This window comes from Aplidium turbinatum, chromosome 3 (genome assembly GCF_918807975.1).
Source record: "Aplidium turbinatum chromosome 3, kaAplTurb1.1, whole genome shotgun sequence".
Classification (NCBI taxonomy): Eukaryota; Metazoa; Chordata; class Ascidiacea; order Aplousobranchia; family Polyclinidae; genus Aplidium; species Aplidium turbinatum.
The window spans coordinates 11,946,135-12,018,223 of NC_137474.1; the positions used below are offsets into that span (position 1 = coordinate 11,946,135).

The 72,089-nt window shown below is 37.8% G+C and overlaps 2 protein-coding genes and 1 pseudogene across 2 annotated transcripts; all 3 read left to right on the forward strand.

Moving 5' to 3' along the window:
- Window positions 1-11,388: 11,388 nt before the first annotated feature.
- Window positions 11,389-22,928, forward strand: LOC145767379 (uncharacterized). The gene is made up of 4 exons (XM_082579189.1): window positions 11,389-11,538; window positions 15,322-15,415; window positions 20,271-20,409; window positions 21,517-22,928. The coding sequence occupies exons 1-4, from the start codon at window positions 11,389-11,391 to the stop codon at window positions 21,773-21,775; spliced, it is 642 nt and encodes a 213-aa protein (XP_082435315.1). The 3' UTR covers window positions 21,776-22,928.
- A 4,874-nt stretch (window positions 22,929-27,802) lies between these two features.
- On the forward strand, window positions 27,803-28,812 carry LOC145766153 (uncharacterized; annotated as a pseudogene).
- Window positions 28,813-32,074: 3,262 nt separating this feature from the next.
- Window positions 32,075-53,065, forward strand: LOC145767380 (uncharacterized). Its single transcript, XM_082579190.1, has 4 exons — window positions 32,075-32,246; window positions 35,408-35,501; window positions 45,220-45,355; window positions 52,548-53,065. Exons 1-4 carry the CDS (start codon window positions 32,097-32,099, stop codon window positions 52,804-52,806), a joined length of 639 nt encoding a protein of 212 aa, XP_082435316.1. The 5' UTR covers window positions 32,075-32,096; the 3' UTR covers window positions 52,807-53,065.
- Window positions 53,066-72,089: the final 19,024 nt, after the last annotated feature.

Genomic DNA, 72,089 nt, shown 5'->3' on the forward strand with positions numbered 1-72,089 from the left:
CTGCTTCATAGAAACGAATAGAACTGGCACGCAGATTTGTCAAAGGGAAGAAACGTTATCACCGACCCAACAACGGCTCTTCCAAGATTCCACACAACAATAAACAGACAAGAATGTGTGGCAGTTAACAGGATCATCAGTAAACACGCCCGCACTACCCAAACATTACATGTCTTTTTATGCATGTCAACTATGGCACAATTACCATTCATCTTCATTCAACAGGATTAGAATTGCCTATAATGACTCGCTTCAAATTTTACACAATATGCCTCGTTATGTTAGTGCACATCAATGTCAAGTTTCACCAAATGTTACAACTTTTGAAGTTCTCTTGCGAAAATCACTTTATGCCTTTGTTCAACGCTGTAATAAATCTTGCAATTCTCTACTAAAAGCTTTAATGTTCTCTGACACTTTGTAGAAATCGAAATTCTTTAAACACTACAATGACATTGCTATACGTTCTATCTATATAATTTTTTCTTGTGATTTATTCTTTGCTTTCATTCTTTCATGACAAGAATCTGTCAAGTTTTGCTGAGCCAACCCCAGTCCATTGCAGGCTATCTACCAGTGATTGTGTTGCCTGGCTTTTGGCTACTTTTGCGCCGTTGCTGTGTATGTGCAACTTTATACCATTTATTATTATTTGTTTGTTTTTGTTTCTTTTGAGTATTCGAATATGGACATTTTTGTCTGACGCAAATAAGCAATAATAATAATTAAGCTTAGTGGGATACTTTTAGCAGCTCTGGATACCCGCAATGCAAATACAGCATTCAGGACTTCGATCACCTAGTCAAGGATTACCCACTCCCAGCCAGGGCCGTAGCCAGTCCGCAGAGCAAGAGGGGCCAACTTTTTTTTAGGGGGGGGCCAAAAAAATTTAAATGATTTTGGCATTTTAACCTCTTAAATACCGGTATCCACAAAAATTGCAATATATCAGATTAGTGTTAAGACCAACACTGGTCTCTTATTTTATCTGCTAGTTAAATCACGGCAATCATATTACAATGACCAACATAACACAGCAATTGTTGACTTGTTGTATGAACACTGAACAGTGGTACTTGTTATGAGCAAAAACTTTAACTGGCTCGAAGAAGCTAGTGCCGAGGATTTTCATATTTATTATTACATTCCGCCTATACACCCGTGAGCTCAGTAGCGTAGCCAGGAATTGTGAAAGGGGGGGCGAAGCTCGACGTCATCTTCGCCAAAGGCGACACCCAGCGGTGGGGTGTCTGGGGGCCTCCCGCAGAAAATTTTGAAGAATTACTTTGAATTTGGTGCATTCTTAGAGCATTTTCAACAAAAATTTGAGTATGAATATTACTGTAAAATGGTGCTGTCCGGTGGCATAGCAAAAGGATAAGATCATGTTTTCTTCGGCATTTTTCGGTAATAAAGCCAAGTCTCTGTGTTTTCTTGTTGCTAATTCTTGGCTGAGATATTTGAATGTTTGGTAGGCCTATTGGCTATACTCGCTTTTTATGTGCAGTTTTGCTTAAAATTAGGCAAACTTTGTTTTACAGACATAGAGACTGAAAGCATCATTATGTCGTCATCGCAACAAATTTAAATTAAATTAACATAAATTTAATTAATTTCTACAGGTTACTAGGCCTACAGCCATCGCATTTTGCTTCTTTATGACGTCCCAAATGTTGTAACTAAATCTGGTTATGCTCTATTAGGACGTCTTATATTGAGGCTTTTGTGGCATCCGATGGAGGTAGTCCTTTGTAATTCTGAAGTTTTTTTGCAGATTAAATTAAGGTTATAATTATTAATATATTTTTAGGTATTACCGATTTATTGTTTTTGCATATTTTTTAAGACCTTCTGATGATCTCCTCTTTAGGGTGAAACAGGCTGTAGAGGTTTCAGAAAGCAATAACTATATTTGATGTAATTTGCTCTGCTTGGCTTGTTTGCTTGGCATTGAGCACTTTTCGTAATAGCCTATTAATAGTATTTATTCTATAAAAACATAAATACCTACTACAAATTGATAAAACAAGGGTTTTTTTTAAGCTTCAGTTTAAAATGCTTAAAAAGAACTTCGAAAAGACGCCAAAAAATGTCAACCAAAACTTGCCTGCCAAATACAAAAAATGCCATTTAAAAACGCCAATATGGCAATCCGAGTCCAGACTCCAGAAAGATTAGTCAACTACCCAACTTTGTCTGTAACTTGACTTTGTGAATTAATCAATTCCATCCATTAAGTGCCGCTGCATAGAAAGTAGTCTTTCAAATTGTGTTGCTCAATCTCTTACCCCCAAGAGTCGAACCAGTGCTGCTTAAACTTAAACATTCTTTGATCATAATGTCAGGCGATAAATCAATTAAGCTAAGCGGGTGGACATAAATTTAGATGCCGTCCTAGAAATTTGGATAGATCAGTAGTTACGTGCTCCACTGAAGATCGCGTGGAGCTGGTTCGACACTCCGGGTTTGCGCTTGAGAAACGCATTTCAGGACTGCTTTCCAAACAGAGGCATCTAGTGAATGGAATAATTCCCCAGCAACAACATTTCAACAATTGGAAACTTCACTGTGCCAATCTCAATAACCGCCCATGCGTCAAAAGCCTCTGCAAGTATGGGGAATTGCCAGGGTTAAGCTCTCAAAGAAGCTTTCCCAATCCGAGGATAAAGATGAAATCAATCAAAATTTTTTAACTGCCTATGCTATGATCATCATAACAATCATGTTTATTTCGCGTCCATTGCGATTCTAGATCTTGTTGTGCAAATTATTTATGTTCATTGTGTCTTGAATATTTTTTGTTTATTCGCCAACAAAATAAACTAAACTGTACAGTAGATGTAGCACAACGAACAACAGTAACCGGCGCAAAAGCGATGGTGGGACTCGGCCGGTTTGAGCTTAATAATAAATAAGCTTACCGAAACATGTTAAATCGCATAATCAAGATTGCAACACGTAGGCTACATATTATTACAACATCCTCGCTAAAAACAGAAGAAATCCATACCAAATTATGAAAAAACATATAGTTATGAATTAGCTAATATTTAAAAGACAAAAGTAGCAACACCATTAAAAATGCAGTCTGAAAATGGTGAAATATTAACAGATCCATACAGGGCTTCGGAGAGAAATCAGGACTGGTCGGGAAGCAATACAAAAAATGGGCCTCCAAAAGCAACAATTTTCAACAAAAATAATTACAACGAATTTGTATCATGTGTTGTATCATTTGTCAAACTGAACTTTTCTCAGCTTGAAGTTGAATTCCTTTAAAGTTTAGATTTTAACAACTTATCGATATGAAATAAACTTCTTTCAATATGAAAATCAACCAAAATCACTCGACTACACTTGCAGTAAAATTGCCATTGTTGCTCACTATTTTGCTTAGAAAAAAAAAAAAAAAACTCTAGTAGAGTCGTAGGCTATTGTGTGCACATCTCATATGCTCTGTCTTTGGTGCTTCAACCAGGGTTTTAAAATGTTGCCACATGCATGTACACTGTACAGTGTACACTGTAGGGTGGAGTGAAACATAGGTTAAAAATGAAAGTTGATAGAATCAATCTGTAATAGTTACTAAAAGTTGTGATGTGGTAAATGTATTCACATGCTGAAATATTTTTGATTTTGATCAACGTTTACGTCTGCCGCAAGTCCATTGAAGTTTTCACTGGTATTTTGGAGCTATGACGTCATCACAATTAGCAGATCGTCACTTTTATCTAACTTCTACCTTCGGTACTTCTATCTAACAATATCAGAGTTGTAAATTACACATAAATCGTTGCAATGCAGTGGAAAATACGTCTTTTAGAACGCTTGTTGCATGTATATGATCAACTGATAAGAAAAAACACGGATTTTAAGCTATTTTCTTCAAATTTCTGTTCCTTTCACAAGTTCATCACCACAGTTTAAGCAAGTATGTGCAATGAAGGTAAAGCAAACTACAGTAGAAAAGTGTTTTTCTTAATATGACAATATTGAGATTTCGGTTGCCTGTTTACTTTTGATCCCATATAAATATTGTAAACGCTTTTTAAATCATCAGCTTATACAGTACATGGGCGTTGGCAGAAATATTGCAGGGGGAGGGGGCAAACATCTTTTAAGCCAAATTTCATCTTGTGAGCTACAACGAGTGCAACGTAGCTAAGTGTATTGATGAAATGTAACGTAAATTTGGACGGCACGAGCGAAAACGTTACAATTAAAGATATTTCCAAGGCATACTTAGCGATAGTTTCCGAAAGCGCGAAAAAATAGTCCTGGAAAAATGTTGGTTTACTTCGAAGAAAATTGGATGAAAAAGATATTATCGCCCAAAGGTAAGAAACATTTTTGAAAGTATCGTTTTCATAAGGAAAGAAACGTTTATAAAACCCAAATCCAGGGGGACAAGTGCCCCTCTCTGCCGACTCCCATGAGTTTAAATCTCATTAAGCACTCCATTTGCCAAAAACTCTCGTTTTGTATTGAATACAGGCATTTCTAATTTTGACTGCAGTCTACTTCGAATAAATCCCTCCCGTTGTTTCTGCCCACACACCGCAGATGCTGCTTCAATAACGAGGGGCAAGGCCACCTTCCATGGCTTGCGTGTGACACGGATAGCTAGGAAATTCAAGCTCTGGAGCTGCAGCATCTTGAATGAAGGACATTAACTGACTGTCCGGTATGTCTCGAGTTAGCGGTAGTTCATATCTCTCTGTATGCTGCCAATCAATCAGTTCAAAGTATTCGTTTGCTTCAAAGATCAAGAGTGGAACTTTAAAGAGACGAATGGAATCTCCATGACCTTGTTTTCTGGAAAGTATCCTTCTCAGTGCTAATTTTCTGTTGTACAGACGTTCATCTACCAACATCCACAGCAATAGGTTCTCTTGGTGAGCAAAAAAGGCATTTCGGTTGATACCAGGGACAACTATTGCTTTTAGTTCAGCGCTAAGACAGCGCGACTTTTTAACTACGTGAAACAAAGTGTTTAGCTCCTTTACAGTAAGTAGTACAGGAAGGTTGCGTTTTCACTGCAAACCACGTTGGAGCGTATAACTTGGCAATGTAGGCTACTCCACCAAAAGTTTTCTTGCTTCAGTTGTCCCATTAGGTCATGACGATGTCGCCGCCAATGTGCGGGTTCAACTATGGCAGGAGAGACTGGCAGCCGGACCGACATTGGCCAATATGGAGCTCACACCCATGGAGAGCCTTCCTCCCGGAAAACGTGAACCGTGGAAGTATTGGCGATGCCTCAACCGCTTAAGAACTGGTATTGGCAGGTGTAAAACCTTGATGAGACACTGGGGGTATTCCATGGGGAGCACAAGTTGCAAATGCGGACAGGAGCAAACGATGCAACATCTACTCGAATGCCCTGACCTAAAAGCAAGGTGCTCTGCACAGGATTTGGCCGAGTTCAACGATAGAGCAAGAGCCTGCGTGATGCTCTGGGCTACGGCCGTGTGATACACGATGAAGAAGACCAACGCTCTCAGATTTTACAGGGATTGTTTCGTGAAACATAAAGCTTCAAAATGCGATTGGTTGTTGTCAGCCATCTGGAGTGATTCATCTTTCTTGGATTACAATAGGCAAGCTTGGCATCACAACGCCCTGAGCTAATTGCTTTACAGATGCCATACAAGTACAGTAGGCTACTGCTGGTCTGTGCTTAAGCTCACGTCAATTGAAGGCAGTTGAATATCAACAGCCTCAAACTCTGTGACTGGTAAACTGTCACAGTCTTCAAGTTTTTTACCAATGGAGCCAGAAAAACTTAGTGGACCAGATGTAACTCCATCAAGATAATGCATCAAGTGTCTCAGTGGTAATTCATTAAAATGCAACAAACATACAAACCGCTGCAATGGCTTTTTCAGGCCCTTTGTAAGAATTGCATATTTCCGATTATGTTGCTTAAATGGACTAATTGAATCGTAAGAAATATCCTCTATGACGTCACATGCGATGGTTTTGTTGCGGAAAAAAATCTGAAGCAAATTTTGATATTTAATCAGCACATCCCTTGTAATCTTGAACTTGCTTGCGGCAGACGAAAACTTTATTTTAAAACGCTGAAATTTTCAAAGCTTAATAGTCAAGCCACACTACAACTTTTAATCGCTATTACAGAGCAAAAATCAAAATTTTCTTTTTTCACTCCACCCTACTGTACAGCTCCATATCCGAAACTGATTTTGGTGGCTGGGCCAAGGATTCCCTGGGCTGGGCAATCCTTGACTTGGTGATCGATGTCCTGAATGCTGTATTCGCATTGCGGATATCCAGAGCTGCTAAAAGTATCCCACTAAGCTTAATTGCATTATTATTATTGCTTATTTGCGTCAGACAAGAATGTCCATATTCTAATACAAAACAAATAAACAAATAGTAATGAATGGTATAAAGTTGCACATACACAGCAACGGCGCAAAAGTAGCCAGAAGACAGTTCAACACAATCACTGGTAGATAGCCTACAATGGACTGGGGTTGGCTCAGCAAAACTTGACAGATTCTTGTCATTAAAGAATGAAAGCAAAGAGTAAATCGCAAGAAAAAAATATATAGATAGAACGTATAGCAATGTCATTGTAGTGTTCAAAGAATTTCGATTTCTACAGAGTGTCAGAGAACATTAAAGCTTTTAGTAGATAATTGCAAGATTTAGGCCTATTTGCTGTGGCCTATTACAGCGTTGAACAAAGGCATAAAGTGATTTTCGTAAGAGAACTTCAAAAGCTGTAACATTTGGTGAAACCTGACATTCCTGTGTAGTGTACCAGCATAACGAGGCATATTGTTATATTAGGCAATTCTAATCCTGTTGAATGAAGATGGATGGTAATTGTGCCATAGTTGACATGCATAAAAAGACATGTAATGTTTGGGCAGTGCAGGCGTGTTTACTGATGATCCTGTTAGCTGTCACCCATTCTTGACTGTTTATTGTTGTGTGGAATCCTGGAAGAGCCGTTGTTGGGTTCTTGATAACGTTTCTTCCCTTTGACAAATCTGCGTGCCAGTTATGTTCGTTTCTGTGAATCAGAAAGTTTGTGATCAGCCGAATGGAAGGAGTTCGAGCCAATTTTTAGTCTGATTGTCAAGTTTGCGGAGGCCTGTTATTTAAAACCAAGTTAGTCCACATCATAGACAGATCCCGGGGGGGGGGAGAGTCAAAACTAGATTGACATGTGATTTTTTTTTTCTTTTATTATGGCTATCTTACACGCGTTTTTTGTTGTTGTAAATTTAAGGATAGAGAACACATATTTTTGTTGTAATGTATAGCAATTGCAGCCAAGAAATTGTTTATGGCGAAACAAATAAGGAAAAAATCGAATAACTTATTATTGGTATCAAAATATCTCCTTTTTTGCCTTTGTTACATAGGCTACGATTTTGTTGTTTGATTACCATAGATTAACTAAGCCTTACACACTTTTTCAAACATCTTCAATGAAAATGTTCTGATTCCGCCACTGATCCGCACATCAATACCTCTGGGTGTTATGCCATGGTTTTAAAAAGAAACTAAAGGATCTCAGATGAGAAAAAAAAACACAAAATCATTTCATTTAATTCTTTTTTCGGCTTTTTTCAAGATCTCAGTATGTTTTGACACGTAGGCTATTGTTTTCTCTGCAATGATCTGAAATAAAAACAAACTAAACTAAGTTGTGGAAATACAGTATTTTTTACAGTGGGTATTTTGTGTGGCTTGTTATTTTAGAATCAACTTGTCGATTGTTCGATGTTCGTATAAGATGGAAGCCATTGTAGTTCCGCATAGTTAAAAACTCGGACATTTCACCTTATGTTTTGTTAGTTCACATTGTGGATCTTGCAGTCTACATTCAGTGTTCACGTTCAGTCTCACATTTCACCGCTGCTAAAACTTCCCTTCATCAAGACAAGAGTTAATACTTCCGTTCCAGTTATTACGTTCTCTTTAGCTGCAATATTCATTTCCTGTGTAGGTTGGGTCTCTCTGGGATGCCTCTTGCTTAGCAGTGTCGTTTCTCATCGGTTACCGACGCTTTACTTGCTCTAGCTAATGTTGTTTTTACATTGACTTTTAGTATCTGCAGACGTTAAATCAATGCTAAAATGGTGTTTTTTATGGTGTCAATTTCTTTTTAAAGCGTAGAGTCTATTGTGTTGGAACTGATTGTTATAGTTAGGCCTACATCTAGTTACAACTTGAAGAGATTTTTAAATGTGTACAAGAGTGAAGGCCTACTTGCGCAGAAATTCATTAAAATTCAACCAGATGATTGTAGTCAATAGAAGTAAATTTACCTAGGTAAATAGAGAGAGAGTTGAGGTTGCTGTGTTCAGCGGCGTAAGCACAATTGTATTGAGGTGAAAGGATCAGTTCATGAGTGATAGGTTTTTTAAAGGAAACTTTTATTTAAGATCCTCAACCCACATTAACGATACCGGTTTGGCATTTGAAACAGACAGCTTCTTCTCATATAGTTTATGTTTGAAGCAAACACGACAGTAAACGAGGTAGCAAAACTTGATGCGCATACGCAGATTGCTGAAGCTAGGCCTATGCCATCAATCCTCCTACGTGAATAGTGGAGTTAAGCAGAAAACTCGTAAGCCTTTGGTTGAGCTTAGCTGAACTGGATTGGACGCTCAGTCTTGCACGCATTGATGGATTTAGTTTAGACGACGAGGGGAAATTTTATACGGCCCATTTGGCAGTTGCTTATTGCCGTTTAAATTACATACAACCAAAAAGCGAAAAATTAGTGCTGCAAAAGCGTGTTGACAAGATAAACAGACACAAAAATTTGAGAGTCTAGTTTCTTACAGTAACACTGTCAAACCATTACCAACATCTTGTTACATTTATTCATCAACAGTGTAGGCTACTTGGGGATAAACTTTGTGCGGTTGGTTGGTTTTAAATTTTTATCCTCGGACTGACAAAGCCTTGATAGATTATTCCTGGTAGCTTAGCATACTTGTAGAGGCTCTTGACGCAGGGCTGATTACCAAGACTGACAGAGTGAAGTTTCCGATTGTTGAAGTGTTATTGCCGGGAAATTATTCCATCCATTGGGTGCCGCTGAATGGAGAGCATTCCTTAAAATGCGTTGCTCAAACGCACACCTCGAGAGTCTAACCAGCGCCGCTTGATTTTGTAACTTCTTCGTTCACAAAGACACGCGCTAACCAAATGAGCTATCGGGGCAGATTACATCGAAAAGTAGGAAAATTGATAAAGTTGCGGCATCACGTCATCAAGTTATATGTACCGTATTTACTTGATTGTAAGCCGCGGGTTATAAAGTTTTTTTTTCATCATGTTTGCGGCTTAAATTCAAGGGCGGCTTACAATCAAAGACGACTTACATTTTTTCTTTTTGCCTTTTTCCTTGTCGACTTTGCCATAGATGTTTTGCCGTACTGCATTGTCTGATGCCGACAATTGTGAAGTTGTGACGTGCATTTTAAATTGTCACATGCATTTATGACGTGTATTCGAAAGAAAAAAAGTAGTTGTCAGTTTTATTTATGGTCAAGGTTGCCAACCTTGCGGTTTTCAAAATTATATTGTAAAATTATAAGATCATGTAACAGTATTTGCGGCTTACATTCAAGGGCGACTTACATTAAATTTTTAACACTATCACATGCGGCTTACAATCAAGGGCGGCTTACAATCAAGTAAATGCGGTACGGTATTCGATAGTTGTGAGACTAATTTTCTGCAACTCATTAGGCTATAGCCTGTTACAAACGTGTCAGTTGTTGCATACAGCTGAATAAATCATACACACTCTGTTGGATCAACATCACAAGTTGCAGCGTGCTGAAAAAATTGGAATCCGGCATACAAGTTTTTCTTTTCACGTTTAGTTGGTCCCTTCTCAAACAAGATTGGTGACCTCTGCCTCCAGACGGTTGGTTGCCTTCGAGGATTGCTAGCTACTTGGTACTCGGTTGCGGCTGGACAAAATAATTTAAACATAATGCTCACAATGTTATTAATAGTCGGTCAATGAGGTACGACGAAGAAGAATGAGGTAGATGCATACACAGCGCTACCACACCAATAATACATCAGCTACTGCGCAGTGGCCCATTGGCAGCCTAATAGAGAATGTTGTGCGCATAATTAAATAAAATTATTTAAAGTATAAAAGTATTTAAAGAGTTTAAAGTATAAACGGAGGGGAAGGAGCATCTTTATGATCATTTATTTAATTTAACGCTTGGCTTCCCTTTACGAAGGAAAAGTGTTCAGACAAAATCATCATGCTGGTGCTTGGTCAGGTTAGCCTAATTAGCGTCCACTTGAGCATCGTCAAGGCAGATTAGAGTTATTAATTATTTATCACAGCTTACGGCAGCCAAACTAGGCTATACCCAATTTGTTATAGCTCACAAAGTAAAAGTTATTTCAGCGCTTCTTCAAAGAATTTAACAGAAAAGTAAATGTGGACAATTTATGACCAATCTCTCAAAATAATGAAAACTTGGCAACTTTAGTTCCAATCAACGTATCGACATAAGCTGCACAAGGATGGGTTGTTAGGAGCATAGAGCCTAGTTTTCTAAACCTGTATTTTTAGCTTCAGTAAGTTTCGGGTGGGATGGCGGAATTTATCAACTGCTACCACCCAAAAACAAATAAACGTTTTTTTTTACAATTTCAATGGAAACTGGTAAAAAAAAACTTTTACAAAATGGTGCATGGACCAATGCTTCAGTTTAGTTTAGTTTCATTGCTGTCCATCACAACGAAAAACAATACATAACTTACCAAACACAGGGGGTCTAGAAAAAGGTAGAAGCAACAAAACGTGAATGTTATAGCCTATAACGTACGGTACTAAATACCGAAACAGAACTGTTAGTTTATAGCACTGTGGCAACACCTTAACAGAATTTTTAAATTTAAAAAAACGAAGAGACAAAAAAGCAAGTAAAATTTCCCAATTTTCTTCCGTATAAACTACTAAACTACTCTTGGGGTTTGCACTTGAGCAACGCATTCTATGGACTGCTCTCTATTCAGCGGCACCCAATGGATGGAATAATTCCCGGCAACAAGACTTCAACAATCGGAAATTTTCACTCTGCCAATCTCGGTAACCGGCCCTGCGTCAAAAAGCCTCTACAAGTATGCGAAACTACCAGGAATAACCTATCAAGGCTTTGTCAGTTCGAAGATAAAGATTCAAAACCAACTATCGCTGGCTAATATGTTTAAATTGCAGTGTAGCCTAATCATTGTTTTGAACTTGAATGATTACAAAAGCAGTTGTCATCATTTTTAAGTTTGCAAAAAAATGTCTATTTGCATTGCATTGTTATATCGGTTTCTTGCAGGATACAGTTTATATCTACCAAGGCAGCTATGAAAAATGTTTTTATTTGTGGTGCCCATTCAACGGGAAAAACAACCCTCCACGACTATTTGCGGAAAAATCTAAAAGTCAACAATGGAAAAATTTTATATTCTGACGAAGTTGCTCGAAAATTATTGCAGGAAAACAACGTCACAGGGGTAATTTTTATGTGAAAATAACTGCAATCATTCAATTTAAAAGATAGCTCGATAGCTCAAATCTCCCCGATAGCTCAATTGCTAAGCGCGTCACTTCTGGAACGAAGAAACTTCAAGATCAAGCGCCGCTGGTTCGACTCTAGGTGTGTGCGCTTGAGCAACGCACGTTAAGGACTGCTTTCCATTCAGCGGCATCTAGGCTAATGGATGGAATAGTTCCCTGGCAACAACACTTCAACAATCGGAAACTTCACTCTGTCAATCTCGGTGACCGGGCCTGCGTCAGTGATTCAAAGCCTCTACAAGTATGCGAAACTGCCAGGATTAAGCACTGCAAAAAGCTTTCCCAGTCCGAGGATAAAAGACTCAATCAATCAATAAAAATGCAAGCAGTGGAAAAGTCATGTAGCCTGTAGCCTTCGATTCTAAGCATTCTTTGCAATGGTGGTTTACTGGTGTTTTTCAAGTGTAAACTATGGTTCTAACAGGTTAGGTCTGTCTGATCCTACCATCTGGGTCTTGTTTTTGCTTTTTTGTTTATCTGTATACACTATACATGTTGTTATTTCCGATATGTGTAGGCTACTTGTGTAGGCCTATATTCTATAACAATCGCAATGGTGCAACACCTAAAGTAACTCAGTTTGTAATCAATTTGATATAGGCAAAGTGAGCTTATATAAAAATTGATAATGTAAAGTCCTTTTAAAAAAAAACAAAAACTGCAAGTAAAATGTAGCCTACTTCCATCACGTTCCATAGGCTGCATGTCATTCCATAGCCTACATTTCACACTTCCATAACCAACATTCCAAGAAACTAGGTATTTAGTATAGAGTTTAAACTTTCATAGTCCCAAACTTACATGGGCCATGAAAAACAATCCCATAGCCCCACCGGTATGTATCAAGCCGTGACGCGACAATTTATCGAAAGACAACTTATCGAACGACAATTAATCGAACGATAATTCATCGAAACGACAGTTAATCGAACCGATTCACCGTCGTTCGATAAATTGTCGTTCGATAAACTGTCGTTTCGATTAACTGTCGTTCGATCAATAGTCGTTCGATAAACTGTCGTTCGATAAACTGTCGTAGTTCGTAATAAATCAAGCGTCATCGGACGCAGAAACTAAATTTTGAAAGATGTTATGAACAATGGGCATATCTAGGGGCGCCGGAAGCGGGGGGGCAGGGGGGGGGGGCGGATGCCCCTCCTGCCTTCAATTTTTCTGTAGATGGAGGGGCAGGGGGGCAATGGTGCCCTTTTAAAGTCATGTAAGCTACTGCACATTTTGCAACATAACAATTTCTGCTATTCGCTTTTAGCCTAATTATAACCTTTCATTTTTGCCTCAAAATAATATTTACGGCACAAAATTTTGCAACACAGTACAGGCCTTAAAACTCGTTTTTTTTCCGGCAGCCATCGTGGCCTACCGGGAGCTTCTTCTCGGCGGCCAAATCTGCGTGCTTGGAGACCGAAATACAAAATAAAAATAACGATAGCACATGTAAATAGAATTAAACTTGCAACAATGCTAAAATGATCACTTAGCGATGTTGAAGTCTGGGCCTGGGCGACGTCCTGTAGGCTACAATAGAATCGTTGCACCACGCAATAACTGCTTAATCGGGATTGTAATCCAGTACTGCGGGACTATCTAACGACACTCGCACGAGTGTCTCCAATGTGGCTGATTTTAAAGAAGTTCGTCACTCCCCTAGAATTCTTTTTAGCAACGAAAAACAACGCTCGAAATGTGTTGACGATGACGCCAAGGTAATAAAATAAGTATTTCAATGATGTGAAGGACATTACTAAAAGAAGCATAATTTTTGCAAAATATGATCCAAAAATGTTTTCCCCTGGGATGTCAACTAACCTAGTTCTCCTTATTAACAACGATTCAATGTCCGACAACATCGAATCGACATAAAAACGACAATATTGCCAGCCGATATAAATGAGCACTTCGTATTAAGACTTTGTTAAAATAAACGTCGGGAATTACAAATAAGACTGATGATCGCAGATGGATATATTCCATCAATAACAAATATTCCCGCACAATGCAACAGTGGCGATTATGACGCGCTGACCTAATTTTGCGTCACTCTTTGATACTAGCCTACATATTTTCCACAGTTAATCCACGATCATTCTATTGCGAAATTAAATAATTGGCTAGAAGAGACCGGCGGCCAAACTTGGCCGATTGAGGAGGTAGCATCGGCGGTCATTCAAGCACTACTTAGCGGCCATGGCCGCAGGCTGCTTTAAGGCTTGACAGTCGGTTACATGATGATAACATAGCATGATGCCCTTCTTTGTATACCGGACACATGTAGGCTAAAATTCCTGAATACATAGTAAGCTAATAGATTAGCATTATGGCGATGTCTTAAAACTTGAAAAAAAATTGGCCTTTTAGTAAACAAAAGTGCCCTTTTTTCGTAATCTTGCCCCCCCAGTCAAAAATCGTTCCGGCGCCCCTGGGCATATCAAGCACAACTGTCGACCTTCGCCTCAACAGCTAGCGAGGTGGTAACGAATCGATGACTAGGTCACGCCTACCCGCAACATTGTTGTCCTTTTCGGACAACGGTACCTGTACTTGGACGTGACTGGCAATTTGACTGTAACGTGCTTGGAATGTGATTCTTTGACAATATAGATCCTATGACAACAAGCGCCACATCAAAAATGAATTTACGGCTGCCGAGGCGAATTAGATGATTATAATCAGGTTAACAATGAGAAATTAGGCGAAATGGTTTGGACTATATTTCTCAGATCTTTACCGTTTGACTAGTTTGTTAGATCTATAGATGACCTTACCATGACCTTACCATATCTTATTACTGCATTGTTTCCGAAGGACGTTTTAGCGACATTGCGCCTATTTCAAATCGGTCCACAGTGCAAAAAAGATTACCGACTCTTGGCCTTAGAGGCGGATTAAGCCTTTTCCTAGAGGTTCTAAGTACTTGGTGTTTCATATAAGAAAACTATACTTTTTTGCACAAAATTCCAGATTCCTGTACAAAAAAACTGATAGCCCCAAGATACCAACCCACAAATTCATTGAAGCAGAGAAAACCAACTGTTTTGACAAGAACAATAATTTCATAAACTAGTTTTCTGTTCAGTGTGTTAAGCCTTAGTTAGTTATAGAGCAATAACTTGTAGTAAATTGTGAAGAAAGGGGCGTTCTTCCCGGCTATCAGCACAAGGCTGAGCACTCACTAGTACAGCGAGCAGTTGCGATTCGCTGTGGCTAGAATACGGTGCGATACTGATGAGCCCAGCCTCATGGGCGAAACACGTGTCTGTCGCTGTCAATTCTTGCTACAAATCGGCTGCCGAGAAACACTTGTAGTAAAATTTAAGTTTACATTAGATTGATTTTAAATTTAAATGTTTAATTGTTTTTCTTATGTGCCCATTTGTCTATTCAAATAGGCCTATAATAAGTTTTGCGGTCCTATAAATTAATTCAAGTGATAATTCACTCACCATAATAAAAGATTGGACAACTCTGTGTTAGTCAATTTTTATCGCTAATATATTTTTACTATGCCAAATTGCTAATGCAGGCCTACTCGTCTACATTTTTGAAAGGTAATGGGGCACATGCCACGTCGATGAAAAAACAAACTAACTGAACCACTTTAAACAACTGAAAGACAAGAGCGCAGCTGCATCAACAAAAATATTTCCTAGTATGTCAGATTGCTTTACCGTTTATGTTATTTTAAAGTGTGGTATTTGTAGGAAACGCTTCTCGATCCAGAAGTATTCACAAAGTACAATCTTCTGATTTCGCAAGAACAGCATAGAAGAGAAGAAGAAATGGCAAACCGTTTTGGTAAATATTAACTTAAATTATGTAAGCATATCAAGTATTTTCAGGATTTAATTAAGTGTAGCCTGCAATAATTTTTTTTATCTGCAAGACTATAAAAAATTACAGGTTAAAATATTGTAACTTGGTCAAATAATTAATTGCTGCAGTTGTCGAGATTTTTTTGGGGGGTTTTATTAGTCTAACTGTAGGCCTTCTGTTTTAATGCTAACTAATGGAGCCTTTCAAAACAATATATTCATGGGTTACTCGTTTTTTCTAGACTGTTCAAACTGCTGTAGGTGTGTACATTAGTTTTTGAACCAATTAATGAAGTCCTTTGTGTGTTACAAAAACTCTTACTAGACTTGAATTGAAATAAAATTCATAGTCTGTTTAATTAACCAAAGTAAGAAGGTTTGTACTTTATTCAAGATAAGTTATTTCAAGTTCATTTCTGGTGAAATATATTGGTTTTCATTTTTGTAACTTATATGCCAATCTTGGTCAAACCTATGGCATCGTTTTCTATCTTTGATATGTTCATTGTGAAATTGTATAAATCAGTGGTTGGTTCTCTAACTTTTTATCTTGGCGGCACCTTTTGGTGCTCAAGAAGCGGTCGAGGACCCCTTAAAAGTTACTTGAAATGAATTTTTAGTACATAAACCAAAACAACTGTTTCATAGGTTTCCAAACGACACACTTAGATGAATTTGCTGTTCGCTACGCATTTATGACAATTGATGACATTGACAAAGCGATGTTATGAGCCAGGCTGAAATGTTGGCACACAGGATCAAAAATCAGTAATTTATGCGCTGATCAGTGTTCCCTCTAAGGTGCGCAATTGCGCAGTGTGATTTGATTTCTGCGCACTTGCAATACTTCAAACATAAAACAAAGCTTTCACGTTTTACTTCTGCAAAATTTATCTGCAATCTGTTGAATTATATTTAAATAAAATGTGCACAAAAAGCATTATCAGAGTCAAAAACGACCAATATAAAATACAAATTTGTCAATTTCTTGTGGCAAGTCTCCAGATCTCAGACGAATTTCATATATTCTCATACCTCAACTTAAAAGTTGTTTGAATTAAGTTTGTAATTTATCCGTGCTTTGAGATCACTTCTAACAGTTCAGTAAGTTCGTAATTCACTTGCTAACGCAGCCTTGAAATATTGATACTTGACCTACTGAAAAAAATTATTGATCAGTTTTTTTAGAGGAAACACTGATGTAATGTTTTTCTAAAATTTATTGAAAATTGATAAATTTTTTTGCCATCTTTACCTTACAAAAAATTTCTCTTTTTTTTTTGTTGTAGCCCAATATTTTGTTGTAGCCTAATCACAGTCATTGCAAAACTATGAGTGCTAATAGGCTGCTGAATAACGTTTGCATTTCTAAATTAAGCATTGATCAACCATCTGCTGTCTTAAAAGAATGAATTTGAACATCTATAGCCTTATAAACTAAAGAGATTTTATTCTTTTATATGAAATATTTTTTTGTTGGAAAACCTACCTTTTTGTGCGAAAAGTAAATTTCGAAAATTTCAAACGACGCACCAGGGCGTCGTAACGCACAGTTTGAGAATCACTGTAACACACATATGAGACAATTTTTAAACATCTTATTTTATCGTTCATGCTGAAAATTCGGAAACTTTCATGGACTCCCTAAAAACGCTTTGCGGACTCTTGGTTGAGAACCGCTGGCCTGGTATAACTTTGTTTTGGTCTGAAAGTAATATAATTTTGCAATGATTTAAAAAAATCAAAAGCATTATCTTCTTTGAGCAGGATCTTTCTGATAGAGTTTTACACGATATGTTCCTGAACTAGCCTAAATAGTTTTGACGTAGAAAGCATTCAAAATCTGATATAATATTCACTTGGAAGTGATATCACAAAGTGAGGAGATTTATAGAAAACTTGTTTTTTACAAATATGTCTTTTTGTTGTTTTATTTTGTTTTTAATCAGAGAGTAGTTAGGTCTTTGCAAAACATCTTGATACAAAAGCAGTCAGGCCAACCGTAGCCTATTATTTTGTAACAACCAAAGCTGTGGTCGGAAGGATTTCAGCATGTCCGGAGTCAGAGTTGTTAAAAAAGGTCTAATCCGACTTGGTACAAAACGATGAACATTAAAATGTTTATAGAAAATGAAGGGGTGTACCAGCAAACATCTATAGGATTGGCCCATGATACCAGAGAAGGATCCACAGAGGATACAAACTGATATGAATGAATCAACAAGTGAATAAAAAAATAACAGTTAACCTCTCAAGTATATGTAGCTCCACACAGAGTGAAATTTACATGCCTTTTGACTCTTTTTATTTCTTTAAAAGTAATGTCTAAAAAGACATTATGAAAAGTAACTACGGACAAAGGCCAGTGTTTCGATCTTCCGATCTCTTCAGCGTAGTAAAGTGAAGGTGGAATATTGTAAATCATTAAATTGTAAATTGCTTTACAATTGCTTTAAATTGGCATGTAAATTTCATTCTGTGTGGAGCTACATGTACTTGAGAGGTTAACTGTTATTTTTTTATTCACTTGTTGATTCATTCATATCAGTTTGTATCCTCTGTGGATCCTTCTCTGGTATCATGGGCCAATCCTATAGATGTTTGCTGGTACACCCCTTCATTTTCTTTGAATTTTTATACTTTTATGTGCCGCTTGTATCTAATTTCTTGTATTTTAGATCCATCTCAGATGATTGTTATGTCCTAGCTCAGTTGCAAACTCTTGTCTTTATTTCTAGTTTTTATTTTTAACAAATTCCAGTCATTCCTTAGCACAAATTCTCTCAAAAAAATCACACCTTCCAATAGGTTGTAAAATTACGTTTTGCTCGAGTCCGAAATTAAATATTAAATCCAGTCTCATTGTCTCACAATAATCACTCAAGTTTCAAATCATCACCTCAACCAACACTTCAAGCAGCGCTTCCACTTTTGTGGTAATTACCACAATTGTGGAATTTTCATCATGCTTGTGGTAAAAATGTGGTAATGAAAAATTTGTGGTAAAAATGTGGTAATATGGAAATTTTGTGTGGAAATGTTGCCAAAATGTGGAAATTATAAATTTTGAAAATTTGACATAAAATACTATCAATAAATAAAGAGCATTTAAACTGTTGTCCTCCAAAATCGAACAGATATGCAAAAAACTACTTATAACAGCATGTGACTATAGCATGTTCCGCTGTTTTCGGTTTGATTTTGGAATGCGTCCTGACTTTTGACTTTGAAGGTAGGGTGACCATGTGATCATATTCATAGTCAAGATGTCATTCAGATTCTAGCTGCGGTGTCAAGTACAGTAGGTACTTTGCAGTGGCGTAGCCAGGGGGGGGGGGGGTTACAACCCCACCTTTGGCACGCGTGCGACGTCACGATATTGCGAATGATGCTTTCAGTCTCTATGTCTCTAAAACAAAGTTTGCCTAATTTTAAACGAAACTGCATTAAAAGAGCGAGTTTTGCAAATACTAAACATTCAAATATCTCAACCAGGAATTAGCAACAAGAAAACATAGAGATTTAGCTTTATTCGGTAATAATTTATTACCGAAAAATGCCCAAGAAAACATGATCTTATTCTTTTGCTATGCCACCAGACAGCACCATTTTACAGGAATATTTATACCCACATTTTTGTTGAAAATGCTCTCAGAATGCATCAAATTTAAAGTAATTTTTCAAAATCTTCTGGAGAGGCTCCCCAGACCCCTCGCCGCTGGGTGTCGCCTTTGGCGAAGAGGCCGACGGGCGAAGCCCAGCGTCCGTCAAAACCCCCCCTTTCAAAATTCCTGGCTAAGCTATTGGTACTTTGCTTTCTTATTTCGAACGTTCTGTTAATAAACTGAGTAGTTGTTTTAGGCCTTATTTTACACTATATAGTGTAAATATAACCAAATAATAGCGTTGCCGGATAAGGAATTCTGTCGTAATTTAAGAAAAGTTTAAAGCTGTTGAAAACAAAAACTTGCATTTTAGAAAAATTTTTAGTTCTGGGTAAAGATCAAAACCCTAACCTTATTCCTAAGTCTTACCTTAAAACCCTTACTAACTTTAATCCTAACTCTGACAACACCTGATAGTAACTATGGCAACAAGTGGGTAAAAATAGCCACTATGTTAATGTAAAAGTAAGTCGAAATACGGTTAAGATCGGGTAAAAAATCACAGTAAAAATGTGGTAATCTGAGGACAAATGTGGTAATACAAATGGTAATCTAGCTTTGTAAAAGTGGAAGCACTGACTTCAAGACAACTTTCCACCTTCACTTTACTACGCTGAAGACATCGGAAGATCGAAACACTGGCCTTTGTCCGTAGTTACTTTTCATAATGTCTTTTTAGACATTACTTTTAAAGAAATAAAAAAGAGTCAAAAGGCATGTAAATTTCACTCTGTGTGGAGCTACATGTAGGCTACTTGAGAGATTAACTGTTATTTTTTTATTCACTTATTAAAATGTTTGTTTGCAATTTTTTTTTTAAATATTGTTTCTTGTTTTCTGTATTGCGTTAGCGTTTTTTAACTTTACCAGAACATAGCAGCGTTTGTTCTTGCCAGTTTTAGGAAAAATTGCGTGTCAATTTCGATTTCAACTTAAGTGAGATTATAGTTTAAAAATACAAAAACTTACAAACATCTGGCAACCCTAAATAATATGACAACACTGAAGCCGAAGACTCGAATCGGCCAGTTATAAATAGAGAAGTCGTAAGCTATACTTTTCGCCCAACTCCACAGCCCTAGTAACAATCTTATATTAGCGATTTATTAGCCTAAGTCAACCACGTGATTTAAAATTTAAGTTTGTAGCCTACATCGCTGTTTTTGTTTGCAGAAGACACTCCAAGCACGAAGTTGTGCGTTTTTGATCGAGGCATTATTGATCCTGTTTGCTATCTGCGCATGACTGCTGGGGGGGAAGAATTTGCAAATGAAACACTTGAACAAAGTCATGTGTCTACGCTTGTAAAAAGGTAGGCCTCATCAATGATTGAATAGTGGAATGCAAGATAATTATTTTGTAATTTTGAAAATAATAAAAATTAACTAACACGGAGTTTTTTTTTGACTAACACAGCATTTAGTCAGGTTAGGAATTTTAGGATACGATTCTTCAACATTTTCATCGTGCTGCCCACTGAAATAATTAAAGAATGCGGCTTAGGCTACTTGCTGCAAAAACAAACAAATTTATTCTCTATGCGTGTGGCTCTTTTCTTTTTAAGAGTAAATAATTAAGATTGAAGTGAAGTTTTATCGTTGTCAAACAAATCCTAATTTTGTCGTTACATCCAATAAGTCTCTGGCGTTGTTTTACTTTTAATTTCTGACAGAGTAAAAACCCTTATATGCAAAGCTATGAAAATGCAAATATAGCGAAAATTATTATGATGACTTTTATGCTATTATTGAATAGTGTTTGTACGCGAATAGCCAAAACAATTTCAAGCTGTTTTGAGAAAACAATGTTTGAAAACAACGGTTTTGGGAAAACAATAGGTCAACCAGCTGATCTTTCGTAGCATAGTTTGTGAAACACTGGTTTAAGTATCAGTATAAAACTTTTATTAATGCCATACAGAGTATGGGATGGAATGGAAGACGTTTTTTCCATCTTCCATCCTGAGATTTTCTTCCATTCCATCTTAGAAATCTTCCATTCCATCTCAGAAATCTCTTCCATCTTTCATTCCATCTTCAATCTTCACATATTGTGATCTCCGCGTTGAACATGCCACAAATAAACCTAAAAACCATAGGCTAAACTTAAGCTAAAAATTTAACAGCAGTATTTTCCTAAGGATTACGTACCGTTTGAATCATTGCTTGAACGTACCGTTCGAATTGTTTCAGCAAGCAACGTAATATTTTGCATGTCTTGATGAAGCGTTAGAAAGTTAATGATGGAATTGGGATGGAATGATGGAAGATTGTCTTCCATCCCATCATCAAGATCTTCCATTCTTTTCCATCCTTGACATTTTCCATCTTCCATCTTAAAATCGGTCTTCCATTCCATTCCATCTTCCATTCCATCCAATCCCATGCCCTGACGCTATATTGTTTTGTTTTTTATTCAGATTGCAAAACAAACAAATCTCCATCGTGTTCATAATGAAACCATATAAAAAATACCAAAAAAAAGATAATCTTCGGATCGACTACGATTTTGATGACATTTGTAATTACGATGAAATCATGCAATCTATGATGACTTCTCTCAACATCGACTTTCATTACATTAAAGACGACGATCTGATAAAAAGAGCGAAATATGTCACTGAGATTGTATCCTCTCTTTGGCCTGAGATAAACTTGTGTCTAAACACTACTGCCTAATTTTTGATTTTGTTTAAAGTGGTTCTAGTCTTTTTGTACTTAGCCTACTTATAATACTTACATACAGTATATCTGCACCATTAGCGCCATTTATATTCGTTTATTATTGGGTTTTATTTTTGTTCAAAAATGAGATTTTCGTTAAGTGTTATGAATTTCTTGTTCCTTACATTCCTTCTATGTTCGCAGTTTTAATTGATATTGTGTAAACGCGTAGAACACACAACTCTATGGTTTCAGCAGTATTTAAAGACTTAGATTTTTGAGTGCAAAAATTTGTTGTTTGCAGCGAAAACCAGAATTACAAAACATAACCTTAAGCCTACTTACTGCAGTGGGAAGACTATACTTAAACAAGTTGATGGTCGGTAACTAGGTAAGCTATTATTATTTATTATTGTTTAAAAGCTGAACACTTTCAAAACTAACGTAAATAAATAAATCAATAGTTTTTTGTCAAGTCTAAACCTTGAACCATTTGACCAAGTAAACACTCACAAAAGTATTTCAAATTTTTTTAATATAATTTATGTTGTGGAACCGGTTTTCTTCCTATACTTGTAAAATTCATCTCAATTATTCTACTTTTTACTGCTGCTTGTACGGACAGCTTTAGTAAGTTACCGTATCAAATTGTTGCAATATTTTCTGTATTTGGCAATACTATGAAGAAAAAAAAGAAATGAAAAAGAATAAAGCAAGGATATGAAGGTTTTGGACATTTAGTGACTTTTATTTTTTTATTTATTTAACATGTAAATTTGCGTTTTTTTTGGGCTAGTTGTGCTAATAGTAATCTTCTGTAATTTTTTCGTTTCGATCCAGTTGTGCTGATGAATCCTATAGGAAGAAAACCGGTTCCACAACATAAATTATATTAAAAAAATTTGAAATATTATTGTGAGTGTTTACTTGGTCAAATGGTTTAAGGTTTAGACTTGAAAAAAAACTATTGATTTATTTTCTTAATGATTGCTTTCTGTGTTAGGTTGATCGCCCATTTGAAGAAGTGTCATAGTACCTGATCACCTTTACCAGTTAGTTTTTCTCACTAACGTAAATAGGTTGAAATATTTTAGGGGTCAATGTGACTTTATATACATATCGGCTATGCAACGTTGTTCAGTACCTACCACTAATAAAACAATTTGTTTCTGCAATAAACTTACTCGTCAATTTCTTTGTTGTGTGTCATACACTAAAGCTATGGTCTCAAACACGCGACCCGCGACAGTGTTTTGGTGCGGCCTGCAATGACTTTTTGTACGTAGGCTACTTACCGAGATTGGCAGAGTGAAGTTTTCCGATTGTTTAAGTGTTGTTGCTGGAAATTATTCCATTCACTAGGTGCCGCTGAATGGAGAGCAGTCCTGAAATGCGTTGCTCAAGCGCACACTCCGAGAGTCGAACTTGCGCCGCGTGATCTTGAGTCGGGCGCATAACCACTGAGCTAATGGGGCGGCCCTGCGTCAAGAGCCTCCAAAAGTAGGCGCGGATCTAGCAGGTTTTTTTCGTGGAACCAGAAAATTTGAAAATCAATTAAAAAGAAAGTTAAAGATAAAACAGATAGAAACAATGATACTGCGACATATACGATATGCTATAAAATAGACATTAAAACAGCCATTTTCATCAATAATTGTGAATGTTTAAAAAATAGATTTTGCTTGAATAAAAATTGCTAAGCATGCAAAGTAAACTTGAAATCTGGTTTAAAACCCTGTATGCAGTGTCCATGATCAGTTGGGTATTTGTATGTTTGCAGGCATATACGGTAATTGATTGAAATTATAATGAAGACTAAAAACTATAAAACAGCTATTCAAGGTTTCAGATTTTCAACTGACGTCATTTGGTTCAGCATTGGTTTCAGCTGAGTCAGCTCCAACAACTGTTGCTATTAAAATGTATTTGAAGTTGTATAAAAGAAAAGCAACCGTACATTCAGTGTTCAGTCTCCCATACCTATGTTTTGTTTCACCGCCGCTAAAATTCCCCTTATCAAGACAAGAGTTGTTTCGCTCTCTTCAATAAGCTACTATTTGTTGTTCATTTCCTGATAGCTTGGGTCTCTGTAGTGTAGGTTGCTTGTTGCTTAGCAGTGCTGTTTATCATCGATTACCGACGCTTTACTTGCTCTAGCTAATGTTGTTTTTACATTGACATCTGCAGAGGTTAAATCAATGCTAAAATGGCGTGTTGTAAGGTGTCAATTTCTTTTTAAAGCGTAGAGCCTATTGTGTTGGAACTGATTGTTAGTTAGCCCTACATCTAGTTACAATTGGAAGATGTTTTTAAGTGCGTACAAGAGTGTACTTGCGCAGAAAATTATTAAAATTCAACCAAATGATTGTAGTCAATAGAAGTAAATTTACCTAGGTAAATAGAGAGAGAGTTGAGGTTGCTATGTTCAGCGGCGTAAGCACAATTGTATTGACGTGAAAGGAGCAGTTCATGAGTGATAGATTTTTTAAAGGGAACCTTTATTAAAGATCCTCAACCCACATTAACGATACCGGTTTGGTATTTGAAACAATTAAACAGCTTCTTCTCATGGAGTTTGTGTTTAAAGCCAACACGACAGTAAACGAGGTAGCAAAGCTTGGCTCGCATGCGTAAATTGCTGAAGGTAGGCTAGGCCAATGCCATCAATTCTCCTACATGAATACTGAATAGTGGAGTTAAACAGGAAACTCGTAAGTCTTCGGTTGAGCTTAGCTGAACTGGATTGGACGCTCAATCTTGCACACATTGATGGATTTAGTTTCAACGACGAGGGGAAATTTGATGCCGGCCTGTTTGGCAATTGCTTATTGCCGTTTAAATTACATATTGCAAAAAGCGAAAAATTAGTGCTACAAAAGCGTGTTGAAAAGATAAACAGAAACAAAAAATTAACAGTTTAGTTTCTTACAGTTACACTGTCAAATCATTACCAACATCTTGCTACATTTATTTATCAATAGTGTAGGCTACTTGAGAATAAACTTTGTGTATTGGGAAAAGTTGCGGCATCACGTCATCAAGTTAGGTATTCAATTATGCTGAGACTGATTCTCTACACTCTACAGCTAAGGTGTTGCGACCGTGACATATTTTAAACTGATTGTCCTGCTTTGGTATCATATACCCTATAACGTCAGTGTTTTGTCGCTTCTATCTTTTTCCATACCTCTGCTATGTTTGTCATATATTGTTTTTTGTTGTGATGGTCAGAAATAAAAACAAACTGAAATGAACTGAGCTCATTAGGCTATTAGACCATATCTAATCAACCCCACAAGTTGCAGCCTGATAAAAAATGGAAATACGGGCTACAAGCATTTTCTTCACTTTTATTTGGTTCTTTCTCAAACAAGATTGGTGACCTCTGCCTCCAGACGATTGGATGCCTTCGAAGATTGCTAGCTACTTGGTACTCGGTTGCGGCTGGACGAAAGAATCTAAACATACGTTCACAACGTTATTAATTAGTCGGTCAATGAGGTAAATGCATAGGCTACACAGCGCCACCCCACCAATAATACATCAGCTACTGCGCAGTGGCCTATTGGCAACCGAATAGAAAATGTGCTGTTGTGCGCAGAGTGTCGGTGCAAGCCTAACACATTCACTTGTGAACGCCAGATCCTGTATAAGTGTATAGTAAACCAACGTGAGATGTTTGCTTTTTAGTTTTTGTAAATGTGGTATTTACGTCTTGACAACGTCTGAGATTTGTGTTTGGTAGTTACGTCATCTGCTGCTTGATTAAGAAGCGCGATGCCTCTGGCACCGCAAGCAACCTTTCCTTTCAACTGCTTTGCCAGAGCGTCGCAGTCTTATGTTTGAAACTATATGTTACAGTAGAAGTTTGTGTTGTATGCCTACTACGTTACCTATTGCTATTAGTTTGTCTTTAGTTCTTATTGTTTTGTTTTTCTATATTTCAGTGAATAAAAGCCTCAATTGGGTTATTAAATGTTTCATCACAATTTTATTCACTTGATTACAAATAGAACAATAGATTCACGTTACTTGATGCTTATCCCCTTCCTAAAATAAGTGACCAAATTGCAAAAATCGCAGAAGGATCTGTGTTTAGCACTTTAGATTTAAAATCCGCCTATTATCAAATTTCGCTTTGTCCCGCTGACCGCTCATTTACGGCTTTTAAAGCCGAAGGAAAATTATTTCAATTCACGCGCTTACCATTTGGTGTTACTAACGGTGCGTCGTTTTTTCAATTGTTGACAAACTGGTCGAAAAGCATAATTTGACTGACACCTATGCCTATCTTGACAATATAACTGTGTGTGGCAATGATCGAGCAGATCATGACGCGAAATTAAACGCCTTGTTTGCTGCAGCTAAAGCTGAGGGCTTAACTTTTAATGAATCGAAATGTGTTTTTGCTCGTAATGAGATTGACTTACTGGGTTATAGACTTTTACACCGCAAAATTAAACCTGACCCCGAACGCCTTCAACCTTTGCTCAAACTTACCTTGCCGAAATCTAAACCATAATTACAACAGGTTTTGGGAATGTTTTCTTACTATGCCAAATGGGTACCTGATTTCTCTGAAAAGGTTAGACCTTTAGTACAATCCAATCTATCATCTTCTTTTCCTCTACCTTCTGACGCTATTAAAAGCTTTGAAACTTTACGTAAGGATCTTGCATCTGCTTGCCTCACCAGTGTCAAAGAAGGAATTCCATTTGTAGTGGAGTGCGACGCTTCGGAGCATACCTTAGCTGCCACTTTAAATCAGGGAGGGCAACCTGTTGCCTTTCACTCTAGAACCTTTTCTCGTTGCGAAGCAAACTATTCAACTGTAGAAAAAGAAGCTTCGGCTATCATGGATGCGGTTAGAAAGTGGAGCCATTTATTACATGGCCGCAAGTTTACACTTCTGACAGATCAAAGGGCCGTTTCCTTCATGTTTGACCCAAAACGACTAGGTAAAATTAAACACAACAAAATCTAGCTGTGGCGTGCCGAATTGAGAAACTTCGATTACGACATCTTGCATCGACCTGGTAAGAGCAATCTAGTTCCAGATGCGTTATCCAGAGCGTGTACACTAGAGATGCAGCAAACCCAAAATTTTCATCCGCACACCGCACCGCAACTGAATCATCTATCCGCACACCACACACTGCAATTTATCTGGAACTTTGACACTGCACCGCACCACATATCGCAAATTACAAATTTTCAAAAAAATGTTTTAACGCGTTATTTTTCAGAAAGTCAATGCACCCATGGATGGCATATAACTGGTAACCTACTACCAGTACAGTTGTGCACTAATTGACTAGGCTAACCAGATCATATTCTCTTATCAGCAATGCATCTAAGTTCTAAGACATCATGCTTTTTCAAATAGAATGTTCCTGAATCCAGTATCAGGACTTTTGAACACTTTTTGTAAGCAATAATGCAATTTTACTGTCAGTGGCTGTATGAACTACACACACAAGAGTAAAACTTATAGCCTGAACTCACTAGGCTAACTGTTATAGTAACTAATGCGGTAGTTGCGCTGGGCCTATAGCCTGATAACTGGGAGCTGAGCTTATCAGCTAGGCTATTAACCAAAAACATTCGTACAACTTTCCTCACAAGACAGCCTCAAAACCCTGTCAACTGCAAGCCATTTGCATTATTTGCATAGCTTTCCAGCTTAGGGTTTCCAAAGGAAAAAAGACTGATCTGTGTTTCCAATTTAAATTTGAAGTTTCATAACTGGTTTTCTTGAAAAGTTGAAAGTTTACGTTTACGAATGTTTAATTTTTTGAAAGTTTACGCGCCAAGCGGCGCGGCTTGCATCACTAGTGTACATTATCTTCTAACTCGCCCGATCTTACCAAAATACATGAAAAACTTGGGCACCCTGGCATTTCGCGCTTATCCCATTTAATTCGCACCAAAAATCTTCCCTTTTCTATGGAAGATGTCAAATATGTTTGTTTGCACTGCAAAGTCTGCGCTGAATTAAAATCTCGATTTTATCGTAAACCACCCGAATTGTTGATTAAATCGATGAGACCATGGGAAAGACTTAGCATTGACTTTAAAGGACCCCTCAATGCAGGAATAAGTATATGTTGATTGTTGTTGATGAATATAGTCGCTATCCTTTCGCATTTGCATGTAAAGACATGACTTCGCCCACTGTTATTCGATGCCTTGGTCAACTCTTTTCTTTATTTGGTCATCCCTTGTAGGCTATATCTACAGCGACCGAGGCTCTTCTTTCATGTCCCAAGATCTCAAGCAATATCTTTCAGACAGAGGAATTGCTAGTAGCCGTACACCATACCACCCTACCGGCAACTCTCAATGTGAAAGAATTAATCAAACTGTTTGGAGAACTGTCAAACTCTTGTTAAAAACGTATGACCAGCCTGAGAGCTGCTGGGAGGCAGTTCTACCCGAAGCTCTGCACGCAGTACGATCTCTCTTATGCACTGCAACCAACACCACTCCCTACGAACGATTTATGGGGTTTGGTTGTCGAAGTATGTTCGGTCAATCTCTTCCTATCTGGCTTATCCAGCCAGGACCAGTCCTACTCCGACGTTTTGTCCGAAATAAAAGCGATCCGCTTGTGGAAGAGGTCGAGCTATTGGACGCAAACCCAAGTTTCGCCCATGTGCGATTTCCCAATGGTCGAGAATCTTCCGTCTCAACTAACGATCTTGCCCCAACACCTAGAAATGGATCAAACAATGATAACATGGTTTTTACTCCTTCTGAATCTCCCTTTCAAACTTCACTCACACAACAAAATCTTACATCAGAACCTCCATGTACACAACGAAACCCTTTACCAGAAACGGCAGGTACACAGCAAAATCTTACACCGGATATTGATGCAGATGCTCATAACTCTTCGGAAACTAATCATGAAATGACTAAATCTCCTTTAACCATTTCTACACACCCGAGACGTTCTTCTAGACTCTAGAGTAACTAGACCACCTGCAAGATATGGTCACAATATATACGACGTTTGAGGTGCCTGTAGGTAATGCAATTAGTTATCATGTATGAAATGTATCTGTTTATTATTGTATCGTTTTGTTAATTTGTTATTGTGTTATTCGAAGATAATGTTCCGAAGATGAAGGAGGGAAGAATGTGGTATTTACGTCTTTTCATACGAACGACGACGACGACGTCTTGACAACGTCTGAGATTTGTGTTTGGTAGTTAGGCCTACGTCATCTGCAGCTTGATTAAGAAGCGCGATGCCTCTGGCACCGCAAGCAACCTTTCCTTTCAACTGCTTTGCCAGAGCGTCGCAGTTTTATGTTTGAAACTATTATGTTACAGTAGAAGTTTGTGTTGTATGCCTACTACGTTACCTATTGCTATTAGTTTGTCTTTAGTTCTTATTGTTTTGTGTTTCTATATTTCCCGGAATAAAAGCCTCAATTGGGTTATTAAATGTTTCATCACATTAAAGTATAAACGGAGAGGAAGGGGAAGTATAAACGGCCTTTACGGTCATTTATTTAAGTTTACGTTTGGCTTCCCTTTTCATTTGAAAGGAGACTTTGCAATGTGGCTTTTCCCTTGCTAAGCTTTCGTTTTTAAGAAGGAAGGTGTTCAGACGAAATCGTCATGCTGGTGCTTGTCAGGTTAAGCGTCTACTTGAGCATGGTCAAGGCAGATCAGAGTTATCAATTATTTATCACAGCTTACAGCAGCCAAAATATACCCAAGCTCAGTTCAGTTTAGTTTTACAGTATTTCTGATCACCACAACAAAAAGAATACATACCAAACATAGCAGGGGTCTAGAAAAAGGTAGAAGCGACAAAATGCGAACGTTATACAGTATAAAGCCTTGTAAAATTGTTAAAAATCCCTAAAAAATCCTTCCGATCTTCATTTCCCTTTTTATCCTTCGAAGCGTTGAAAAATCCCTTTTTCGGGATAAAATCCTTTAAAGTGGAAGCACTGCCTACGGTAGCCGCTACGGTATTTGTATTTTATGATCAAACAATTGAATCAAACAATGCGTGAGAGCATGTTGCAATACATGGGCGACTGACGTGTGTGTGTTTACACACTGAAAGTGAAGAGAAAAACACACTTGTAAAGGGAATAATATTTTGTCATGTAGGCTAACCTGTTTAATTAAAACAATAAGTGATGAGTAGGAGTGTCTGCAAGTGCTGGCGGGCCGCATGCGGCCCGCGGGCCGTAGTTTGCCCACCCCTGGTATAAAGGGCTTGATACCGAAACAGGGCTGTTAGTTTATAGCACGGTCACAACATCATAGTAGAATTTTTAAAGTTGAAAAAACGATGAGAAAAAAAGAGCAAGTGCCTCAACGTCTGGCCAGTGCACATCCGTGCTCGTTGATTCAACGTCAACACTTTTTCGGTAGGTAAAGCATACAATATATTCCCACTTACCATCTTTTTTTTTTACACCAATTAATTGGGTAGCCACTTTAACAAGTCGAAATTCTGCCACTGAAATTGACTAGAATGAAACCGCCAACCAATCATAAGCTACGGTTTAAGTGACGTAAAAAATGACGAAAAGAAGATCATAGAAAGCAAATTAAGTGATGGATTTTTTGTCAGCTGGTTGGCTTAAGGGTTAGGGTTAGGGCTAGAAAGTAGTCATTTCATTGACGCGTGTTCGATTCTCGCCACTGCTATTGCTCTTTTTCTTCTGTAATTACCAAATAAAGTTCAAAACAAGCATTAACTCTCTGGATGAGTGCTAGAAGGGTCACAATTGGACGGTAGCCTCTTATAACACGTTCTGATTGGTTGGCGGTTGCATTGTAGTCAATTTCAGTGGCAGAATTTTGACTTGTTAAAGTGGCTACCAATTAATTGAGCCTTTGCTCCAGATTTTATATAATTTTCGTCTCCCACGAGTATTCAAATCGTCCTTGTAGCTAAGCTTCTCTTCCTCGTGGGAGACCCCAAAGTTTATCCGCTCTGCCTACGGGCAGACCGGGTATAGGAGTTAAACGTACCTGTGTTACGGTCACGTGATGGAGACGTGGGCGCTGCCTGGCTTTATAAAACTTCTGTCGCCCGGTCCGTCGTGAGCTGACCTTTTTGCGTTTGCAGAAAGCAAAGCCCGTCTCCCTGGCCCGTTCCGCCATTCTAACTTTTGCGGACGAGTCGCACAAAATTCTCGATCCACACTTTCCTTCCACAGGTACCTAGACTCCCCAGCCTGGCCCCCGCGACCTAAGCTGGTGGACTTCCCTTCCGGGTGCATCGCCACCCCATAATCACGCTGCTCCCCGCCTCCACGGGGCGTGGCAGGCCGGTTCTTTAAAGTCTCTGACCTGGCTATGTTTATTGTGTTCTTCTCGCCGTGTCAATTATTTTGTACTCGTGCGTCGTTGATCAAAATAAAACAGTTCATCATCATTTTAAACTTTCTTCCGTATAAACTATCGCTGGCTATTCCTATGTTTAAGTTTTAGTGTAGCCTAATCCACGGCCTACTAGAACACGGCCAAGTATGTTGCTATTTGAGGAAATTTCTAAGAGTCTGAATTGTTACAATTATAGCTATGACAAACCTGTCATCTTCCCATTTCCAGAAGTAAGTAAAATGAGCAATATTTGCACCTAGACATATGTTTGGCTTGTTTAACCGGAGATTAGGTATGTATGCTAAGCACAACTTATGCAATAACAATGTAAAAGATGTAAGATTTTTCAACTGCAACCTGGAGGTAGTATCGTTTGGTGTGTCGCTTTTGGTGAAATTGCATGTTCCAATTGTTCCATTTAAAATATCAAGGATTTTGTGTGGATTCTATGTTGTAAGCGGTTCATTTGATGTCCTAATTTAAATTTTAGTTCGTTTTGTTTTCCACCAAGTTTAATTTTGCAAGTAAAATGTGGCTATAGGCAAAAAATCCTGCTATACAAAAAACCTAACGACTGTATGATGAGACTACCTCCAGGATGTAGTTGGAAAATTTTACATATTTTACATTATTATCCCATAAGTTGTGCTTAACATACATATCTAATCTCTGGAAAAACAAGCCAAACATATGTCTAGATGCAAATATTGCTCATTTTACTTACTTTTGGAAATGGGAAGATGCCAGGTTTGTGATAGCTATGATTGTAACAATTCAGACTCTTAGAAATTTCCTCAAATAGCAACATATTTGGCCGTGTTCTAGTAGGCCGTGGCCTAATCATTGTTTTAAACTTGAATGATTGCACAACCAGTTGTCATCATTTTTAAGTTGGCGATAATGAAGTCCATTTGCATGGCATCGTTTTATCGGTTTCTTGCAGAATACAGTTTATAGCCTATCTACAAAAGCAGCTATGAAAAATGTTTTTATTTGTGGTGCCCATTCAACGGGAAAAACAACCCTCATCGACTATTTGCGGAAAAATCTAAAAGTTTACAAAGGAAAAATTTTATATTCTGACGAAGTTGCTCGAAAATTATTGCAGGAAAACAACGTCACAGCGGTAATTTTTACGTGAAAATAACTGCAATCATTCAATATAATGGATGCAATGGAAAAGTCATGTAGCCTGTAGCCTTCGATTTAAAACGTTCTTTGTAATGGTGGTATACTGGTGTTTTTCAAGTGTAAACTATGGCTCTAACACAGGGGTTCTTAACCAGGGGTGCACGCACCACTAAGGGGTCCAAGACCTGTGCCTAGATGGTGCGGGGATGCTGAATTATCAAAGTTTGTTATAATATGACGTAAGAAACAAAGTTGTTTTACCAGGTTTCAACAAAACTTCAAACTGTAGGCGTCTATTAATTTCAGCCAATCCTAGGAGGGGTGCGAGCATTGATTGTTAATTTAAGGTGGTGCCGACAAGGCAAAAGGTTAAGAACCGCTGCTGTAACAGGTTAGGTCTGTCTGATCGTCCTAAACTTCTGGGAGTTGTTTTTGCTTTTCTGTACATATGCTTTTACTTCCGATATGGGTACTTGTGTAGGCCTATATTCTATAACAACCGCAATGGTGCAACACCCAAAGTAACTCAGTTTGAAATCAATTTGATATAGGCCAAGTGAGCTTATATCAAATTTAATAATGTAAAGTCGTTTTGATAGAAAAAAAAACTGCAAGTAAAATGTAGCCTACTTCCATCACATTCCATAGGCTGCATGTCATTCCATAGCTTACATTTCACACTTCCATAACCAACATTCCAAGAAACTACGTATTTATTTATCGAGTCCAAACTTACATGGGCCATGAAAAAACAATCCCATAGCCCCATCGATATGTATCAAGCGTCATCGGACGCAGAAACTAAATTTCGAAAGATGTTATGAACAATGGGCGTATCAAGCACAACTGTCCGCCTTCGCCTCTACAATATTGTTGTCCTTCCGGGCAACGGTACCTGTACTTGGACGTGACTGACAATTTAACTGTAACGTGCTTGGAATATGATATCTGGCAATATAGATTCTGTGATGTGACATCAAGCACCACATCAAAAATGAATTTACGGCTGCCGAGGCGAATTAGATGATTATACTGTAGGGTAGGCCCTATTGATCACTAACAACCTAGGCTATACCGCAGTGACGATCGGTGAGGGAAAGCAAGGAAAGCAGTGCTTACCTTAGCAAAAACTATGCAAAATATAATGACTGAATTCTAGGTTTAACTTCTTATTATTTTTATCACGTCTATTTTAACTTGAAAATTACTGTATTCGTGACTACAATTACTCGTAACGCTTGTGAGTAGTCTAAGTCTACACCAAACCGCATGTCTTGCCTATAAATGCCAATTGACGCAAACGCTTCTGTCAAACAATCACTGAGGCTCCAGGTAAGCAACTATCAAACTTGCTTTCCCAGATTCAAAAATGTCAAAAAACGCCTTCGTTTCATCCAATCCTCACTCGTTTTGCAAAACGTCACCAGCTGCTTAGCCAATCAGATGTGTTATGGTTATGGTAGGTTAGTTGTGCTTTCCCAGTGACGTCAATGCGTACATTCGCTAGAGCGACTAGACTAACTCGTCAGAATGGTCTTTCGTCACGGTACACGCACAGCATCATAATGCCAAAAAGGTTGTTGCTGTTTTTTGATGTCTCCTTGCCATGTACTTTAGCCTACTGTACTAGCTTTCATAGCGATGCCTTTGCCCTTTTTACAGCGTTGATATAACGTTACTTCGCCAATGAACGTTCAGGTGCGGATGCAATATTTAGTTTGTTAAGCTTCTATACGCAGGAGGCAAACTTATCCAGCTGTTTGTACAAATTGCTTGCGGTTGTAATGTTTAGGCCTAAGTGTTAGTTTTTGTAGTGTAGGCTTAACTGAATATCTGAGAATGAACATTCATGACGAATTAAACATTTAGACAACTATTATTCCATGTCTAACACAGGATTTTGGTCCTGCAACTTTAAAATTAAGATTGTTCATGACTTCTAAACATTAAATGTATGTATGTATGATCACGACATAGGCGAAGCACAATTTGACAGATTTTTATTTTTGATTTGTTTTGGAAATGCTCTCAGAGCGCACCAAATTGGAAGTGTTTTTTAAAAATTTCTGGGAGAGCCCCCCCCGACCACCCGCTGGAAGCCCTTCGTGCTTACTACCTTGCTGCAGCATATTTCCAAGTTGCTTTCCCAACGGTTTAAGCCACCGAACGTCACTGCTATTCCGCATGTCTGCCAATCATGATTATGGCACTTGGTTTGAATACACGGTCACACCCCTGGCTGTTGACCCTGGTATTAGGTTAACAATGAGAAAGTAGGCGAAATGGTTTGGACTGTATTTTTTAGGTTTTTAACGTTCGACTAGTTTGTTAGGTCTATGGATGACCTTTCCAGGAGCGCAAATGTCCCTTCACCTTTTATGCTGTCACATAGTTACTCAAACTTTCTGAAAGCAATAAATTTGTCAGTTATCTAATCTTTGGAAAATTATTATCACGATAAGTAGTTTACGATAGACGACGCCATAGGCTACTGTACAGTGAACAACCTGCAATAACTTACAAAATAGGCCAAATAGCACATGAATGCTTCTGAGGCTAATGTTTTTTTTTTTGAACCACAAATTGTGCAAATCAAATGATCGAAAGGAATAATACCAACCCGGAAATCGAAAGGATAAATAACAAGCCACAAATTCATTGCAGCAGAGAAAACTAACTGTTTTGACAAAAACGATTTCATAAATTTGTTTTCTGTTCAGTGTGTTAAGCCTTAGTTAACTATTAGGCTATAACTTCCAGTAAAATTTAAATTTGTGTTTGATTGTTTTTAAATCTTTAATTATTTTTTTTTATGTAGCCTAGCCTACCCATTTTTCTTGGAATTTAATAGGTTCTTCTGCCCATTGAATTATTTCAAGTGATAATGCGCCAACTATAATAAAAGGTTCGACAATGGACAATTGGACATCTCTGTGCTAGTCCATTTTTATCGCTAAGACGTTTTACTATGCCAATGCAGGCCTACTTGTCTATGTGTTCACAAGGGAATCGGGAACATGCCACGTCGATGAAAAGACAAACTAACTGAACCACTTTAAACAACTGAAAGACAAGAGCGCAGTTGCATCAACAAAAATATTTCCTGGTATGTTAGGTTGCTTTACCGTTTGTTATTTTAAAGTGTGGTATTTGTAGGAAGCGCTTCGCGATCCAAAAGTATTCATAAAGTACAATCTTCTGATTTCTCAAGAACAGCATAGAAGAGAAGAAGAAATGGCAAACCGTTTTGGTACGTAAATATTAATTTACATTATGTAAACGTATATCAGGTATTTTCAAGATTTAATTAAGTGTAGCGTTAGTCTGCCATAAAATTTTTTATCTGCAAGGCTATAAAATTTACAGGTTGAACTATTGTAACTTGGTCAAATAATTAATTGCTGCTGTCGTCGAGATTTTTTTGGCTTTCATTAGCTTACTGTTTAATGCTAACTAATGGAGCCTTTCAATACAAAGTATTCATTGGTTACTGTTTTCTGTAGTGTTCAAACTACTGTAAATGTGTAGATTAGGTTTTCAAGCAATTGTTGAAGTCCTTTGTGAGTTATAAAAACTCTTGTTAGACTTGAAATAAAATTTATAGTCTGTTTAATCATCCAAGGTAAGCTAAGAAGGTTTGTACTTATACAAGATAAGTTATTTCAAGTTCATTTTGGGTGAAATAGCCTATATTGATTTTCATTTTTGTAACTTATATGCAGTGGCGTAGCAACGCAATATGCCGCCCTTGGATTTTTGCACGAAACGCCGCCCCTACCCCCCCCCTGTGACACCGTCGTAAAAGCTGATTACAATTCCACACAACAGAAGAATTAAATCAGTTTTGTTTAATTTTATTGAAAGTTCAAAATAAAACCACTTCTTACTCAGACAGCTGAAGGATTCTTTGTCTCCTTTATTTAATCCCTTGGCTTGAATGGCCCTTGTATATTCTGAAATCTTTCGGGCCATAATTTGATTATCTCAACTCTCATGTTATGAGTTAATGTTTCTGGCCAAGTAGTTAGCCTATCGCTTATTCGCTATTGCTTCCTGGCCAAGCCACATCGTTATGAGAATAATAGATAGCATCTGTTTTATCTTTATATGACAGTGTTTCATTCACAGGCTTTCAATGATGCTCGCTGTACTAGTGAGTGCTCAGCCTTGTGCTGATAGCCGGGAAGAACGCCCCCTTCTTCACAACCTGCGCGAGGACGCGTGAAAGAGACGTGGGCACTGCCCGGCGGTCAATTACTGCCGGTTCCAGCGTCCACACGCGACGGGTCGCCCGGTCCGTCGCAGGGCTTCATTCTGGGCTATGCAGAAAGAGCCTGTCTCCCTGGCCCGCTCCGCCATTCTAAATTTGCGGACGGGCTTTATAGTGTTTCGATCCACACTCTCCCTCCACAGGTACCTCGACTCCCCAGCCTGGCCCTCGCGACCTAAGCTGGTGGACTTAACCCTCCGGGTGCATCGTCACCCCATAAATCACGCCGCCGCGGGGTGTGGCAGGCCGGTTTCTTAAAGTCTTCGACCTGGCTATGTTTGTTTGTACTCTCTCACCGTGTCAATCTTTTGTACCGTGAGCCACTGATGCAAATAAAACAGTTCAACACTAAATACTGACGAGCCCAGCCTCATGGGCGAAACACGGTGTCTATCGCTGTCAATTCTTGCTACAAATCGGCTGCCAAGAAACATAATGATCACTTTGTTATTGTTTTGCTAGAGGTAGCCTACAATTCTTCTTCCGTCTCAATTTGAAGTACCGTATCGTATTAACTGTGCTAATCCTTTCTGTTTTTTTTTAGCAGAGGCAATTTTTACGAACTTCAAAATGACTCCTTTTTAGTTCTTCTCCAGCTTTCTTTTTCGTTCTAAAAAAATCTTCACTTTCTTTTACTCTCGTCATAGGCAAAACTTAACTTAAAAAAATTGCAACTTAAATCTTGTTCTGGAATCTGCAGCAGACCGGGTATAGGAGTTAAACGTACCTGTGTTACGGTCACGTGATGGAGACGTGGGCGCTGCCTGGCTTTATAAAACTTCTGTCGCCCGGCCCGTCGTGAGCTGACCTTTTTGCGTTTGCAGAAAGCAAAGCCCGTCTCCCTGGCCGTTCCGCCATTCTAACTTTTGCGGACGAGTCGCACAAAATTCTCGATCCAAACTTTCCTTCCACAGGTACCTAGACTCCCCAGCCTGGCCTCCGCGACCTAAGCTGGTGGACTTCCCTTCCGGGTGCATCGCCACCCCATAATCACGCTGCTCCCCGCCTCCACGGGGCGTGGCAGGCCGGTTCTTTAAAGTCTCTGACCTGGCTATGTTTATTGTGTTCTTCTCGCCGTGTCAATTATTTTGTACTCGTGCGTCGTTGATCAAAATAAAACAGTTCATCATCAATAAGCATAATAGCAAATTCGCTGAGTTAAGCTAAGTGATTTATTTCAGACCTGAAACTTTAAACATTTCACTAGCCTAACCCATCTTCACACATGAAATGGAGGAATCCCGTCTGTCTACCACTGACAGATAGTAAAGGTGGCAGTTGACTCGATGACCTCACGGTCTATTCCTGTCTCCTCCCGAAAGTGAAATAAACTTAAAACTAATCTGAACTTAACTACCGTACCAAAGCTAAATTGACTGAACAATGCTATAGCTTACTAGTTACAACCGACATTCTATCATTACTTCAACAGCATGAGTACCGTACCATTAAACCGTCACAAATACCACATGGTGAGGCACAATCTAAAAAAGTTGCAAATTAGTTTATAGGCATAACTTGTTTAAGTTTTTGGCTTCACTTAGATCAGGGTTAACCATGTCATTTAAATGTGACTGTCTTTGTTCGTTTAAACTTTAAAACGTTATCACATTTTGCCGCCCTCTAGCAACGTGCCTCCCCTGGATTTATCCACAAGATCCAATGGGTAGTTACGCCACTGCTTATATGCCAACCTCCGTCAAACATATGGCACCGTTTTCTATTCTTGGTATGTTCATTGTGCAATTGTATAAATCAGTGGTCGGTTATCAACCTTTTTGTCTTGGCGGTCCTCTTTTGGTGCTCAAGAAGCGGTTGAGGACCCCTAAACAATTACTTAAAATTTTAGTGTATAAACGAAAATAACTGTTTCATAAGTTTCGAAACGACACACTTAGATGAATTTACTGAACTAGCGACGCTTTTATGACGATTGATGACATTGACGAAGTTATGTTATGAGCTAGGCCGAAATGTTGGAACACGAGATCAAACATCAGTAATTCATACGCTGATCTGTGATCTTTCTAATGTGCGCAGCTGCGCAATGTGATTTAGTTTCTGCGCATTTGCAACGCTTCAAACATAAACCAAAACTTTCCAGTTTAACTTCTGCAAAATTTATCTGTGGTCTGTTGAATTATGTTTAAATAAAATGTAGGCTACCGATACAAAAAGCATTATCAGAATAAAAAACGACCAATATAACATAAAAATTTGTCAAATTTCTTGTGGCAAGACTTCAGATCCCAGGCTATTTTCATGTATTCTCATACCTCAATTTGTTTGAATTAAGTTTGTGATTTGTCCGTGCTATTTGAAACTTTGAGATCACTTCTAACAATTCCCTAAGTTTGTAGGTCCTTTGCAAACGCAGCCTTGAAATATCGGTACCCGTTATTTGGTCGAAAGACATTTGGTCGACAGTCATTTGGTCGACAGACGTTTGGTCGAAAGGACGTTTGGTCGACAGGACATTTGGTCGACAAGAAATTTGGTCAACAGAACGATTCATTTCAGGGTTAGGGTTAACTAACCCTAACCCAAATGTCTTGTCGACCAAATGTCTGTCGACCAAATGTCCTGTCGACCAAATGTCTTGTCGACCAAATGTCCTGTCGACCAAATGTCTGTCGACCAAACGTCCTGTCGACCAAATGACTTGTCGACCAAATGACTGTCGACCAAATGACTGTCGACCAAATGACTGTCGACCAAATATCTTTCGACCAAATATCTTTCGACCAAATGACTGTCGACCAAATATCTTTCGACCAAATATCTTTCGACCAAATATCTTTCGACCAAATGACTGTCGACCAAATATCTTTCGACCAAATATCTTTCGACCAAATATCTTTCGACCAAATGTCTGTCGGCCAAATATCTTTCGACCAATCGACCGGCCACCGAAATGTCAACACTAAAGTGAAGTTCACACTGACAAGCATAAGCGCAAATCATAAAACGTGTAAAAAAACGAGTGTTCACACTGAGAGGGGGTCATTTTATCGCGCTACCCGTTTGAGATCTTGCTTTTAAGCTTGAAAATGGAAGTTAAAGAGAACTCGATTTGTTCGAGGTGTTCCCGAGGCTCATTTGCTTGTTTCTGAGCACGCGTAACCTAGTTTGTTAGCGCTTTACCTGTGGGAAGGCGTCTTCTCAAAGGTACAGTAGAGCCAGTATTGTTTACTGTTTATTTTCAATCACTTCAGTTTTTTGTCAATGCAGTCCCGATGGCTGAGATCTTTTGGTGTTATTATTTGGTGTTTTTAAAAAACTATTTTTAATCTAATTATGACTCATTTTTAATTTAATTATGACTTATTTTTAATATTTTTAATCATTTAATAAAAAAACTAAAAAACTTAAAAAAGTTGTGCGTTGAAGAAAGTTTTAGAAAAAGAAGGGAAGACTTATAATAGAAGCTTCCCAAATTTGAAAGTCTGCTTAAGCAACCTTGAGGGTCAATTCCAATTAAAAATAGTAATTCGAAAACCATCAGATTAATCTAACTTTTGCAACATCAAAAGAAAAGAAACTTTGTAGGCCTGTTAGTGATCAAGGCCAGCAGCCTACAGAATTACCTATTGTGAAGGAATTCAGTCATAATTAGAATAAATAGGGAGGAAATTCCGAAGAAACAAAGAACATCCAACAAACGAACTCTTGGCATGCAAGATAGTTCCGAACTTGTTCTCAATTGAATAATTAATTGTAGTGTTGTATTTCTTTAGCCAGTAGGCCTAAGTGGTAGGCGAATGTCTTCGTCGCCCATCTCTAGTTGTACCTTTGAGGGCCTAAAAACTGTTGGAGTTAATGATCGTAGTGATACGTTGAAGGCCACCCACCCACCGATCGATAACTTGACTAAAGAGTGTGATGAGACAGTTCCTGATGTTAACTACACATATAAAAAAGGGCCTCACTCTATGACAATGGTGACCGGTCGATTGGTCGAAAGACATATGGTCGACAGTCATTTGGTCGACAGACATTTGGTCGATAGGACGTTTGGTCGACAGACAATTGGTCGACAGACAATTGGTCGACAGACATTTGGTCGACAAGACATTTGGCCGACAGGACATTTGGGTTAGAGTTAGGGTTAGTGTTGTGTGTGACGCGAACACAACAGGTACGGTAATTGCGGCGGTGACGTCACGATTTTCCTAATCCACCCGGCAGGACTGAGCATTGTTAAAGCACGCCAACTTGAAGAAATCACTCGGTTTCCAATGACTGCTTCGCAGCAATGAAGTTTATACGGTTTTTCTGTCAAGAAATAACACAACATAAGACACTAGTCACAATTCACCAAGTGCAACAGTCGAACTGATAAACGTACTAAATTTGTTGACTAACAGTTCTCAATCCACTGTAGCCTACGGTACACAAGTTCCACAGGTTGGCCAATGACGCACTGAATAAATAAATTCGCGATGTTACCTTTCGCGATTATTACGTAGGCTACCGTACAACCATTACGCTCGACCAAAATTAAAAACAAAGAAACGTGGCAGTTCACATGGCCTAGTTAAGATCGGTTTACGAGAATTAATTTCCATTAGGCTGACAAATTATTGGTCAATAATTCAGTAGTAAACATGAATCCACAATTCACGACACATATCAATCAATCATACAATTCAGAATAATAAACGTACCGGTAGTATGACCGGATCAGTAAGGCCAAATGATGCACTTGCACGCGGAGGATTGTATAGTGATTGACTCAGTAAGTTGAACTCTTGAGAGATAGCAAGCTGCAAACATGGAATTCAACCTACACGTAAATATTACCATAGCAGTTGTCAAACTTAAGTCCTGTAGAAATACATAACAGAGAAGCAGCTAACAAAGCATAAACATCAATCAATCAATTTTCAGTCACAAACTACAGTAGCTAACAAGTTCGGCTAGCTGGCAAACTAGCAGCAAAAACAAAAACGTCTCGAAAGTTCCATAGACAATCTCATGGTGAGTGTTGCCATTTGCAAATCAGCGATAACAATGAAGGGGAAACGACGCTAGGTGGCGAATACACAAATCAACAGGAGTAATGCAGTAAAACGAAAGGTAGGCCTATCAAGGACCTGTTGAAATCTAACAGTTAGGGTTAGTTTAGGTTAGGGTTAGGGTTAGGGTTAGGTTAGAGTCAGTTAACCCTAATCCTAAAATGAATCGTTCTGTCGACTAAATGTCTGTCGATCAAATGTCTTGTCGACCAAATGTCCTGTCGACCAAATGTCTGTCGACCAAATGTCCTGTCGACCAAATGTCTGTCGACCAAATGTCTTGTCGACCAAATGTCTTGTCAACCAAATGTCTGTCGACCAAATGTCCCGTCGACCAAATGTCTGTCGACCAAATGACTGTCGACCAAATGTCTTTCGACCAGTTTCCCAGGTACCATGACAACTCGGATAAAAGCTAAAATCGAAACTCAATCCATCTGGATGCTTACGAATCCCAACTTAAACTACAGTCTCGAAACTTTGGCCCAGTTGCAGGGCATTCTGAAGCCCTTATAGAATTTAATAAACAAAGAGAAATTAATGCACTGATACCTGAATGAATTGAAAAAGGAAGGGATAAGATCTTACTTAGCCATTCAAAACTTAAGTGCCTAGTCTGAATCAAGAATGGCAAGCTAATTTAAATGTTACTGCAAAATTCGGAAACTATCACGGACCCCTTAAAACCGTACGCGAACCCCCGGTTGAGAACCGATGGTATAAATCTAACTTTTGTTTTGGTCTGAAAGCAAGATAATCTAGCATGATTTTAAAAAGTCAAAAGCATTGTTTTCTTTGAGCAGGATCTTTACGATAGGTTTCCACACGATATATTCCTTATATTGATTTGGCAAGTTCGTTTAACACCAATTCCGCGCTTGGAATTTGAGTACGATGGATTTGCATGAGAGCTAGTCCAGAAAGCCTGTCCTGCCTCATAGTGCTTCTAAGGTAACTTTTAAAGCGTCCTAGACAGCTAAATGTTCTTTCTGCAGAAGCAGTTGTGACTGGAAGTGTAGCCAAAATTATCAAGAGTTTGTAAATGTTTGGATAAAACTCTTTTTGGCATTCTATTGCTGACACCGCATCAATCGCACTTGCTGGCCTTTCACTTTCAAGAATTTGTTCCCACTTAATTTTCCACCTGGCAAGTTCATCTATCATGGCTTCGCAGTCAAGAGTGTAGATGTAGACTATCGAAACCAGCGTAGCCTACTTTCGGTTTCGATAATCTACACTCCACAGTATGGCTGTACGTGTACGACGTACGTCATAGTACATTTCATACTGCATAGAACGCTTAAAAAATTTTCAAAAAATTTCGGGGGGGGGGGCAAATGCCCCCAATGCCCCTAAATCCGGGCCTGATCATGACATGTTTTCACAGCCACCAACAAGCCATGAGACATCTCCACAACCGTGAACAAGTCATGAGATGTCTCCACAACCATCAACAAGTCATGAGATCTTAACACAGCCCCCTATATCAACACCATTTCATGGCATTATGGTTACACCGTTTGCAAATACCCTAAGCAAGAAGCGGGAGCAAAGAAAAATGAGCATTAATTATCGAGCAACAACTGTATGGAAGTCTCTTTGACTCTAATGCAAAAGAGAGGAAAAAGGCAAAACGAAAGGGAAAAGCACACCCAAGTGTAGGAGATTGGTATTGCCCAGTATGTTCACAAAATACAGTCTCCGACATGAGGCAATGTGAAAGTTGCAAAATATGGTAGGCTACCATGAAGACTGTGTTGACTTAACAAAAAATGGTGATGAGTTTGTATGCCCTGATTGTGATATGTAAATGTTTTATTGTTGAAAAAGAATTTTTTTGAAGAAATTTATTTAAACTTGTGATTGAACAAAAAACTTGTTGCACAAACTTACGATTGATTGCAAAAAAAAACTTACTTGAACTCACTATGTGAAGTCTAACATTTCTTTTTGTAACAAACTATGCAGCCTAAATAAATTGTTTTGTGGATTTTTCACTGCTTTGATGTTGTGTATTGTTTTTTACCGCAATTTATGGCTCACAAAGTTAAATTTAGAAGGCTGGCCTTATTAAAGCAACGGTGCCTTGTTAAGGCCCACTCAGCAGTAATTAGCAAATGAACTAATTCTAAAACTGTGGTCAATAGGCTATGTTATTAACATTGTTCTAAAGAAGTGCTTTAAAGAGGCTAAAACACACATTGGTAGCCGCTTTTTTATTTCATGATGAATTTGGGACAAAATCAAAATGATGGGTCTTGTTGGGGAACGGTAGCCTACTTTAGATAAGCATTCAAAATCTGATATGATATTCACTTGGAAAGGATATCAAAAAGGAAGGATACTATTCATAGCAAACTTGGCTTTACAAGTTAATAGAAAGTATAGTTAGGCCTTTTTAGACATCTTGATAAGTTTCAAGAACAATTAGCCAACCGTAGCTATTATTTTGTAACAACCAAGGCTGTGGAGTCGAATCGGAAGGATTTTAGCATGTCCGGAGTGTGAATTTTTTCCCACGAACTTTCTGTTACTTCGCATAGAGTTTGTATTTATAGCCTACCGTGTGAATGCAAACATTTTTCGGTTGCTTGTTTAGTTCAGTGGTTTCGCCTTTAGCCTTACATTCATGAAGACATCGGTTCGACGCACATCGAAGTCATTTTTTTCTTTACGTTAATTTTTGCGGTGCACAAAAGCTTTCAAAAAAAGTAGTGTTAAGGTTAATTCTTAATCAATTCGGAAATTCTTACTTTTAGACTAGTGACCAGAATCAATTTCCTTTTTCCAATTTTTTTAAACTTAGACTAGGTGTGTCTCTAGGCTACGTTTTTTTTCAAGTTCAATGTTTAGAAGTGGGCCTGGAGGGAGAAAACCGGCTGCTGTGAGGGCGAAAATCGGTAAAAAGAGTTACGCGCGCCACGCTATAACCGGTAATGGCTACACTTACAGAAATATGCAAATGAGAGAAAAAGTTCGTGGGAAAAAAATTTGCGTACGGAGTCAGCGTCGTTAAAAAAAATGTTTACACCGACAGTCGACACCGACTCCGGTTTGATACAAAACCCCGAACATTAAAATGTTTGTTTGCAATCTTTTTTTAAAACATTTTTTTGTTCTCTGTATTGCGCGCTTTATCTTTACCAGAAAATGGCAGTATTTGTTCTTGCTAGTTTTTGGAAAGATTATCTTTTCAAGTTCGACTGCAACTTCATTGTAAATTTAAAAATAAATAAAACATTAGAAAAATCTGTCAATTCTAAATAATGTGGCAACACTGAAGCCGGAGTGAAAGGATAACGACTAGAACATCACACAACTAAGGCAAAAAAGAAAATTGAAAAAATAAAAACTAATCGGGAAAAATGATGGTTTGCGAAAATGAGAAAATTGAAAGTAGTTACTTTTAGCGCCAAAAACTCGAGAGTGCGATGTTTTAACTATTTCCTGATTAGTTTTCTTTTTTTAATTTTCTCTTTCGCCTTAGTTGTGTAATGTTCTAGTCGTTACCGAGTGGGAGACTCGGAGTCGGCCAGTTATAAATAGAGAAGTCGTAAGCTATACTTTTCTCCCAACTCCACAGCCTGGTAATAGTCTTATATTAGCGATTTATTAACCTAAATCAAGACACGTAATTTAAATTTTAAGTTTGTAGCCTAGATCGCTGTTTTTGTTTGCAGAAAACACTCCAAGCACGAAGTTGTGCTTTTTTGATCGAGGCATTATTGATCCTGTTTGCTATCTACGCATGACTGCTGGAGAACAATTTGCAAACAAAAGACTTGAACAGATTCATGTGTCTACGCTTGTAAAAAGGTAGGCCTCGTCAATGATTGAATAGTGGAATGCATGATAATTATTTTGTAATTCTGAAAAGAATGAAAATTCACTAACACGGAATTGTTTTGACTAAGATAGCATTTGTTTAGGTTAAGACGCGATTCTTCAACATTTTTTATCTTGTTTATACCAAAGACAGGCAAGACACAACAATACCACAGGATTGAGCATTACAACAGTATATATTTTGATACATCGGTATGTCCACCAGACATTTGACCACGAGAGTACGGGAGCGTTTGAACTTTAGAGACTTAAAGAAAAGTGCCATCAAAGACCATATTATGGAGTGTTCCTTTTGCACAAATCGAAAATTCTCTGCTGACTCATTTAAAATTTTACGCAAAGGCAAATCCCAATTTGACACAAAAATTCAGGAAGCGCTATTAATCAAACGCTACAACCCAAATTTAAACAAACAATTATTTACTGGCGGCGCGTCCATTCTACTAAACATTTACTAAGTTAGATGGATCACGTTCCCTGTGGTGCTAATTCGTTTGTAGTCATGTGTGCCTTTTTCTAATGTAATTTTGTTTTCCGTCCGTCTGTTTGTTTTCCACACTATTGCTTTTAACCGCTGCGTATTTCTTGATGCTTACAATTAGTTAGCTAGTTAGGGGAAAGGTGGGGTTAGTTGAGTCATGTTTCAGATTTTTCCTTATATTTTTTTACCTATTGTAGATACACCTATGAAACTCTAAGTGAAACAAAGGTAATGAAGTATGCTTGCTACTACCCCTTTATCAAAATGCTATCTCATGTTTAATTGCCATTTTTATTACCTCAAACATAGAGCACCGTTTGACTCAACCAACCCCACAGGCAGGGTTAGTTGAGTCAGTGGGTGGGGTTAGTTGAGGCGCAATGGCATTCATGAGATGCATAAGTTTTTGGGTCTATATTGGGCACCGCCCCCATCTGGCACCTCTGATCTATACCATCAATGAACGTTTATTGTATTCAGGAGTGGGGAATAACCTACTTTGTACTGTGGGCCGCAAAAATTATTAACAATACCAGGCAGGCCACATGGCCCCAAATTCGCCCGTTTCCACAGTCTTTCCTTGAAAAAAGAGTCTTCACTGCAACCAGACCCAAATTTTCCTCGGTTATTTTACTCGACTTTATGTCGTTTCTCTAAGAAAACAAAAATAGGTCTTTACCGCAACCAGGCCCTAATTTCTCTCGATTTTGCCCTACTTCATGCCATTTCTCTAAAAAAAGTCTTCATACCGCCTAGACCCAAATTTCACACATTCTATCGAAATTAGTGACGTGAAATCTAATACTTTTCATGCTTTTTCCGCGGGCCACATTGTATTGCTTCGCGAACCAAATTTGGCAAAATTGGAAGTAGGCCTATTTGCATTGGAGACACATAAGTGGTCTCTGAACTACCTGAATTCCGAGCAGAAGTTACGTTGGAACAAGCTTGATGTGCAGCACTAATATTGGTGTGTTTCGAAGGTTGCGGACAACTGATCCGTGTGTTCATTGATTTCTGAAGTACAGTTTTCAGCTTGAATCCGAACACGTAGGCCTAACTCTAAAGGTCGGTTGGTCATTTCTGTTGGAGCAAAATCTATGTCAGTGAAAATGTCTCTGTACACAGGATATATCCCTGTTGTCTCAAAACCGGCAGCAATATTTTTGTGGGAAAAAGCATTTTCATAGGCTTGGTTTGTAATGCCAGCCACATCATATATACTATAAACCTTTCCAGGGTTATTTATTTGCCAGGAACTCAATGCTCTGTTGTAGTAGGCCTTAACGGGCCATACACAGCCCTGTCCAAAGGCTGTAATTAATGAGATGTGTGAGGGTGTAAAACTAAACAGAAAAGTAGGCATAATGGATAATTTTAATCAAATAATAGCTCATTTTGTCCAAGTAACTGATTTAATAATGCACGTTTAGCAATTCAAATTCAGAATTAAGATTTCAGCAGCCTGAAACTTGAGGTAGGGTTAGTTGAGTCACTGCCTCAACTAGCCCTGCAGCTATTGACTCAACCAACCCCAATCCTTCCTCGTGACAATTATTGAACATATTATCTATACGTAAAGCTTTATCGGTCTTACACAAATGTACTATGCTTAAGATAGCTATAAACTATATGAAACTTTGACGCTATCTTCGCTTACGCCTAGCATAGCTTCAGCATCCCAATCAACTTTGAGCTGAAAATATTTACTTTTTAGTCCAAAAAATGGCATTTTGGTGACTGTATAACCTGTATAACTTGCACGGCTGCTAAAGCAAGATGGACGCAGTTACCCATAATGCTTATTGTTTCTAGCAATTAATCTTCACGAAGTCATGCTTGGTTAGTCAGAAAACAATGGTGACTCAACTAACCCACTGACTCAACTAACACCACCTTCCCCCTACCTTCAAGAAGTTGAAATTTATTGCATTTTATCAATATTTTCAGATTCCTGATGAGGGCTTATAGGTTAAGCCGAAAACGTTTGAATGTTAAACTATTTTGTAAATATGTAAAAAATATATACTGTTGTAATGCTCAACCCTGTGGTATTGTTGTGTCTTGCCTGTCTTTGGTATAAAAAAGCAAACTCTCTCCCGAAACTAAATTTATCTTGCTGCCCACTAAATAAAAATGCATTGAAAATGCTTTTGAGTCAAAACGAAAACAATTAAAAAACGCCCATTTGCTAATAATAACCGATGGGTTACTGGCATAGGTAGGCCTACTCAGCTTGCATTGACAATAATGTTTTAATTTGCAACGGCTAGTTTACTCATTTGGATAGATGTTGTATTGAAAACAAACGATACGGTATAACTTTCTTAACGTCGCATTTAATGCCTTACGTAGATGACGTAGTTGGCTTACTAAACCCAATGAACTACGCGTATTGAGGGTACGTTCAGTGGCGTACGCAGGATTTTGTTCCGTGGGGAGGGGGGCATTCGATATAATTTGACTTTTTTTTAACAAGAGTTGCCTTATGCTACTCTATAGTCTGACCAAGGTTTAAGGTAGCTTATCTGTTGGTGAAATACAGTGTTGTACGTTGACGCCGTCAATTTGACGGCGTCATTTGACGGCGTCAACTTTTTGTTGACGCTGAGGCTAGCGCCGTCACTTTATTTTTCAGTTGACGGAAGTGATAGCGCCGTCAACTATTTTGCCGATTTTAAGCGTCAAGCGCTATGCGTCATTTTTTTTCATGGAAAATCTCGTTACACAATAAGAGTTTCACAATGTATTCTGGCCAACGCGACTCATCCGAAATGCCGGCTTTTGCGTTGGTTGGAATGGCTCCCTGGAATACACGCGGAAGAAGTTCGCCAAATGGTGATCACACATGTATTGAGAACGAGGGATCAGAGACAGAAAGCGAAAAATCCATGAATGGCATCGCGGACGTTGAAGATACTTTATTTCAAGAGCTTTATGCCCCTGAAAAGAGCGATATTGGTGCAGTGGACCTCGCTAAAATATTTATACATGCTAAACTATCACAGCACGCTTGGAACAGTGATACCTTTTCGAGTAGCCTAAACGTTTTCAACTTGTTTTTGAAATACAACACACCAATACCAACCAGCGCTGCTATGGAACGCATGTTTTCACTTGGAAAGGACAATACGCGTCCCAAACGCAGCAGATTGTCAGACAAACGTTTTGAAATGCTTGTTTTTCTGCAAGGAAATAACTAATAAGCAGGGCCCGCAAAAGTCAATAAAGTCAAAATTTTTTAAGGACTTCGTTTATCCACAAATCAAAGAATAAAGTTGTTTTCAGCACCTAAGGGACTGTTTCTAAGACGTTTATAGGTCAAAATAAAGTCAAAATTGATAATAAAGTCGAAATTTGTCAAATTATGGCTTTTAACAAACTTAATTCTGTGTTTCTAGAGAGTAATTTTAGTCAAAATCCTCGTGGAAGCATTGCAAATCAGGAACTGCGACACAATTAAACCATATTAACCCATAAAAGCAGGAATATGTCACAATGATCACGGATCAGCAGTAACTTTTATCGCAAATTGTCCTTTGTTTATTCACTGTTACGTCGTTATATAATTTTTATGAAACACTCCCTCTTCACAAATATGGTCTTTTCGAAGATCAACAGTTTTGATTTTAGGAATAGCCCAGCCTAATGACATTCCGTAGTAAAAAAATGCCTAAGCAAGCTAAATCGTCTTCTGTCTTCAGCAAAAGTTAGATTTGTGGAGATTTTCCTATCGCTATAAAACACAACAAACTTTTTATAATCCATAAAACACCTTGACTTTTCGACAAAGTATTACGTTTGGGTCTGAAATCGACACATCATTATGTTTTGGTAAGTGGTATCAATTCAAGAAAGAACTGTAGGCTACCCTCTATAAATAAGCAATTTCGTTAGTTCAAAATAAAGTCAAAATTTGATAAAAATAAAGTCAGAAATTTTTTTTTAGGCTGGGTCAAATTAAAATGGCCCTACTAATAAGTTAAGTAGCTAATTACAATACAGTCTCAAAACATAATAGGCCTACCTGCTCTTTATTTATAGCTATTGTTAGCCTAAACTTGGTTGAGATATTTCCGTTTTATAAGACGCTGGCAAAAAATAGCGCTAGAAATTAGCGCTGACGCTGACGCCGTCAATTTCTTTAAGAGCTTACGCAGTACTTTACGCCGTCAAGTTTTTAGGCAATTCGCGCTGACGCTGACGCCGTCAATATATTTCAATGACGCGTACAACACTGGTGAAATATAGACTCTCACGCTTCTCACGGTCTTTGCGTATGTCACTGTACACTGTACAGATACCGATTCTGAATATGAAAAGCATGATGGTAGGCCTAAACGGAGAAGTAAAAACCATAATAGTTCGATCATGATAAGCAACGTCATTACCTTAATTAAAGCATAAATCGAACTACTCCGTGAAAGTTTAAATATCAAACGCAATTTTAACTTTAATCAAAAATTACCGCACTCTGAACTATAGAACGAAAAATAAGGCCTACCCTCCTAAACCACCATCAAGCAATAACATATTTACACTACACAATCACAATAACGCTGAAAAAACACGCTCAGCAAGAGACTAAGAGTAGGCTATGTAAAGCTAATAAATCATTCAATGGACAATTGAAAACTTTGATTAAGATTCTCAAGAAATGTTGCTTTCAACTCTGGTTTCTCTCCAAGCGTAGCCTACCGGTACCCATGAAATTTCATATCATATTATTAGCCTATTTCAAGCTTTGATACACCTAAATTTCGATAAATGCGATACGTTTTTGGCATGCGAGATTATATTGATTAGATTACCTATAAAAGTTATTTTGGATATTTATGGTGGCCCATAGACCTACCAGACAATAAACAAACTTGAATTACAATGGACACAAATGCGTAGAGCGATAAAATAACGAAAAAGCCAATAGTGTTTTAATTATCGTCCAGCAATAATGGTGATTGGTGAGAGCAAAATAATGATAAGCCGGAGTGTTAGGACTAAATTCACCTGATTAGAAACGAAAACCCGAAATCTAGGCTATTATTGCATTTGCACCAAGGTGATAAACGCAACGTTCACAAACACAATCACATAAGTAATTTTAGACAAAGCCCAATCGTCGATTGTTCTTGCTAAACTCTGTTATTACGTCATCATAGTTTAGCTCTAACTCGGGATAAATGTACAATAATGCCAGTCCATTGAGACGCTCTTCTCCCATTGCAGATCTCAAATAATTCTTTACATATGTACCGTACTTTAGAGAACTGAAAAATATCTCATTCGTAGCTGTTGTTACAGGTGTGGTTGCAAATATTTGTAGCAATGTTGCGATGTTGGGGAACGTTTTTAGGTCCACTGCGGCTTTGAAAGCATCAATAACGTTATCAGGTATACATGAACTGTTTCGCCAATGGATTTGCCATCTCAAATATTCTATTTTGACGAATCTTTTCCACATGAAAGAAAAGAGCTGTACGTGCTAACGGTTTTTCAATGGCTTCAAATGGTTGACTTGAACAATATTTCGGTAGCAGAGATTGAAGTGAAAATGCAATAGTTGTTTGAGAGCTGAATCGTTCTCGCAATTGCAGAAGGCAAGCGTCTAAGAAAGGATAGAATACGCTTCTGCGGTAGTATTCAGAGGGAGTGTCAGCTGGTACATTACTTCTCTGTTTTTGAAAGCGAGCTAATCTCGGTATAGTAATGGCTTCACCCTATGGCCCCCATGACTCAATGCCCCCCCTGCGTACGCTACTGGACACCCCTGATTTCGTCGTTAAATTCAACTTGTCTCTGCCATTTTTTGCTTTCAATTTATGACAAAGCAGAAACCTTTAGGCCAGGGGTGGGCAACTTGCGGCCCGCATGCGGCCCTTCATTTTCTTCCTTGTCTTTTCACTCCCCTGTAGCCTACCTGTGAAATAAGTTTTGCGCCTGTAGAAATCCAGCTTGAATTGAATTTACTGCATAAGGATGATATTCTTGTACAAAATTTCAATAGGATGAACTCCATTGCTGAAAATATGAATTAGTGTTTATTTGATGTGCTGCCCTCCTGTAAGCATTACATTTTCCTAACTGGCCCTTGTGTTAAAAAAGTTGTCCACCCCTGCCTTAGGCTATATGCGAAGCTATGAAAATGCAAATATCGCAAAACTATTATGATAACTTTTAGGCTATTATTTGCTATTATGCTATTAATAGTGTTTGTAAGCGAACAGCCAGAACAATCCTCAAGTTGTTTTCAAAAAACAATGTTTGAAAACACGGATTTTAGGAAAACAATAGGTCAACAAGCTGATCTCTCGCAGCACAGTCTAAAAAACACCGGTTTAAGTATTCATATAAAACACCACCTACCGGTATTCGAAACAAAACTGTTTTGAAAATTATTGCGTAATTTTTTTTTCTCAAATAAGATATTATGTTTCGAAAGCCATTAAATTAACCATGCTGCCGTATACAATACATATTATTTTGATAAGTGAGAGCTACTAAAAATACTTGTAAATATTCCATTCAGCCTATCTGCTTGTCACAAAAAAAACAAAGAGAAGAATTGCACATTTTTTTCCAGCCAAAATGTAAGCGTAGTGATAAACATTGCATTTACTCATTTATATTTTGTTAAAAAAAAAGATTTTATTAAACACTATATCGTTTTTGTTTTTCTTTCAGATTGCAAAACAAGCAAACTTCCATCGTGTTCATAATGAAACCATATGAAAAATACCAAAGGAAAGATAATGTTCGGATTGACTACAACTTTGATGACATTCGTAATTACGATGAAATCATGCAATCTATGATGATTTCTCTCAACATCGACTTTCATTACATTAAAGACGACGATTTGATAAAAAGAGCGAAATGTGTCATTGATATTGTATCGTCTCTTTGGCCTGAGTTAAACTTGTGTTTAAACACTTCAGCCTAATTTTTGATTTTTTTCAAAATAGTTTTAGTTTTTTTGTACTTACTTATAGGCTATCTGCAGTCAGGTGGGGCTGCAGCCCCATGATACGAGCCGCCACTGATCTACACCATTTATGGGCCTAATCGTTTATTATTGAGTTTTATTTTAGTTCAAAAATGAGATTTCGTTAAGTGTTCTAAATTCCTTGTTTTTTACGTTCCTTCTGTGTTCGCAATTTTAATCGATATTGTGTAAACTTGTAGAACACACAACTCTTAGTATTTCAACACTTTGTTTTGTGAGTGCAATAAATTTGCTGTTTACAGCGAAAACCAGAATTACAAAATATAACTTTAAGCCTACTTACTCAGGGGCGCCGGAACGATTTTTGACTGGGGGGGCAAGATTACGAAAAAAGGGCACTTTTGTTTAGTAAAAGGCCAATTTTTTTTTCAAGTTTCAAGATAAAATATAGCGATAATGATAATCCGGTATACAAAGAAGGGCACCATCCTATGTTATAATGATGTAACCTACTGTCAAGCCTTAAAGCAGCCTGTGGCCATGGCCGCTAAGTAGTGGTTGAATGAACCGCCGGTGCTACCTCCTCAATCGGCGAAGTTTGGCCGCCGATCTCTTCTAGCCAATTATTTAATTTCGCAATAGAATGATCGTGGATTAACTGTCGAAAATATGCAGTATCAAAGAGTGACGCAAAATTAGGTTAGCGCGTCATAATCGCCACTGTTGCATTGTGCGGGAATATTTGTTATTGATGGAATATATCCATCTGCGATCGCCAGCGCTGTAAGTCTTGTTTGTAACTCCCGACGTTTATTTTAACAAAGTCTTAATCCGAAGTGCTAATTTACATCGGCTGGCAATATTGTCGTTTTTATGTCGATTCGATGTTGTCGGACATTGAACCGTTGTTAAAAAGGAGAACTAAGCTATTTGACATCAATGGGGAAAACATTTTTTGATCATATTTTGCCAAAATTATATGCTTCTTTTAGTAATGTACATCATTGAAATAGCTAAAACCTCAATTGCTAAGGCAACAGGGATCAGATGTCAGTAGATGAAACAGAAAAAATATTTCGCACTTGCTAGTGCATCGTCAGTTCTGATAAAAGGCAGTTAAAGCTTACAAGTAATGTTTTAATCATTGAAATACTTATTTTATTACCTTGCAGTCATCGTCAACACATGTCGAACGTTGTTTTTCGTTGCTAAAAAGAATTCTAGGGGAGTGGCGAACTTCTATAAAATCAGCCACATTGCAGACCGTTTGAATAGTAGCCTACTGGATTACAATCCCGATAAAGCAGTATTGCGTGGTGCAACGATTCTCTTGTAGGACGTCGCCCAGGCCCAGACTTCAACAACGCTAAGTGATCATTTTAGCATTGTTGCAAGTTTAATTCTATTCACTTGTGCTATCGTTATTTTTATTTTGGCCTCCAAGCACGCCGATTTGGCCGCCGAGAAGGAGCTCCCGGTAGGCCACGATGGCTGCCGAAAAAAAAAACGAGTTTTATGGCCTGTACTGTGTTGCAACATTTTGTGCTGTAAATATTATTTTGAGGCAAAAATGAAAGATTATAATTAGGCTAAAAGCGAATAGCAGAAATTGTTATATTGCAAAATGTGCAGTTGCTTACATGACTTTAAACGTCGGCTGCATAGCCGAGTGGTGAGAGCCCTGGAACGGCAATCGAAAGGGCGCCGGTTCAGCACCGCTCAAGAGCATGCGGCTGTGTCTTTGGCAGGACACTTAAAGGCATGCCTGAAGGTGGACACGAAGATTGGCTTCCTTGCCTTTCCGTCCACTTAATATAAATCTCAGGGAATCTTCAACCACCAGGTGTAAACCTGGATCGACAAACAAAAAATATATTTAAAAAAAAGACTTTAAAAGGGCACCATTGCCCCCCCTGCCCCTCCATCTGCAGAAAATTTGAGGGCAGGGGGGGCATTCGCCCCCCCTGCCCCCCCGCTTCCGGCACCCCTGTACTTACTACAGTGGAAAGACTATATTTAACTCTATCTCAGTACGAGCTGTTTTCGTACGGGGAAAGCACGTCACAGGCAGTGTTCCCTCTAAGAAAATTTTACGATGAGCAAATATTTGATTTAGTGAGCATGAGCATTTCTATGCTGAGTTAAAATGGATTACCAACTTTGTGAACCGAGTTTGGGAACCACTGGTCTAGAAGAAGTTTAATAAAAAGCGAACAAATTACACATTTACTTCAAATAGTTTCTTCATGTTTTCGTGGTTTTCCAATGTTTATACACTGGCTCACAGGCTATCTTAGCCCCGTGCCAATTAATCGCTAATTACGGGAGCTATAAAAATCACAAAGCCAAAATATTTTACAAGGTAATACCCATGTGTATTGTGCGTATAGAAATTAAATTTTTACTCAACAAATTTATTGAAATAAAGTGTTTGAGATGAAAAGACGTCATAAAGTCGGTTTTTATTCTAATTATTCGAAAATAGCTTTAAAATTTAAATTTTTGAATTATATTGTAACTAAACTAAGCAAAAAATTACTTGTGCTCGTTTATAAAAGGCATTTTTGAACGTTTGTACATTTCAAAGTAATTGCACTATACCATTTATATAGCACTGACATTAACATATCCAACTACCATTGCAGGAAAATGTCTAGCCGCCTGAGACAAAATGCTTATTGTGAAATACAGGAAGGTGGAATAATGACCAGTGCTTGTGTAGAAAATTTGCAAAGAATAAAAACTAAAAGTTAATAAATTTCACATTTTTAGCATATTTCCTTCTGTGAAATATTTCACTAATACAGTGGGGCATCCTCATAAAGCCCCGTGTCGCTACAGATAGGGTTAAGCAGGTCAATGGTCGGTAACTATAGGTAAGCTATTAAAAGTTGAACACTTTTAAAATCAACGCAAAAAGGTTGAAATATTTCAGGGATCATTGTGAGCGCCATTGTGTTTCTGTACTGTACAATTAATCTACTTGTCAGCCATGCAACGTTGTTCAGTATCTACTAGTAATAAACCAAGTTGTTTCTGTAAAGCTTAAACTTATTTGTTAATTTCTTTGTTGTGAGTCATACGCTAAAGCAAAAGTCTCAGACACGCGAACCACGACAATGTTTTGGTGCGAGCCGCAATGGATTTTGTACTTTCAAAAATTAAAAATTACCATAGGTTGGTTGGTTTTTGAATCTTTATCCTCGGACTGACAAGCCTTGATTGGTTATTCCTGATAGTTTCTCATACTTAATTGTAGAGGCTCTTGACACAGGGCCTGTTGTCGAGATTGGCAGAGTGAAGTTTTCCTATTGTTGATGTGTTGTTGCCGCGGAATTATTCCATAAGTGATGTTGATCAAACTAAACAAAACAGTCAAACTATGAAACCAGGTGTTCAGTTACTGTAGATACAGTTTAACTAAATACAACATGCATTAAGTTAAGGCAAATTTAACTTGCACTTTACACAGTTTATTACTAATGTACACTGCGCAAAGGGGAAAAGAAATTACAATCAATGTATTAGTAACTGACGTCGCCTCGTCAGCTCAGTGGTTAAGCGCCCGGCCCAAGATCACGCGGCGCTTGTTCGACTCTCGGGGTGTACGCTTGAGCAACGCATTTCAGGACTGCTCTCCATTCAGCGGCACCTAGTGATTGGAATAATTCCGCGGCAACAAGACTTCAAGAGTCGGAAAACTTCTCTCTGCCAATCTCGGTAACCGGCCCTGCATCAAGGCTTTTGTCAGTCCGAGGATAAAGATTCAAAACCATTCAACCTAGTATTATGAAACTTTACAACTATAAAAGACAAACAACAATAAAACACAACCTTCCGAAATCAGTGGAGCTCAATACAAGTGTTTGCTGCATATAATTTTTCCAGTCTGAAAACAATTACTGTGCAATGTAGCCTACTAAGCAAATATAATTAGGACTTCTGTCACACATCCCATTTTACTGCATTTGCAAAATATCCAAGAAACGCTTTCTTTCTACATTTCGCATCCACAAAATCTCTGATTAACTAATTAAATTCCACCATTTTAAGGACACTGCTTTCAATGTTCAGTAGGCACAGAGCACTTAGCCTTTCACGACTCATTGTGCTTCTCAGGTGATTTTCTATCAGTGCCAATTTGCTAAAAGACCTTTGTGCCAATTTGCTATAACTCCAGATAGAGTCACTGTTCCCTGCCCAGAGAAACATGCACTTTAAAATGAACTGATACCTATACATCAGTTGTGTTTACAATGGCTAGTGCTTTACATTACAGCTTTGTTTCTAGTATTGTTTATGTATTGGGGCAGATGCATGAATGCTTGTAAATGATTTTATTTCTGTGGCTTCAAAAATTAGTAACTTGTTGTAAAATTTAGAAACAATAAATGAATAATAATAATACAAGCTTATCAAATTTCATAATAAATCAGTTTTCATTATGTAGCTGCCAAAACTGGAAACACAGCATAGAATTTATATTGTATACTGTATATGTTTAATGAAATGAATATGTTTAATAAAATGAATATGTTTAATAAATTGAATAATATGTTTAATAAAATCAAACGTATCATCTTGATTTGAGCACTTGTGCGTAGGCTAATGGCCAGATATACATAACTCGATATTTTTTGATTTCCCAAATCAGCATGATGCATATAGGCTATGTGTAAATTACCAAAATTAATACTTTTTTTTATGTTGAGGCAAACGCATCATACTGATTCGGACAATTTCACAAAAGAATGACTCAAATTCAAAATAGTTTAAAAAGATAGTTTTTTGATCAAATTTATACGGCATTTGCAGTTAGCTCTACAAGACATTTCTGAGTGGAGTGATGCGGGTGCGGCGATAAAAGGTGGCCAATATCTGTCTGCAATTCAAGCATCACAGTTTCCAGGCACACTTCTTGTTGCGACCAAACTTGCAGGAATATTTGTGCCTATCTCTTAAGCTGTTCAGCAAATTAATTTAGATTCATTGCAATGTTTCGGAAAAGCTGCTATACTATTAAACGAGTTCTAGAAAATTGCAGAAGAAATGCTGAAGCAACGTTCGTTCCTGCATTTCCTCAAGCTAAAGATTTGCGTGATGGCGGAATAGCAATCCCATTCAGACCACAACAGACAATCGATGCTCGACAACCAGCTGACTAAAAATTTCAAGGAATTTTACCGCCAGTCAGTTGTTGTTCCATATCTTGAAAATCTGATTGTTGAAATCGACACACGATTCAATGGACACTTTAAAACTGTCACTAAACTGAGCTTTTTATTTCCCAAAGACCTCTCAAACTATAATTTGTCTGACGTTGAACCCAGCCTTTCTATTTTGCGATAATGATGCTGACTTTGAACCTGTGTGAAATCGGTTTGTTCATTGGAAAAGCAAGTAGAGCGCTGTCCCAATTGATGAGCGGCCAAACTAGATGCACTTCAAGCATTCCCTGCAGAGCCAAAGTTATCTCACTTTTATTTTAATGTTTTCAAATTCATTGAGATCGGTGCTACTCTTCTGGTAGGTACTGCTTTAGGGGAATGTACTTCAGCTGTCTTCGGCGTCTCAGAACTTATTTAAGAAATACAATTGGCCAAGATAGACTGTTAGGTCTACAATGATGCAAATAAACAAGACAGCAACCCCACGTGAACTAGATTGAAACATTGGTTTTCTTATGTAGGCCAATACTTTCTAGTAGCCTACTTTTTAAGTTCAGAAAATTTTTCTCAACACCAGACCAACTGATTAAGTTTCGAAGTTTCTTTTAGTTTAACATAGTTTTACTATTGATTTTTAGGCTGAAGGTACTTTCTAAATTCGCAATTTTAAAGTTTTTTTTTGATTTTTATTGGGGAGCCTTCCCAGACCCACTGACATGTGCAGGCCCGGATTTAGGGGGGGGCAGAGGGGGCAGTTGCCCCGGGCCCCCCGACTTTTGAATGGCTCCCCTATGTGTAAAAAAATGTGATTTTGTGTTATTTTTTTCCTTTTGGCCTTTAAAGTTTCTGCAAAATGCTGTGCAGTACTCTCCCGTGATTTTGGTAGACCTAATATGCGCCATTTTGTCGAAAATGACTTTTTTGCATTTTTCTACGTTTAAAGACTTCATGCATCTCCTGACAAAAATTTGTGCCCCAATGTAGTATGGTTTTCGAGATAATTGGTGGGTAAAACCTAACATATTCTAATCTGTGCAAGAATAATTTTCTGAAACCTAACATATTCATCTACTCCAATCACGTAACAGGATATCGTCACGTGACAGCCATCATTTCAGAAGCAATTGCAGCAGGCTATTTCACAACATCTTACATCTCTTGAGTTGCATGAAGCGGATTTAAAAGCGTTTGATAAAGTAGATTGGGTGAAAATGTTGTCAAGCACTAATTAAGCTTAATTATGTAGGCTAGCCTAAAAATGTCCATCCAAACACACTAGCTTTTCTTTTCATTAAATGCCGTATCATTTACGTCTCGCCGATCAGTTTGATTTTTCGTAGCCTACTGGTGTACTGATGGCTTAGTTGACTTTACGGTACGCTAAATAACTTAGCTTGCATATGATTATTAAGATTGTAAAGCAGAGGCCCGGGGCCGGGAGTACGCTACTCAGTGTGTTTGGTCATTTTTAATCAACCGTCCCAGATGCTGTGCAGTGTGCAGCCAATGAGCCAATGTAGTACGGTAGCCTTAAATCAGGGGTGACGAACCTTTTTGCGGTCGCGGGCCACTTTGTCAATTACACATGAGTTATCGGGCCACACAAATTAGCGCTTGTCAAAATTCTATGACGTCATAGATTGGAATCGACCAAAAATACAAGGTGAAGTTGGTGAATAGTGTTTAAACAACTTTGCCTTATAGCTTTCCTATTTTCTAACTTTAAACCTTGAAAGTTAGTGTTTAGGGCAAGAAAATAGCAAAGGAAAGGTGTACCAGTGAATGCATAAAACAGCTTTGAGATGTCTTTTGTCTTTAATGATTGAGCGATCGTCAAATCGTTTTGCGGGCTTCACAAAACTCATTGACGGGCCGCATGCGGCCCGCAGGTTCGTCACCTCTGCCTTAAATGAAGGCATGGTTATTAAGTAGGCTACCAGCAACTAATTTTGAGTCAGCGATAGCCTTTAACCGAGCAGGCTTTTTGTGATATCAGCAAAGTCATCTAGAGATTACAGTGATAAAATGATACACAGTTCTGGGAGAAATCCAGAGGCTTACCGGTACTTTAGGTTTGATTTAGGCTTACAAAGCCAACATAGTGTGGTCAAAGTCCTTATATGAGGCTTTATCATACAAAAACATAACATTAAATAAGCCAATAAGGCGGTTAAAGTCAACATCGAGAGTATATATTAGGTTTTATCATACAAACCTAATACTTTTTTTATAACTAGTTATCTGGCAAAACCAAATATAAGCCATATTTTAATAAACAAACAAAAACCTGGCTCAAATTTCATTCTTAAAAGTTTTGTTTGGTTGTCCGCTCCAGCCTTCCAAAAGTCAACTTCGAGCGTTTTACCTTGTTAATTTTACAGCTATAAACACAAAAAGTCGTTTTTCTCGAAAACTTGAAAATGGCGGATATTAGGTTGTGACAAATCACGGGAGTACTGGACTGATGTTACTGTAGACGTAGAGATGGTTTTTCGCGCCGTAGGCGTAAAAATTTTTTTTGCACGGGGGCCCCCCGATCTAAAAGTGCCCCGGGCCCCCCATCAGCTAAGTCCGGCCCTGGACATGTGCAATAATACGCATTTAGCCCCCGCGAAACTTTGGGCTGGTTATGCCCCTGACTACATTCATTCATCTTCAAACCTTTTTATCGTGCTATGTGTGGAGAACGGTGCTTCTAAAACGTTTGATTTTCGGTCTCAAATCAACGTCTAGCAATGGCGGGTGGTAAATATGCCTTATTATCAGGGCTATGGAATCGGAGGGATTTTGGCGTGTCCGAAGTCGGAGTCGGCCAGTTACAAACCAAGGCGTAGTATATTTTTCGCCCAATTGTACAGCCCTGTCAGGGGTGTGAAGTCGGAGTTGGAGAGAAAGGAGAGAGAGAAAACTTTTATTTCTTCTTTTGCGAGAATAGTATGGTACAATTATAAACAATACGAATAAAAAAGCACCATAGCAATTTTGACGTATTTGGAGTCAGCCAGTTATAATTTTATAAGCCAAGGAGTCGTAGTCGTATATTTCTCTCACGACTTCACAGCCCTGGTTATTACTGCTTTGGTTCGAAAGAATGAAAGCCAAACAAATTAAGAAAGCGAAGTAAGAAAATGCACGAAGGAGTAGTCATCCTACGCCCATATTTTACCAAGTTAAAGAGGTATTTATATACTAACGTTTCATCCATTCGACAGTGAGATCAACCTATACCAAAGCTATCTTTAAGGTCTTGCCCATGGCGCCCTCTTGTAGCCCTCTATTATAGCTCGCCATGGTCTCGCCTATACTTGTCGTGATATGCCGCTACGCAGCAATAAGCTAAGACTGTATAAGTATATAATATGTATATATTTCTATCAGAGATATTTTTGACCTTGATTTATCTTCAACAACTTCTGACCCTTCGGAGATCATAGGTAAGTTATAATAAAATTGAGCTTAGTCTAATAGGGCAGCATTGGTCAGACATCAGTTTTTTAAGCTAATCAATCAATATTTGACTATTTGAAGCTATTTTTTTGGAAATATTTTTTTACATTTCAATAAAGCTTTGGTAGAGAGTTTGCTTTTAATAACATCACTATTTTAGTGCATAGGAAAACTGCTTTCACAGTTGTGAATATTTTTAAACAAAGAAAAAGCAACATACATAACAACCAACCAATCTATTCTATTAAAAAAGCGGCAGTTGGCCCACGGCAGATCACATGACAAAAGTAGTATTGATTTCCTTACAGCCCATTTTTGATGGAACTTTAACCTTTTTCAAAAGCAATCGCAATACAAAATGCAATGCAATGCAGGGTACCAAAGTACAAAATAAATGCAAGCTGTAATTTACAATTAAGTGTTTGAATTTCTGCTGTGCCAATTAGATCTAGGCTACTTTGCTATTTTCATTGCAAATCCGTTCAATCTTGTGTAGGCTAATCAGGCCTTGAAGTAAATTTCGACCAAAAATATTATCTTTTCAAGTTTATTCGAATGTAATCATTCAAATCTTATTTAGAATCAAAGTGAAACTGTGACCGAAGATGATATTTTCAATAAAAGATTACGTTATGCTGAACACGATTAATTCAACCCAACATAAACTCCATTTGCTTTCACACACTTCCAGCCGAGTCGTTTTCATCGAACATTGTTGCGGGTTTAACATTCATTTGGGGTTGTTCGGAACGATGTTTTTTGTTTATATTTTGAAGCTGCGACTCAGTTTTGACATTTGCTTTTCGTATCTTTTCGCGTTGAGTTGACATCACTTTATGTAAAACTAATGTTGCAGACGTGCCTGAGTTGCCGCCAGTGCAAAGCGTGGAAAACATATCCGAACCGTCACATGGCGAACAAGACGGTAAGTTTCTTCCAACAGCGGCGGATCCAGAGGGGGAGGAGATTGGGCCGATCCCCTCCTAAAACACAGGGCCTTATTTAAAGTGTATTTGCAAGGTCGGATTAATGAAGACTTACACTTCAGTGTTTTTGTTAATCCGCCCCAAAGACAACGATTGCTTATTTTGGTGCGAAAGACATTCTGTAGTAAAAGTAACCTACGGGGAATCAAAATGAGCCAATACAAAATACAATGCAGGGCACCAAAGCATAAAATAAATGCACGCTGTAGTCTAAAAGTGAGTGTTTGGATTTCTGCTGTACCAATGAGATCTCATTATTTTGCTCATATCGCTACAAACAGTTCAGTCTTGTGTAATTTCTTAAGCTGCTTAGATATGAATTTCGATCAAAAATATTATTTTCAAATAAGTTTAGTCAAACACAATTAACCAAGTCTTATTTAGAATTAAACTGAATACGGTTGGGTAAAGATGACTTTTTTAGATAAAAAGTTACGTATAATGATGAACATAATTAATATTCAATCCAACAGGTACTTCGTTTGCTTTGAAATACTCACAACCGAGTCGTTTTTGTTGAGCATTGTTGGTTCACTTTTATGTAGGTTTGTTTGAAATATAGCCTTACGAGCCAAGAAGGGTAAAAGCCACCCCGTGTTGACAAAAAAACGTCGCAAATTGGGGCAAAAATGTGAGCTAAATGTATTATAGGCCAATACAGGATGAATGTTACATGAAAATTTCTTTTTTTTAAGTTAATAACTATAACTTATAAAAAAGAAATTTTTATGTGACATTCATCCTGTGTATAAAACATTTAAAGTGCATCAATATTTTCAACTGAAGTCGCCTACCCCTTTGCGCTTTCTCCGAATGTTGTGAATAAATTTAGTTGTTGGCGTGACGCAAACCAGGCATACATTAGTATGTCAACTAGACATTTGTTATCGCCTCTTGTGAAACATGCACTGACAATGTTTCGATCGAACAATTTAAAATCATCTCTCGAGGCAGATCTGATTTTCAGACTAAGATCATGGAAACCAAATCAAAAGTAGCAATCCATAAATCCATACTTGATTCCAAGCATTGGGGATGTAAGATATGGTTTTTGAACCATGACCACTCCATGAGTGAACCATTGGTAATATGTCCAGTGTTAAGAAATTCTGTGTGCATGTGTATTGTGTAATGTCTTAACACAAATTGATTAAACTTTCAACTTTCTTTTTAGAAAACGCTATTTTAATATATGAAATTAAGTGAAAATGTTTTGCTGAGAGTAACCACTTTTAATGATATCAATGAGTGCTTCTACAGTTAATGAAAACAATAGGTTATCATCCAAATTCAACTCAAATAAAATCCTGTCGAAGCAATAAAACTAAAATATTTCGGACACCCAATACGGATAATTAGCAGTGATGCACGCGCATACAAAAATATTGACGTCGTCAGCGTAAGCGCAAACGTTCGAAAAAACATACGCCGTATGCGTCAACGCAACTTGTAAAAAAAGTTGGCGGCGTCAACGTCAGCGCATACACTAGCGTAAACTCATTTTGTTTGCTAGGTGCCAAACATTCACACGGTATAAACCACTCGAAACAAACAAGTTTTATTTTGAATTTCCACGAGGAAACACAAGCATCTGAAACCGTTCATCTGACATTTTGCTGTGTTTTAGTTCCAATATGTCTTTGCCCATTGAAAACATTCTTTCAACTGCAGCGCTGGAAGGTATTGGCGTGTTGTAGAAAAAAAAATACATTAAAAAGTATGCGTTGACGCTATGCGCTAAAAAACCGCGAAAACTTTACGGCGTAGCCTCAAGCGACAACTATCCAAAAAGATGTGGCCAGTTAGTTAGCTGCTTTGATATGCATATTAGGAAAATTTCAATAAAATCATGCAGATTTGGGCAAAATCTTGTTTTGCCCTCCCAAAATATTTTGGTCCTGTACAGCTATGGTTCAGAACGATGCTTTTTGTATTCTGACGATGCCACTCAGTTTTATTTTTTTGCTTTTTGTATCTTTTCCTATTGAGTTGACATCACTTTATGTAAAACCAATGTTGCAGACGTGCCTAAGCTGCCTCCAGTAAAGAGCGTGGTATACATGTCTAAACCTTCACACGGCGAATTGGAAGGTAAGTTTTTTACAACAATGACTGTTTTTTTTGTGTAGTAACTGTTATGGTAAAAGTTGCCCATGCGGAATCAAAATGGACCCAGCTAATTTAACGAGTAAAAAAGATAAAGCATTAGAAATACTAAAAATGTTTGAAAATAAGGCATTAGAAAAAAGTTCTTAGGCTTACAGCAGGGGTCACCAACCTTTTTTGCATGCGGGCCACTTTGTCACTAAGGAGAGCTGTGGCGAGCCGCACTAATAAAATTTTAGGTAGGTTGACTCTTATGCAAGAAAAGAACGCATTTCGTACCCAGTATGCAGAGTTACATATTGTTAATATTTATCTTAGAATACCGCAGCAACAAAATTAGTCGAACAACGCTACTGCCAGGCCAAGCTACTTAAACAACACTTTTGACTTCATTTACAATACCTAATAAACGAGGCCACTTATTTTGCGCACGTATATTAGGCGAGTGGTTTCATTAGAATATTCATCGCCAAAGCAAGAGTGGTGTTGTCACAACGCTTTACAAAAGATATCTTGCTATTAACAGTTTCAGTAAAAAAGGAAATGTTTGACACATTGCAATACAGGCAACAATAGTGACCTGCAAACATATCAGCGAAAAATAGGCTCCAATAAAAGGAAAAAAGAAACTAGGCATCATGAAACAAACGCTTGTGAAAATCAGTAATCACCCAAAAAACGTTTCTATCGTAACTCATGAACAGTGTTCCCTCTAAAAAAGCTATGATTTGGTTTTTCATCCTTTTTGTGAGAGTCTATAAAACCGTCTTTCTTTGATTACTATTAGACAACTGTCACTTGCGGTGCTTATCAGCAGTGCCGGTCTTTGGGGTGTGCAAACCGTGTGATCGCACAGGGCCCGCAATTTAGGGGGCCCGCAAATTTACTCAGAAAATGCAGTAATTTTGTTATTTCCAATGGAAAAATTCAACAAAGTGAATTCAACGAAGGAATTAGCAACAAGAAAACATAGAGACTCATCGGGTGCAACCTATTTTGTCCCCTAAACATTTCGTACCCTGAAAAGATCAAGAAAAAAAAACAACAGAGCCGAAGTCGCTGATCGGAGTTGCCGCAAACATTTCAAAATTTCTCTTGATCTTTACAGGGGACGAATTAGGTCGAAATTTGATTTTGTTACTCCGATTTCAGGATACGGAATCGGGGTAAGAATTTTTTAGGGAACGAAATAGGTTGCATCCAAATCAACATACAGACATAGCTTTATATTTCCGAAAAATGCTGAGGAAAGCATGATCTTATCCTTTTGCTATGCCACCGGACAGCACCATTTTACAGTAATATTCATACCCAAATTTTTGTTGAACATGCTCTCAGAATGCCCCAAATTCAAAGTAATGTTTCAAAATTTTCTGGGGGCGAACCCCCAGACCCCCCGCTACTTTTGCCCGCTGACCATAAGGCCACCCCTCCTCTCCTTTCAAAATATCTAGCTTCGCTACTGAATTGGATCATTGTCATTGGGGCCCGCAAAGTATATTTCGCACAGGGCCCGAAATACCCTAAGACCGGCACTGCTTATCAGCATGTCAAGAATTGTTGATTAACAACATTTTACAGTACTGAGATAAATATTTTCATAATAGCCTACAACCAGAAAAAGTCTTTAAATTTAAATATAATATTTTGCCAATTTATTATAAATTGAGTTGGCACACCGGCCTATTTTGCCAACAAAACTTGCATAAAGGGAACACTGCTCGTGAAACACAATAACGGTGAAAAGCACACTAGTGTTTACATGCATTTACAAACTTGAAATAAGCAACCCTATGCTCACAGACAATTTCGAAAACAGACGTTTTTATCAAACACCGGGACAGTGTGGCTGGACATCGCATTGGAATAACTTTAAGCGACCCCCACCCAGAACTACCATCTGATTGGTTGGTCGGTGGAATCGTATGCAAAGTGAAAATACGTTTCCTGGAAAGCATTTTTTGCCTTCATGCTCTTTAACTCCTCAAGAAAAGTATTTTTGATTATACTTGTACTCTGATACTAGGGGTGGGCAAATAAAGGCATTTTGTTAATACTATTTCCAGGACCCAATTTTTTCATGGCCATTTTTCTCTCTGAATAAGAATCCGATGAGTTCTTTTGTCTATGACGTCATTTTAGGTGGGTTCAGCGGCCATTTTCAAAATGGCCGCTGAAAAATTGATATTTTCCATCAATCAGATGAAGATTTGATCATATGGGTCATGTAATTTGTCTAAATATAGGTTGTTTGGGGCGTAGATTCTAAAAATTAACTCAGTTTTCCGATTCACTGCATTGCTGTGGCGATATCATCTGAAACTACGAAAAAAAACGCTTTTTACATGAAAAATTAAAATTTGTTAGTGTGTTTCACCATCTAACAGAAAATAATCATACGAATATCTCATTGACAATCATTCCCGCATAATTACACATGCCAGTTCACATAATTCTGCTCAAAAGAGAGTCCAGAGTCATTGTAATGTTGGATACTGGCTTTAGTACATTTTTAATGGAGGACTTCAGTTCTTCTGCACCAAATTTTTCAACCCGGTATCGTCCGTCAGCCGCCTTAACTCGTCTCGTTTGTCGAATTTGGGGAGTCGAAGATGGCTGACTTCGGCTAAAAGTTGTTTTCCTCTCAAACATTCCAATGAATCAAGCGATGTACTTGTAACTGGACCGCCATGCAACTTGCACAAGTCGATCTGACGTAAGGTCTTCTGTGTCTTCTTGTTCTTTAGATCTGCTTTTTTAATCAGTGAAAGTTTTTTGTTGCCTCGACAGTAGCCAGAAAGTCCGATTCCAGTTTTTTCACGCTGTTGACTTCTTCTGAGCATCTTGCCTATTTCCAGCGTGCTTTTTTTTCCAATACAGATTTTTGTTCAAAGCTGGAGTCCACCAGTTAGCCATTTGTGAAAACCACATTTTTCCGCGAGTGTGTAGTAACAGACGTACTCCCACCTGTAAGTTGCCTCTCCACAGAATCAATAACTTCCCCCATCACTGCAGCTTCCAACTTATCCAGACCACTTGGTTCGCCTTCTCGCTTGGCCTCCATCACTTCTTTCATCATATTCAATTTTTGATAAAAAAAACCTTCACTCCATTCCAATTTCTGTCGTCATGCCGCACCTTGTTGTCAGTCTCATCACTGCCCAAAAATTGCATCAGAAGGAATATGATTTCATTTCCCATTTTGGTGTAGATTTCTAAGCATGGAGTGAACCATTCATTCTGAACGTATGCGGCAACTGCAAGCACCAACTTATTGCTGTTGATTCAATTCAATTCAATTCAATTTATTTTTCTTTGTCAGAAAACAACAGCAATGATAAAGTTACAAATAGTGAACGGGAACAAAACCAACAAAAGGAAAAGGTGGCAAAACTACAAAAGTTTAAAACGTGCATGCGATGCAAATTTAAAGGTTACGTACACGAAAGTAAATTAAGCACGGCCACCAAACCTAACAGTTTAAAGTAGATGAATTAGTTGGAAGAACCAGTTGGCTCCACATACCTAAAGCAACTGGAGGTGTGCCAGTTGATGAAACCATGCGGGGACGACTGAACCTTACAACCAATATAAAAAAGAAAAATCAACAACACGAGCATTCAAGAATAAATAATGAACATACGGCATATTATTACATATTAAACATATTACATATTATTTACATATTAAACATATGTACAGTACATCGTTTTAAGGAAAATGGAGTGTTCGCAGCAACGACAGTGGTGTGATATTGAATAGGAATTGATAACTGATGGGTACAGGATTTTAGATTAATTAACTTATTATTTGAGCATGATATTACACTGATGATCATGAATGATGAAAAATGTAGTGAAGATGATAATTATGAAAATGGTCTAGATGGCATGCGGGTGACTTCGGTATCGGAGCGGGATGGAGTTTCTTGAAATGAATTTCCAACCAAACTTCTGGAGAGTGATAGGCCTACAGCTTCATTGTTGAAGTACTCTTGCCAAATAAATCTACACAACAAAGTAACAGAGAGTTATAAGGTTCTGTGAACAAGTATATTATACGTAGTTTGGCTAATTGAAGGCGTATTGCGTTGGTAACATATTAGTATCTAATAGCAGCCTATTGAAACTGAACAGTTTAAGGTGGTGATGGCAGATGTACGACATTGACAGTTGTAATAAGCTCAGATACTAGGTGTCAAACAGTAGTACTTGAACGATTAAATGTACAAAAGTGGTATCTATTACACAATGGACGTATGCTAATCGGTTTGAGTTTTTGTTTGCAGATGGGTTTTCAGCTTGCTGCTGAATAATGAAAAGGTTTCGATTTCAGTAATGTGTTTAGGGAGATCGTTCCAGACTTTAACTCCACTAAATTGGATGGATTGTTGGGTTAACTTTTTCGAGTAATAGGGGAGAAAAAATCGATTGCTACTTCTAGTTGATATGTGATGCAAGTTGCTATTAAGTTGAAATAGCGAGTTAAAGTTTTTAGGCAGTTGATTATGTTTTAGTTTAAACATGAATTTGCCAGTTTCGATGGTATAAAGGTTATCAATTGTGAAAAAACTGTCGACATTGTATTGTGGTTCATGCTTAGTGATCATTTTTATGAATTTGTTGCAAATTTTTTGCAGTTTGTTTACAATTGTAACATGACCATGCTTCCAAGCACTAATGCAATATCTTAGATTGCTTTCAATGAGAGAATGATAGAGAGAAATCAAATTCGCAGTGTTTAAGTAAGGTTTAATCTTGCAGATTATTCCGAAATTTCGTCGCAGTTTTAGTAGCAAGTGAATCATATGAGATTTCCATGACAAATTTTCATTCAGTAAAATGCCTAGGAAACTAACAGTGTTAAGACGTTCAATGGGTTGATTGTACACAGATAATGTATGGGTGAAGTTAAAACACTTTGTATTATTATTATTGTTGAATAAAATGTGCTTAGTTTTATTTACATTTAACGACAGCCTATTTGCTGCCAGCCAGTCTGTTACATTTAACATTTCCATGTTGGCCAGTTCATAAAGCTCGGGGATACTGTTACCACATAAAAACAAATTGGAGTCATCAGCAAACATTACAGATTCAGAGTGTTGTAAGCTGTTGCAGAAATCATTTATATATATCAAAAACAGTAAAGGTCCTAGAATTGAACCCTGGGGGACCCCGAAACATATTTTGCGTTTAGTAGACATTGATTGAGATATTTCTACTACTTGAAATCGGTTTAGTAGGTAACTACTGAGCCAGTCATGGGCTGCCCCCCTGATACCATAATAGTAAAGCTTGTTTAACAAAATTTTGTGATCAATTGTGTCAAATGCTTTAGACAGGTCTAAAAATATACCAAGGGTGGTTTCTTTTTTTTCAAATGCATTTGAAATTTTACTAACAAGATGCAAAACTGCAAGGTTAGTTGAATGATTTTGTCTGAACCCAAATTGTTGGGGGTAGAAAAAGTTATGGTTTTCAAGAAAATTATACACTCTGTTGTACATTATTTTTTCAAGTATTTTAGAAAAGGAAGATAATAGACTGATGGGGCGGTAATTACTACAGTCTTCAGTTTTGCCTTTTTTGAATATGGGTATTATTTTAGATGTTTTAAATGCCGTTATAAATTCACCGTTAGTTAAGGATAAATTGAAGATGTGGGTCAGTGCTATAATTATGTTTTGTGGTACAACTTTTAATATCTTTGTTGGTATTTCATCTATTCCACAACTAAGTTTGGATTGAAAAGAAGAAAGAATTTGTTTGACTTCATCAGCAGAAGTGGGGCGCAAAAAAATGGATTCACTGATAGGATTTGAAAGATAATCTGAAAATTTGGTACTTGTATTAGGAATTTTATCCACCAGATTTGATGCTATTGAAGAGAAATATTCATTGAAGTAGTTAGCCTTATCAATATTCTGTATAAGTACTTCATCACCTTTAACAAGATGGGACTGTTCATTGCATCTGGTTTTACTTAATAATTGATTTAAAATGTTCCAGGTTTTTTTCAGGTTATTTTTGTGCTTTAATAGTAAAGTTTTAAAATAGTTTTGTTTTTTCAGCTTTAGTGACCTGGTATAAAAGTTTCTTAGAGCATTGTAGTTAGATTTGTTTTTTTCAGAAGATTTTCTAAGATATTTTTTGTATGCCAGTTGTTTCATTCTGTGAAGATCACTGAGTTCATGATCATACCAGCATTTTGTTGTTACATTTCTTACAGATTTCACTGGAAAACTGCTTTTAAATACTTCAACGTAATTATTGAAAAGCATGTTATAAGCTACATCAGTGTTGGTTTCATTCATGATGTTATTAATGTTGAGCTTAGATAATTTTTCTACAAAATGACACATGTTAATGTTGCTGTAGCATCTTTTCTCTTTGTTTAATGAAAGTTCTTCTATTGAACCTAATTGAGTGCATTGTATTACAGGCAGATGGTCAGCGATGCAGTCAACTATTATACCAGCATTTGTTTTGGCATTATAGACATTTGTCCATATGTGATCAATACATGTGGTACTGGATGAAGTAATTCTAGTTGGTTTAGTTATCAATGGATGGAAGCTGTGTTCAAACATAGCATCAGCATAGTTGCTGGTGTGACAATTATTATGGTCCAATAAATTGTAATTAAAATCTCCCATTATGAAACATTGTGCATTTGATTTTGATATTGTTTTTATTGTAGGAAGGAGTGATTGTAGAAACTCAGAGTTGGCAGCAGCAAGTGATCGAGGAGATCTATATATAGTACCACAAGTTAACTTTTTCTTGTTTACAAATATATCAACAAAAAGGGATTCAAAAATTTTTTCTTTCATAATAGTCAGGTCATTTCTTACAGAGAACATAATGCTATCTTTTATGTACAGAGCCACTCCTCCACCCCTTTGTTTACATCTACTATTTGCGAGAAAAACATACCCTTCTAAGGAGGTAAATTCACCAGTTTGGTTTACTTTAAGCCATGTTTCATTAATAGATATAATATGTGGTTTAACTGTCATTGACGTTACAAGTGCCTGCAATTTTGAGAAATTCTTTGGGTTTGATAAAGATCTAATGTTAAGGTGCATAGTTATTAGGGATTGGTTTATTTGCATATTTGTTACCAAAAAATGTACTTTGTTAGAATACATATACACATCATTAGCTTGAAAACAAGGTTCGAGTTCTTCAGTATTTACAACTTCATTTTCAAGTGATGAAAAAAGTTCATTAAGCAATGTAGGCTCTTGGTTGAGAAGTTGTGCTGTTTTGATTGAAAAAAGTTGGGTAAATATAATATCACTACAGTTGAAAAACGGTAAAGAGTTATGTAAACAGTTTGTACAGAAATAAGATCTATCAGTCTGAGTTAAGTTTGTACATTTAAAATGATTAGAAAAATTACATACACTGCAGGAGATGGACTTCTGGTTGCTGCGAACAACTTTCTCACAGATGTTACATGTAGGCATAGATAATATGGACTTACCTGTGTAGCTGTGAAGAAATCAACCGAACATGATATTTAAATACAGCCTACTGCTGAGTATACAAACAAGCAGAAAAATATG

Excerpts from the sequence above, each read along its gene's own strand:
- LOC145767379 (XM_082579189.1), top strand. The coding sequence starts at position 11,389 with ATGAAAAATGTTTTTATTTGTGGTGCCCATTCAACGGGAAAAACAACC. Across the intron at positions 11,539-15,321 it reads AGGAAAACAACGTCACAGGG|GAAACGCTTCTCGATCCAGA; the intron begins GTAATTTTTATG and ends TGGTATTTGTAG. Across the intron at positions 15,416-20,270 it reads AGAAATGGCAAACCGTTTTG|AAGACACTCCAAGCACGAAG; the intron begins GTAAATATTAAC and ends TTTTGTTTGCAG.
- LOC145767380 (XM_082579190.1), top strand. The coding sequence starts at position 32,097 with ATGAAAAATGTTTTTATTTGTGGTGCCCATTCAACGGGAAAAACAACC. Across the intron at positions 35,502-45,219 it reads AGAAATGGCAAACCGTTTTG|AAAACACTCCAAGCACGAAG; the intron begins GTACGTAAATAT and ends TTTTGTTTGCAG. Across the intron at positions 45,356-52,547 it reads GTGTCTACGCTTGTAAAAAG|ATTGCAAAACAAGCAAACTT; the intron begins GTAGGCCTCGTC and ends TTTTTCTTTCAG.